Below are 72,089 nucleotides of genomic sequence, written 5' to 3' on the forward strand. Positions count from 1 at the left end.
ATTATAAAGTAGAGACCGTTTTCAACGGGTACAAATGACATAGCCCGAAGGGTACAGATGACATAGCCCGATGATACATACTAGTTGTGCTATCACATTTTTACCGCAATATTTTTTTTACGGTTTTTTATATTATTACTCGTACAAATGCACGGGATACCTACTAGTTGTAAATTAGAATTACATTAATTTTAATCTATAAATATTTGAACTAAGAAAAATAAAAATATATAACATCTATAAGATCCTAATCCTAGTGTGACAAGTTCAATTTCAATTGAAAACACTTTAAATGAAAACGAAAGACAAAATATTGTTAATTCTCTTTAATTAAAAAAAATATATAAAACAATAATTTTAAGAAAAATTTACAATATAGATAACCAAATTATTTCTCTTTCTTAATAAATAAAAAAAAATACTTATTTTTGAAGAGAAGATTTGATTTTTTTATTACTTAATAAATATATCATTAATTGCTTCACTATCAAATCATTAATAAAAATAATTAAATTATTTATATATTAAAAGTTAAAAAATATTTAACTAATTTAGTCTATATAATCTCAAATAATTCATTTTTATAATAAATAATAAGAATAATAATAATAATAATACAACAGGAATGAAGTCTGGATGGTTCGTAAGAGATGCATAGACAGTAAGACAAAGATGCGTACAGGTCGCAAGCTGTAATAGGAGACGCCGGAGAAGGAGACTGAGTGTTGATTGTTGATTGATATCTCTTCTTCAATCTATCAGGTTCAAATTACACCCATACTTTGCTTCAATATCACAGATTTCCCGGCAGAATCATTCTTCTTACACCACCGTTTTCTAACTTTTGTAGATTCTATACTTGTATATTACACAAAGGACGGACTTTTTCCACACTTTCTGCGCGATTCGACCTACCAGGAAGAAATTACACCTCGTCACTTCTTAATCTTTCTCACAACTGTAGTTGAGTTGGTCACAGATTGTTGCTGGGAAGTGGGAAGTAAGACCCTTAGTTTTTTTTCTTCAATTTGAAGTTGGGTTTCTCGATTCAAGTTATTTTGCGTCTGATTGATTGCTTTTACTGATGGAAGTAGTAACAATTTTATAGACTGAATATTGTTTGTTTGGTCTTTTGATGCATAAACTGCAGGGTCATCTGAAGACCCAATTGTGTTTGATGAACAATTGCATAAGTAAGTCAGATAATTGCCTCCTTGATAGTGGGAGTAGCCATGCCCAAGTAAGTATACTCTTTACATTGAGACATCAATATGATTTATTTTGTATATATTGAATGTGATACACCTTCTTGATAAATTGGGTTATTTTCTTACTAGAACTTGTTCATGCTGTTTCTTATTGTTCTATAACTGTATTCAAATATTATGATATGTACAGTGCGGAGGATAGTTGAACATTGATCCTCTATTTTTCCTTCCCATCTATCTTGTGGCAGTTATATCTTTAATCTTTTGGCTACGAATGAAGACGTTATTCTTACATTGAATTTGCTTGAAGAGAATCTATGCATGAATAGACCAAAAAAACTGTGTGGAACTTTTTCTTTTGTAGGATATTTTTTTCATAGAAATAAAAAAGGATATTTTTTCTTTCTAAATGTGAGTGAGTGGTACGGATGCAGATTTATATTAAATAGGTCATGCGATACTTTTGAAATGGTAGTTATTTTAATTTGGAACTAGATTTTTTCATTAGAAACTGAAACATGATCTTTCACTTGCATGATAAAGAAGGTATTCTCTTATTTTCTTGTGTGTTTGGACATTTTTGCTTTTTTTCCTCACTTTTCCTCTTCATCATTTAAATTCTTGTTTCCCTGGTTATCTTAGGACTAGCATGGATCTCAACTCTGGACATTGTGGTCCATCTATTCTACAGTTGCTTAAGTGGCAGCCGAATGATTGCTTTCTTGATCTATCTGAGTTTCGTGAAGCTTTTATTTCTCCATCAAGGGAGCTATTGCTGTTACTTTCCCATCATTCTGAAGCATTGCTTTTTCCTCTGGTTAAAGGTGACTACGGTCTTTCTCTATAGATACACTCCTTAAAAATTTCCAAAAATCCATTTATAATCCACTTTCTGTTTGCAGGGTTGTCTATATGCCAAAATGATAGCGGAAGTCATCCCTCTGAGAGGTTTTCAGAACCAATAGGCTCTAGTTCACTAGAGTTAACAGTACATAGTCAGTCAGTTTCAAAGGAGAATATATACAACAATTTAGAATCAATAAACATAGACAGTGAAAACAGTTTTAATGCTGAGATTAATTGTTCTAAATCTAACAATTACCCTTATCTTTATGATGTAAAGTCACTGGCTTGGGGTGTATGTGGGGAGTCCTATGAACAGCCTGGAGATGATTCTTTCAGGGAACTGATTTTCATCTCTGGTAGCAATTGTGTGACAGTCCATGCCTTTTGTCAACCTAGAAAAGACAGTAAAGGGTCTGAACTGACTTTGGGTAGTGAGAATGCAGAGGGAAGTTGGGTGGAATGGGGACCTCCAACTTGCTTAACTTCTGACATGGTGGTGGATGATGGTATCACTATGAGCTGTCAATCCCCAGAGGCTGATGGTCCAAATGAAGCCAGGGGAAGTCCAAAAAGATGGTTGCAGACGTTCTTTGTGGAAACTGAAACTAGCAACTTGGATGGTAACATTTGGACTAAGTTCCCCGAGATGTTTTCTATTCCTCCTGATGCGACGGTGGTTTCATTTAGCATTTTTGACAGTGTATCACCATTGCTGGATGTTTTATTGCATGCTCATTCTGGATTAGATACAGAGGTTACTGGGGAAGTTAAGCCATCTGATATTGATTCTAGTTCTTTGGGTGTTCAGTCAAGAAGTTCATATACGTGTTCAAGAGTGTTCCCTTCCAATTCACATCAATTAATTGGGTTCCTTTTGACATCCTTAGATTCACCAGCAGGTGTGCGTAATAAAGACTGCTTAAAAAACTTTATTGCTGTTGCGAAGTTAAGGAGCCGTGGGATACAGTGGGTTTGCACCCTTAATCTTGATAAAATTGTAGACAGTGATCGAAGTGTTGAGTGGGCTGACTTTGGTTTCTCGAATGATTTTCTTGTATGTCTTAGTGCTTCTGGGAAAGTATTCTTCCACCATGTTTTAACAGGCGAATATATTGGAAATCTGGATGCCCTAGAAATTTGCGGATTTCATAATCAGTTAATTCCTCAGGACAAAGAAGATGGTTTTGTGGAAGGTTTTCAGGCTCTTAGAAGTTTGGATAGCCAATATACTCATGAAAATGGATTTGACAGTGATTGTTTCAACCATACCAACAAAATTGTTGGCAAAAGAATATTTAAAAGGCTGCTTTTTGCTTCAAATACTCATTTGTTAGCAGCAGTAGATGAATACAGTGTCATCTATGTTATATGTACTCGAGAACATATACCAACAAAGTATTTTCCAATTGAGAATCGGATCTCACATCTTTGGCAGTTTGAACATGGAATATTAGGTAGTTGGGAAGTCGGGGGTGCTGACATAAGCCAGCAGAAACAATTCTTCACAGGCCACAAAAAAGACAATGGAGTTGGTGGAATTCAAGACAAGCTCATGATGAGAAAAGAAGTTGAAGCTCATGCTGCTTTATGTGCTGCAAGTGATAAAACTGATAATAAGCATCGAATGAGAAGAATCATTCTCCCCATTGATAAATTTAACAAGAATGGTGTAGTTTGTTTCTCTCCTTTTGGAGTCACACAGATGATTGAAAAACATACAAAGGGAATACGTGAGATTCAGATTGCTCACTCATACTTGTATCTTGAGTCAGCAGTTGATGAAGAAAAATTCTGTAATCTTCAAGGTTCAGATACCTTCACAGGAAAAGCCATTGGTTTCACCTTCCAGGGGTATCTATATTTGTTCATGAAAGATGGCCTTTCCATTGTACTACCCTCAATTTCAGTTTCTCCTAATTTCCTTCCTGTTGAAGCCATTGGGTATCAGCAACCGAATACTAGTGCAGCAGGTGAGTATTCATTTGCGCAGACTTTAGAATTCCAAGGACCAAGACAAACATTGTCATCATGGAAAGTGGAAGTTTTAGATCGAGCACTTTTGTATGAAAGCCCTGAAGCAGGAGATCTCTTATGCTTGCAAAATGGTAAATATCCTATGAGAAAAGAATGTTTTTATTGTTCGAGCCTTCATGACCATTTTCAAAAAAGAATGTTTTTATTATTTTAAGGGAAACTTTTTAGTATTGGAAGTAGTTGAACTCTGTTATTCTCTATGCTGCACAAATCGTTCATCTTATATTCGCTGCAATATCCTATTTGTTCTTACTAAATTTGTAGGTTTCATTGGAGAACTAATGGAGAATGTAAATGTTGTGATACAGATTGTGATGTCTAACGTTTGCCAATGTCAAATTGAGCTGCATATCTCCAACATTAACTTGATTGTGATCTCTGCATATATTTGGTACTTTGTGTCCAAGTCTTGATGGCAATTCCTCGTTATATCAGCAAAAGTCATCTGGAAAACAAAACTGAAATTTATATCCTCAAAATTGCCAGTCACTTTTCAGAATTATTTATGATGAAGGTCCTGGTAATAGTTACACTGAGATAGTGCTGTCTCGGCTGGTCTTCTTTTTAACTGGGGATAGAGTCATACTTCTTTCTTACCATTTTATGCTAATCTAATAGATTAATGCCAGATTTTTTTTTATCTTGTTTATCTTTTTAGTATAATAAAAGAAAATACAAAAAGTTATCTCTGAATCCTGACATTTTAAGCAATTTTGATATATGCCCCTAATGTATATCCAGTTAAAATATTTTACCCTTCAACTTGATAAATTGAAGTAAAGCCCTGTTAGCATACTATTAAAGTATATTTTTATTACTTTGACTACCATATCAGTATAATGGCTTACAAAAAAATGGATGTTAGGGTAGCTATGTGCAGAGATTTGATGGCAACTTGTAGAGGCTATTGTTTTTTTTTTACAAATTGGAGGGTATATATTAAAATGGATGGATGTAGCCATGTAGGGATTATCAAGTGATGTCTTTTCCCCTTATAATTAATGCCAAAAGATGTAGATTCATGTATGTATGTCTATGTCTAACAAGTTTCTTTGAACAGTCCCTCTTATGGAGAGTACTATACCAATTACTCAACCAAAAAACTTTCCCAAATTTTGGATCACCAATGATAGAGAAGACTACTAGTCCTGCTCACCTTGGCTTCTTGTTATGCTGATCTCTCTTTAACTTCTTCAAATAATCTCTACTCTCAGATATACTTTTGTTCTTCATATAAACTAGTTACCTACTTTCAGATATAGTTGATTGGTCATTACAGTAAGAAGCCTACTGTGGCAACAATATGGGTTTCTTCTCATTTGTCCTTGAACTTTCCAATAATCTGTGCATTACCTCTATCTTAGTTTAAGCCTTTTCCTTATTTTCTGTTTGATCATTTATAATTTCTTGCATTAATGTTTGGTCAGGCATCTGAGAAACAATGGGTCACTTGTTTGCGTGTCTCAAGATGACCTTTTTATTATATCTGATGTTTCACCTATAATCATGTGAAAAAGATCAATACCATTCTTTTCCATAGATTCTTCTTTAGCATATCTAGTTTGATGCTTTTAACTAACCTTCTTACATTGTCAATGTTCTCTGAATGAAATATTACAGGGTGGGATTTAAAGTTTTCTCGGATACGTCGTTTGCAGCTGGTACTCATCTACTTGAAGTTTGAGGAGATTGAGAAGTAAGGTTCTGAATTTCTTTTCTTGTGCTTGTCCTTTTTTGGGTGAATAAGTGATATAATATGGTTTTTGTGGTTAATATTATGGGAGTATGTGGTGAATGTCCTTTGGTTGATTAGTGGTTAAATTGATGTGTGGGGGATGCATGTGGATGATGTTAGTGGAATAGTGTGAGAAGTATTTCAATTATAGGCGTCCATAATTGTATGAATTAATATATTGACATATAAGCAAGCAAGAAAGTATTTTGGCTGACCGGATACTGGAAATTGAGTCTAAGGTTTTGATGTGATCATTTATTCCTTTTGCAACCATTAATTAATTTAAAATCAGGAGCATTGATCTATCTCCTAGGACTGCAGTGGTTGATTGTGGGCATTGTTTCCCTAAGATCATCTGGAAACTAGTGAACACTTGTAGCCAACATGTTCTTGACTTGTGATGAGAAGGCTCATGACTTAAATGAAAAAAATATCAAGAAATCAGGTATATTAATGACATCAGTAGTCTGCGATTTCAACTCTTGTTTGGAAATTTGTGAACAGTTCACACCCCCATTTAGTTGTGAACCAAACATAATTTCAATTGCTTGACGGGTCCTGAGACATCTCCCTTCATCAGTTCCAATATGCCATCCCTAATTACCTTATAAAGGCGACGTTGAAGAACATAACTGAGGAAATCACTCTTATGCAAAGAAATCTCTTCTACAATTCTTAATTTACCATATTGACTATGTAGAAGTCTATTCTAAGTATTTTTCAATTATCCATGTTAATATTTTGTTCTAAAATAATTATTTGCTACTAATGATCTTAAGGGAGACTTATTAATAGTATCAAAGAAAAATAATACACTGATAAACATTATAGTATTAGCTTTAGGTGGTGTAATGATTATCTATATTAGTTAAGACATTGATTAAAACTTACATATCAGCACACATTTTAAATTAAATTGCATGAAAATATTTTTATATTTAAAAATAAAACACAGATTGTATGCTTATCTAACTATTAATACAATATTTTAGCAAACAAATTTCCCTAATGAGTAAAGCTAACCATTCTTTTTGTCCTGGTTGGGAATTCTTTGATCTTATTGACATCTAACCATTCTTTTTGTTTTCTGTTTTTTTCTCCCTCCCCTTCACCCCCTTTATGTAATTTTCAAACGTTTCTTGCGTTTCATTATTCAATAAAAAGTTGACCTTTCAAAAAAAAAAAACTAATTAGTAAAGCTAAAATCTTAAGCCTACCTTTTGTCTTTAAAGAAGTTTATCCATTAAGAGTAACTATTTTACTGATCATCTAAAATATCCTTCATTAAATATTTATTAGATCTAGCCCTTTCAATACCCTGTTTGAAAACACCTGGAGCTGGAGTGGAGCTGGGTTTGAGTGAAAAAATGTTATTAAATTTGTTCATATAAATATATAATTAAGGTATATTCCAGAATATTATCTCATCTAAATCAAAATTCTAATGAGATACTTGAAAAAAATGTTTTAAAATAAATTTATATATTTCTTTTGTTCAAACCCAGATTCCAACTCCGGATCTGGGTGTTTCCCATTTTCTATGTTTCCCTGTTCCTGGATGTTATAAACTGTGCATCTGTTGCATTCACAATAGTTTTTTGGGGAAATTTGACATCTCAGTTTTTGCTTGTTATATAGTTGCATTTTTTTTTTCTTTATAAAGGTGTAGGATGCAGCTTAAAACTGTTTTGCATTTCTGGTTGATCCAGTGCCTTAGACATGCTTGTGGATGTAAATCTGGCTGAAGAAGGTGTTCAGAGATTGATCTTCGCTGCTATGTTCCTTATGTTAGGCAAAGTTGGTATTGACGGTGATGTTTCTGCAGCATCAAGGTAACCCAGAATTGTCAATTTAGTGTTCACCATATGTTGAATTCTGTTAGATTTTCTTTGAAACTAGTATTACATCTTCAACCCGGAGGGATGTGCAACAGGTTTTGTGATTTTGTTGATATCGAAGACCTACTGATGGTCTTTTATTTGTTTCCACTTTGGGTTACAAAGAGATGTAGATTATTATTTTTTATTTTGAAAATGGTCTTGAAATCAATGTATCTTTTAAGCACAATCCACAAAGCCAAAACAGGAGAAAAGAACTATAGATTCTCTGCACAGGATTTATTGATTTTTTTGGTCATGTTTGTACTATCTTTGCTTTAGTTAATCTTGGGTGTTGTGTTTGTTACAAGGAGACCGATGCAGGTAATATGATGCTTATCTTCTGTTGAGGAAGTTAATTTCTGGTTTCTTTTGCAATAAAGAAGTATTGAATAATTTAGTTTTGTGGTGGAAAATAGTTGACGTGATATTAAATGGAGAAAATATTTTCATAGAAGTTTGTGGTGGAAAATTTATGATGTGAAAAATAGGAAACAATGAAACAAATTGGTCCTAAACAGCCCCTTTAGCTTTTTTGAACTTATCTTTTGCTAGAGGTTAGACATTAACATCATTTCTATATTTCTCATGTCTATTTCTTTTTATACAGAATTCTAGCATTGGCTACCCGCTTCGCCACCAAAATGTTACGCAAGTATGGCTTACTGAAGAGTATGATACAAGAAGCCTTATTGTCATCTCAAAGCCATATGCGGACAGGAGTTTCTTCTCCTTCGACAGTATTACCAGATGTAGAACTTCAGCTTAAGAAGATGTCTCATTTATTAGAAATCATCCGCAATTTGCAGTGTCGGCTTATTGCCAAGTTCAAAAGGCGTAATGAAGGATGGGTATGAAAGAAAGAACTACCTTTGTATTGCTTATTTAGTCTTCTATATGACTGTCTTGTGATCTCACTCTCTGCAGGAGGATGGCATAGATGTTTTAAGTTTGGTAGATGCTCATCATGCTCATGATAACTCGGAGCTATTTGTTTCTGGTGATGCAGTATCAACGGAGACATCACACCAGAACGAACTTTATATTCCTACTCATCTACTGGAACTTAAAAATGGTGAAAATCTGACTCTTGCCCACATGGATTCTCCGAGCTCAGATCCTGCTAACTATGCTGGAATACCCGCCTTACTGCGAGAAGGGAGTGCCTCAGGAATAAATATTCCCTTGGAAAACCCCAAAGATATGATTACACGCTGGGAGACAAATAATTTGGACATAAAAACTGTGGTGAAAGATGCATTGCTGTGTGGTCGTCTTCCTTTAGCAGTTCTCCAACTGCATCTTCATCGCCGAAAGAGTTTGATGGAAGATGAAGATCCAACTAATACTTTCTCTGAAGTTAGGGATGTTGGAAGGGCCATTGCCTATGATCTATTCTTAGAGGTAAGTTTCTAAGGTATTTCATTACTTAAAATAAGGTTGCTTTCATCTTTTGGCTAATTACTTATTCCCCAATAGGGAGAAATTGAACTTGCAGTAGCAACTTTGCTTAAGCTTGGAGACGATGTTGAAACAAGCCTGAAACAGTTATGCTTCGGCACTGTTCGAAAGTCTCTTAGGAAAAAAATTGTTGAGGAGATGATTAAATATGATTACCTTAAACAAGATGACTGGGAATCTTTGGAGAGAATATCACTTATTGAGGTATGTGCCCTTGGATAAATAAACTATGATTTCTCTGACTCAAAATAGTAGAATATCAACTGTCCACTAATGCTGTAATGAAGCTTACCCTCTTTTTTTTTTTCCTGTGTAAAAGAGGAGTTATGGCTGCAGTAGTTTCTGGGAAACATATCATGGACGACAAAAAGAGTCGATGAGAAATCCAGCAGTAAATTTTGAAAGAAAAATCAAATTGTGCCTTTCACACACACCTTCTCTGGACAATCTTACCATCCAGTGTGGTGAGATTGATGGAGTGGTGCTTGGCTCATGGGTTAATATCAGTCAGCATTCCCATGCTCCTGAAGCTGATGAGGACAAGAGTCATGTTGCTTACTGGGTGGCTGCTGCAATCTGGTCTGAAATTTGGGATCAAACTACTGTTGATCGTGTGAGTTATATCACTATGAAGTGAATATTCCATTTTCCCTTATTAACACTCTAATATGACGCATGACTGATTAAATTGACAGATTTTGTATGGCTGCAAACAACTCTCTAATTATAGATTGAGTCTATAACTCCGTGATTGTTTTCTGATTTTTCTGTCTAACACTTTAGAATCTTAAGATTTTCCAAGTTTGGAACCATGTGACTTCATATCCCTTTTGATTTTTTTTCAGGGGGTGCTTCTGCTTTCTGTTGGTCTTATATTGCTCTATTTTATTTATGCCTATGTTGCATGTGACTTATGTTAACTCAGAATGGTGAAGAAGATTGATATTTGAACTAAAGGGAGCTTGTAAAGAAATCTTTTCCAACTGCTTTAAATTTTGTTACCTGTTCCTTTTATGAATATCACTTAAGTGTCAGGTTTGAAGCTTAGTATCAATCTGATTTATAAACATACAATGTATATGGGAAAGATGCATATGTAATTCATAATAAGGTATTGTTTTCAAGAAAGATGTACATCAAGAACTTGTAGGTTTGTTTGTTACATGGTAATATTATTATTTTTGTTTGCGAAAAACATGATAATTTGTACATTACCCATAAAGTGTGAAGTTATTCGGATAGATTTACTCACATCATGTTGAGTCTTGAAGTGTTGTGAGCATGCCTCATCATCTTTCATATTATCTTGGTTGTGTCCTTGTCTTGTGCACATATATTTGTTTATTTGTTGCATTTAACTAACTGATTTATTGTAATCTATACGTTTTCTGTACAGATAGTAATGGACCGCTCTCAAATGACAGATATTGGTGTTTCATGGGAGTCAGAGCTTGAGTATCATATATGCCACAATCACTTGGTTGAAGTCATGAAACTCCTAGATGTAATACCATCATCTATGTTGTCAGATGGACATCTCCAAGTCAATTTGGATAATTTAAATTCTTCGTCATCTTATGATGGGGAATTCCCAGATTATGTCAACTATTCTCATTCTCTCTCAGTGGTGGATACTGTTTCCTTGGATATTCCTGGTGTTAGAATTCTAACACATTCAGCATCTGATATGTGCTCCATGTGGCTAAGAACTATTATGGAGCAGCACCTTGCCCATAAGTCTATTTTTCTGAAGGCTTTTTGGGAGGGGCCATCTGATCTGGTAGCTCACCTTGCTCGTGCAGGATTCATAGGTCAGCCATATCAGATGCCACATATTGATCAGAAAGAGGATTATGTGGTCCCAGATTTATCAACAGTTGGTACATCCATTAACCTTGAAATGCTCCAGGGTGTTAATAAGCTCATTGTTCTTTACATTGTGCAAAATAACTTGCCAAATCTTTTGGACCTTTATCTTGATCACCACAAATTGGCTCTAGATAAAGAATCCTTCCTAATACTACGCGAATCTTCTGTAAGTTGATTCCTGTTTTTTGTCTTTGTATTCGTCCTTCCCTTTATTTTTCAAATGCAGTTGGTTATTCATTTTTTAGATTGCATGTTCATTAGTCTCTTATTGAGTTTTAGTCTACAACTGTTACATGTGGTAAACATTGCTATAAAGCATTGACAACAACTGTTCACTTTCCTCATTCTTTCTTGCATGCTCTATTTCTTTATCTTCTATTATTTGTAGTTCACAGATAATCATGATAAATCTCTCAGAAGTTCCCTTTGATAAATGCGTATGTGTTATTTTCTTGAATTCCATTATGTCAATAAAATAAAAAATATAAAAATTCCCTTCCCGTACAAAATCCCCTTTCTCGGATAGAAGCGAACACATGAAGCATGAAGCTTTTAATTCTCTCAGCTCCATTATGTTGATAATATGCAATGAGATGATGTAATTCTCTGATATGTAATATAGGGTTAGGGTATGAAGAAGGCTGAGTTGGCGGTAGCGGTTGAAGTGTTATGGTTAGGAGGAAGGTGGTTGTGAAGAGGGAAGTTAGTAGTAGAACAATATAAATAGGTTGTTGCAGTTAGGAGGAAGGTGGTTATGAAGAGAATAGTTAGTGGTAGAACAATATAAATAGGTCATTAGTTGTTTAGTTTAGGTATGCTGAAAATTATATGATATTCTGTAATTCCTTTCTAAGGACTCTTTCATCTCAGTCTAGAATTCTCACCATAGGAGTTAGGGTTTTCTCCCCTCACTTTATTTCTATGTAATCCGTTTGTTTCTCTCTAATTGCAATATCACCTTGCATCATTCTCTTAGTGTTCTGGACATGGTGATCAAATTGTTCTAATTGAACTAAGTAATAGAACCTAATGCATGAAATACCAAGGTTGATTTTTTCTTGTCTGCCCCTGTTTTTTTGCATGTTCTCTCTATCTACAGAGAGGAAGTCAATGGGCAGAGTGGTTGTTCTTGTCAAGAATGAAGGGATATGAATATGATGCATCATTTTCAAATGCTCGTTTCATCGCTTCAAATGGATTGGTACATGGTAACAATCTCAGTATACTTGAGATTGATGATATGATTGGCACTGTTGATGACATTGCTGAAGGAGGAGGAGAATTAGCTGCTTTAGCAACTTTAATGTATGCCCGAGCTCCAATTCAAGATTGCCTAAGTAGTGGTAGCGTAAACAGACAGTCAAGCTCCTCTGGACAATGCACACTGGAGAATCTTAGGCCGACCCTTCAGCACTATCCTATTCTATGGCGTACTCTTGTAGCAGCTTGCTTTGGGCAGGACATATGTTGCCAAGTTATTGGCCCTAAAACAAGACCAAGTAAGTTCTTTTCATGCCATTTATTGATAATGTCTTCTCTATTCCATCACGGAGAATTTGTTGTTATTTTCTTTTCTTATTTATTTGTGTTTGTTTTTCAATTTCCAGTGCTAGGTAATTCAGATTTATTTGGCTATCTGGATTGGCGCAAGAACATATTTTTCTCTGCTGGACGTGATACTTCACTTCTGCAAATGCTTCCCCGCTGGTTCCCTAAAGCTGTCAAGAGACTGATTCAACTTTATGTGCAGGTTATCTTTCTCATTTTCTCAATTGCTAACCAGTATCCTGAAAAAGAAAGATATACATTTCTTTACTACTCTAATATGAAGAGGGTCATGTGACACTACTTCTAATGGAAGATTATTTAATCTATTATATATCTTACACTGGTACAATAGATACTCCGTTTGATGAAGTTCATCTAATTACTTTCCATGAGTTATAGTTGAACTTCAGTTGGTGTTGAAATTAATTTTCTAGTTTATTTCCTCAATGCAGGGGCCACTTGGTTGGCATTCACTAACTGGTCTATCCACTGGAGAAGTCTTACTTGGAGATATTGACTATTTAGTGTCTGCTAATATGCACGATGTTAGTCCCATATCATGGGAATCTGCTATACATAAGTGTGTTAAAGAACAGCTGTATGCTTCTTCGCTGGAGGTACGACTTTTCACGGTTACTTTGTGGAATTTCATCTTGGATTGTAAACAAGGCCATGCTATAATTTCTCTTCCTAATCTTTTCAGCAGCTGAAATAGAATGGCTCTGATCTCATTAATAAACTTTATTTTTCCCATATGCGATGCTAGGCTGATGCTGTTAACATTAATTCATTATTGATTCTGGTGCAAATAATAAATCAACAAAAACAAAATGCTTATTATATTACATAGAACAGTTCATGGAGAGAGAGGAGGGGTGGTGGTAACAGTGTCTTCTTCACAGGCCAATACATTTTTTCTTTTTCCTTCTTTGAAGGAATTTTCAGCAAGATAGATTCAAGCTGTCTTTGCTTGATTAGAATATTATTGTTGCTAATTTAGATGTGAAGCGAGTATAATTGATTTATTTTTTTGTTTCTTATTGCCTTTTGTCTCATTTCTGTCCTCTCATTTGTCTTGCCTTCAGAAAAATAGGATTGGGCTGGAGCACCATTTGCATCGCGGACGTGCTTTGGCAGCTTTTAATCATCTTCTTGCTGTCAGAGTTCAAAAGTTGAAATTGGAACAGGCGCAGATCAATGACAAATCAGATATGCAACTGCTTTTGGCACCTATAACAGAAAGCGAAGAACCTCTCCTTTCATCTGTAGGGCCAATTTTGCCAGTGCACCCAAATTATTTTTCTAGATCTTATCTTTATCAAATTTCTGATCTCAGAATTCTACGGCTAGACTTATTGCTCACTCAGTATATGTCCCATCAAGAGTTTCAAATTTTATTTCCTTTCTGTTATCTATATGGTTCACCAACTCTGACTGTTAGTCCTATATTGACTTTTCTTTTAATTTCCTAAGTCTAAGTTTTGTTCTATGTTTATCACGGAAACACAGGGAGGGTGTGATGCATGAATGTGATGCATGAATTTACATGTCCACAACTTTTGTCGCTATAATGTTAATAAGGAAGTTTAAAAGTGCCAACTTAAAGTGCATATGAAATGCTTTACTTACTTTCCCTTCTTTTGTCTTATCCTGGACACAATACTCTCTTCTTTATGTATGAGAAAAATATCTTAGATTATGAATATCATCAGCTTCAGAAGCATGATTTCCTTACATAATTTATTTAGACTAAATAGATATGAAGTTCCATTTCCTTGTGCATTAAAGTTCTGTTTCTGGCTTGTCCTAGCACATCAGGGGCTCTTCAGATATTATTATAGGGGAAAAGAGAAATGGTATTATTAATGAAAATGATCATAATATGTCAACTTTTCTCATATCTTGTTCTTATAACCTCTAGGTTTTGCCACTTGCTATCAAACATTTCGAAGATTCTCAAATGGTGGCTTCATGTGCCTTTCTCCTGGAGCTGTTTGGTTTATCTGCCAGAATGCTTCAGATAGATGTTGCAGCTTTAAGACGGATATCTTCTTTCTATCAGTCCTCTGAGTATGCTAATAGTTACAAGGAATTCTCACCTAAGAGCTCTGCATTTCATTCAATATTGGAAGGAAATAATATTACTGATTCTCTTGCTCAAGCATTGGCAGATGAGTATATGCGCCATAACCCTCTTGGGATCTTAAAGAAGCCAGAAACTCCTTCTGTGTCTATTAAACGATCCTCTCGAGCTCTATCACTTGTTTTACAGCATCTGGAGAAGGCAAGCCTTCCAATGTTATCTGATGGAAAGACTTGTGGTTCTTGGCTATTGAATGGAAATGGTGATGGTGCTGCACTAAGGTCTCAGCAAAAACTTGCAAGTCAGCACTGGAATCTAGTTACAAATTTTTGTCAAATGCATCATATTCCTTTGAGCACTAAATACCTCACTATGTTATCAAGAGACAATGACTGGGTATGTCTTTATTGATTTCATATTTTTAAATTACAACTGATGACATTCAAAATCTACATGTTATGTGTTTATTAGGTTGGGTTTTTGTCAGAAGCTCAGATTGGTGAATATTCGTTAGAATCTGTCATTCAAATTGTAAGTTTCAAGCTATAGTGATAATTCCACTGTTTTTTCTTGCTATCCCCGACTCCCTGCAGAAAAAGAGGGTTGAGAAAGGAGGCACGGAATTAGGTGTTAACTTTTGTAGCTCTCTGTATTACAGGCATCAAAAGATTTCTCTGATACTCGTTTAAGAAACCACATACTGACTGTTCTGAAGGGATTGCTAGCAAAGAAGAAAATAGGTTCTTCACCAACTTTGGATACTTCTGAAAATAAGGGAGGAACTGCTATTTCTGAAGAAAACACGTTTATCCCTACTGAACTTTTTGGGATTCTGGCTGATTGTGAGAAGCAGAAAAGTCCTGGAAAGGTCCTCCTGCTGAAAGCAAAAGAATTGTGTTGGTCTGTATTGGCAATGATTGCATCATGCTTCTCAGATGTGACTCCTTTGTCCTGCTTGACAGTTTGGCTGGAAATAACTGCAGCAAGGTTGTTGCTCCATTTTTTTTCCTTTTTGGAGGACAACAATTTTCATTCTTACAAAGGATTCCCGTTTAAGAAATATTTTACTTCCACTTGAAGCTATAGCATTATGAAGGCAATAGGAAATTGTTATGTTTTCCATTTCTCTTTCTATAGCTTGCGGTCATGAAAATTTCTGCAGCCTTTTGAAATTATCTCATTCATTTCTCTTTTGTAGGGAGACTTCCTCTATTAAGGTGAATGACATTGCCTCACAGATTGCCTGTAGTGTTGCAGCAGCTGTTGAAGCTACTAATTCACTTCCACCAAGTAGTAGGGATCTCACATTTCATTACAACCACAAAAGTCCAAAACGGAGAAGGCTGATTGAACCTCAAAAGATGAATCACTCAGCTTCCTTATCAGGTAGCACTACTACAGCTACCTCATCAGTTTTTTCTTCCCAAGGCCTTAATGCTGGTGAAGAAAATAGAGAACGAAGTGGTGTAAGCATCCTGAGTGATTCTGAAGAGGCTCCGGTTTCATTATCAAGGATGGTTTCAGTGCTTTGTGAACAACATCTGTTTCTACCTCTGCTAAAAGCTTTTGAGATGTTCCTTCCATCGTGCACTCTTTTACCTTTTATCCGAGCCCTTGAGGTATGTCAATATGAATTCAAGAACTAGCCTTTTAATTCTATTTGAGCTGTCTATTTGTTTATAAATTTACATATTTAATAACTTCTTTGGTTCATTTTATTTCACTTTTCCTCTATTGCATGTGGAGATTCAGCTCCTAATTGTGTACACTAATATTTATTAGAACCAATGATCTTGAGATTGCATTCATCTGACAAGTTGTGGGAGACTAGATGCACCTTGAGGTGCTTCTAGGCGTGCATGCATTTATATTAGACCTTTGATCTTTTGTTTGCTTATTGTATTTCTTGATCTTTATGGGAATGCTTGATGGAGTTGTGCTATATCTTTTTGTCATCAATAAGGTGGGATGTCCCTTAGTCCATGGGCATTGCTCTTGTGTTTAGTAAAACTTGTGAATGTATTGGTATTTGTCCATCTGTTGGTAATCATATTATATAATTTTTCTGACATTCCTTATTCCCCTAGAATGATCTCTTGTTACAAAGGTTTCGGTATGCCAAATAGAACATATTTATTTTATATATTTTGTTTATCTCCTAATTGAAGTTTATTCAATATGAACAGGACCCATTTGTGTTATGCTCATTTTGAACTAATGTATTGCAAAGTAACTTCAACTATTGATAGGAATTCTATTCTTTCCCTGATAAAGTTCAGTTACTAGTTTCTCTTTGTGTAACTGAATCCAGGCATTTTCACAAATGCGGCTATCCGAAGCCTCTGCCCATCTAGGATCTTTTTCTGTCAGACTTAAGGAAGAACTTACACAGCCAAAGGGACAAATTGGAAACTCGTGGATTAGCTTAACTGCTGTAAAAGCTGCTGATGCAATTCTCTCAACTTGTCCATCACCTTATGAAAAGAGATGTTTACTGCAACTTCTTTCAGCAACAGACTTCGGAGATGGAGGATCTGCTGCATCTAATTACAGGCGACAGTATTGGAAAATTAATTTAGCTGAACCTTGTTTACGTAATGATAATGGTCTACGACTTGGAAATGAGACTTTAGATGATGCTTCTCTTCTAGCAGCACTGGAGAGAAATGGGCGTTGGGATCAAGCACGGAATTGGGCTAGGCAGTTAGAGGACAGTAGCGGTTCTTGGAAATCTGCTGTCCATCACATTACTGAAACCCAGGTGTGCAATTATCTGTCTGCTGCATTTATAAACATGAACATGAATCTTAGTTTGACATAGTTCTCTGAAGTTGAGTTTTTTCATGTACTTGTAACTTAATATGGTATCGGAACTGTGATTTCAGAAAGCCCTAGATTGAACCTTGTCAGAAAAGATTCGTTCAATTTGTGAATTGACACTGCCCACTTATCTATGCGCATGCAATACTGTTTGAATATGAGGGGCCCCAATGAGTATTAGTAATAGTGGGAGTATTTGAATCTAACGACTAGAGTTGCAATTACGTTTGGATGTTTGACATTTTCTTAGAGATTTATATTAAATCAAAACTAGACACGTTAGCATTTCTAGATGTTGATTTCAGATAGAGATAGACAATATTACTTAGAATATATAAGTCTTGTAACTTTTAGATTGTTAAACATACCAATTGTTTAAACTGTATACATGAGAGTAAAATTTTCAATTCCTAGCCTGTTGGCCCCGTCTTCTACATTTATAATTCTCTCTTGTCATAGTCACTCCAAATTAAACGAGCCCCTATGATGTTGTCCTGCTAAAGAAAATCTGCTTCTAAATGGTAGAATCTTCTGTGGAGTGTAAGGGGTGACAGATAGTGGTTATGCTATAATCAAGGAATCCTCTTCTAAAATCTACACATGCATAAAATTGATTTTTTTTCCAAACATAATATTTTAGATGAGTTGGATTCTATTTTATTTTAAAACTTAAAAAAATCAGCCTGATAGCTTCGCTTTTTAGATAGTTCTTTTACACAATTTCATTCCAGCCATCATAAATAACGGTTCCATCTCCTTTTTATTCTTGTCTGCTCCCCCAGATCACTTCATTTTACCATCTATCCATATGACATCTATTTATCCATGTATTTATTTGTTTATCCATGCACACACTTGCAGGCAGAGTCCATGGTAGCAGAATGGAAAGAGTTCCTTTGGGATGTACCTGAGGAAAGAGTTGCTTTATGGGGTCATTGTCAAACATTATTTGTTAGATATTCTTTCCCCCCACTACAGGTATTCTTCATTAAACAAGCTAAATTATGCAATGGTAGCTCACTTATCACATATTTCAACGAAACATTTTCATCTCCGAAATCTGGACTGCTGTTTTTTTAACATAGCTGTGAATTAATGTAGGAAGAACTAACAACCAGTATTTGAGGCTCTTTGACCTTTGTCTTCGATTATTCTTCATCGCATTAACGCATCATATGTTTCTCTTTAGTTATGTCTTCAAGCTCTTTGCAAACAAAATCACGTGCAAAATCAAATAATTCTCTCTTATCTTATTAACTAGCGAACTCTCCGCCTTACTTTTTTTTTTGGGAAACTCTCCGCCTTACTTAAGTATGATGTATTGGGTCTATTAGCGGTTGTTAATTCTTCCTCCGTTTGTTGAGAACTAGGGTTGAAAAATCAACAGTCGAGCTTGATTTCTTTGTTGACGTGGCATTATTTCCCCTCTATAATATGCCTAACATATTGTTGCACTCATCTTTCAGTGTAATCATATGCCAACTTCTATCTGTTTTTGGGTTGCAGGCAGGAACATTTTTCTTGAAACATGCAGAAGCAGTGGAGAAAGATCTTCCAGCCAAAGAACTTCATGAATTGTTGCTTCTCTCTCTGCAGTGGCTAAGTGGGTTGATAACTCAATCTAATCCGTAAGTAATTTCTTTCTGAGCTTGTTTATTCCTTTGATTTTATTCTATCAATATATACAGGTTTCAGTCATTTTCCTTGAGAACCATATTTGGATTTCCCTCCATAAGTGTTCCTAATGTTCATAACTTTTATTTATTTATACAAGAATATAGGGAGTCTGATTACTCTCTAATATTATAAGAGATGATAGTCATTCCAGTATGGCACCACTGATTCTATTGCTTAACCTTGATTTGTCTTTCTGACAAAACGAGATGCAAAGTGGATACTATCTCTTGAAGGAAGAACTAGTGTTTTTTCATCTACCTCTGATTCTTATGCAAAAATCAATTTGAACACCTGGATTCCTTTTCTTTTAGTTGTGGCAGTGCAACTTCTACTATTCTGTTTTATAAATATGAAATTCAATATATATAGGTTTTTTTCTTATAAATTTCAGTTCTGTGTTCTAGAGTTTTTTCCTAATACTTATTTTTTTAACATGATTGCTTCAGAGTGTACCCTTTGCACCTTCTGCGAGAGATTGAGACAAGAGTGTGGCTCCTGGCAGTGGAATCTGAAGCTCAGGTGAAAAGTGATGGAGACTTCTCATCCAGTTCTGGCAGGGAAAATGTGACTGGAAAGTTCTCTAGTATGATAGACAAGACTGCCAGTATTATCACAAAAATGGACAATCATATAGGTGCTATGATGAGAAAATCTGAGAAAAATGATTCATGGGGAAATAACCAGATACATAATAGGATATCACAATTTGTTGATAGTGGCTTTACACATAATGTTGGTGTTGGCACAAAGACAAAACGCAAAGTTAAAGGCTCTGCACCATCAAGAAAACCTTTGTTATCAGATGTTGTGGAGAAAACCAGTGACGCTGAGGATAGTTCTATTCTCAATTTGAGAAATGATTCACACTTGGTAGATGAGAGCTCTAAGATAGAAGCATCCTTTTCAAGATGGGAGGAAAGGGTTGGGCCCCAAGAACTGGAAAGAGCTGTTCTTTCTTTATTAGAATTTGGGCAAATAATTGCTGCAAAACAGCTCCAGAATAAGTTGTCCCCAGCACAATTGCCTCCCGAATTCACACTTGTTGATGCTGCTTTAAAACTGGCAGCGGTTTCTGCTCCTGCCAACAAAGTATCCATATCAATGTTGGATGAGGAAGTACGCTCAGTCATTCACTCATACAGTATGAAAGCAAACTCCTCTGTTGTTGACCCGCTTCAGGTTACAATATACAGCCCTTTTAATTGGACTTAAGAATTCTCTCATGGCTTGCAAATTATTCTGTTCTGTGATGAGATGTTATTGAAGATTAAACACTACTATATAATGTAAATGATACCACATGACAATCTTGCTAAATAGCAAATTACTCCTGCCATGTTGGTTATGCTATTAGTTCCTAGGTAGACTGAACTACCAGCTACGTTTTTACCTAGTACTAATTTTATGCATGTATTTTTTATGCATAATTCTATCTTCAATTGATCCAATATATATTTTAGTTTTGACTGATTTATGAACTAACAAGTTCTCTGTTCAATTATAGGTCCTGGAGAGCATGACAAACCTGTTTGTAGAAGGAAATGGGCGGGGACTATGCAAGAGAATTATAGCAGTGGTAAAAGCTGCAAATATTTTGGGTCTTCCGTTCTCAGAGGCTTTCGAGAAGCAGCCAATAGAACTGTTGCGGTTACTATCTCTAAAGGCACAAGATTCCTATGATGAAGCTAACCTCCTCGTGCAAACTCATTCCATGCCAGCTGCTAATATTGCCCAAGTACTTGCCGAGTCCTTCTTGAAGGTGTCTCTCTCACCTACATCTACTAGCATATCTGTTACACTATTAATAATTTAGATGATGCAAGTGAGCAAAGTATCAAATCAAGAATCTGGAAATTTTTTGTTGCAAAACTTGATGTCATCCTTGCATTCTTTTGGCTTATCACTAACAGTCTTTTTAGTGTTCCAAACTCAACTACTGACATTGGTTTTTTTTTACTAGGATACATCATCTATTAATACTATTTACATTCAATAATTTAAGGAAATAGTGTGCAGTAAAATATGTTAATAAATCAATCTTCCTAATTTGATATCATATTTTCCTAATTTGATTTGTAACAATCTTTGACCAATTCTACACTCATCCTCAAGTTGGGACGTACAAATTGTGTATTCCAACTTGTTACATACTTGGTGAAATTGGTTCTTGGGAGAGCCTTTGCGAGGTTATCTACTTATTTGACTCCGTGAAGGATGTTTGTGTGTTCCATGACTACATTTTCAAAATTATCTTAGATGAATTGTCTATGTCAATATGTGTTGTTCTATCATGGTGTTTCAGATTCATTGCAATACTCATAGCTTCCATATTTGTTTTTTTAAAAGGTCAACTTTTCATTAGAACAAAATTAAGAAGCATTCAAAGGGTTACATATTGAGGGGAGAAGAGAGAGAAAAACAAAAAGAGAAAAAAAAAGCACAAAGAAGGCTAAATGCCAATAAGATAAAAAATTGCTCATCCCGTACAAACCCCCCTTTTTCGGATAGAAACAAACACATGGAGCATAAAGTCCTTGATTCTTCCAGCTCCAAACCTTTTCTCTGGAATATTCTTCAATTCATTTCTTTCCAAATTGACCACCACATGAAGAGGAGGATAGTATTTCAATCGTCAGTGATGTTATTGCTTCCTCCTTACCTTATCCATTTTTAAGCGACACGTCCTAGAAGTCATAGCTTCATATTATAGGCATTGAAGTTTGATAGTCTTTTCGGTTGACACTGTGTTCACTTTGTATTTTTCAATCCATTATTCCTTGGCTCCAAGTAGAACAACTTGAATTTCAGCTTCAATGTTGCTCCTTGAGACCACAGACTGCTTCTTTCTTTTCCACGTGACTAGATTTCCCAAGTATATGTACTTTGATTAGAAATGTCTCAAACTCAATATACTTTGTTACCTCAATTCTCATTCTTCTAGAACAATAGTCCTTTGCCTAAAGTCAAGATTATGCAGACAACTCTCATATTCTCATGCGTAGAACTATTCATCACCGACTTAGTACATTATCTAAAACAGATTTGGGGTCGTGTGCGTGAGAAAGAGAAATAAGTCATCCCACCAGCCGTGATATGTCATTCCAAGAGTCAATGATATCTCCCGGTGTTTCGTGCCCTATCACTCTTAAGCAATCTTTTGTAAGGGTCAATTGGAGTGTAAACCTAGCATATGCCTATTTCCTTCAACATGCCCACTTTATACTTGCATTGTGACACATATTCTAAGAAAGAACTTAATGATTACCAAGGTCTTTGATAAGAATAATTTCATCTACATATATGACAAGGACTACAATCTTATTTCCAAGAGAAGTTTTCACGAAAGGAAGTTTGTTCAACATAGCACCTAGTGTACCCATGCTTTATGAATGATAATTCAACATAGCACCTAGTGTACCCATGCTTTATGAATGATTTCACAAATTTATCGAACCATGATCTTGGAGATTTGTTTCAGAACTGATAATGATTTATGGAGTTTGCAAACTCTGGTGGGAAAAGAAGTTTCAATTCTTGAGGTACCTTCATGTGTTTTTTCTCCTAAGTTGCTATTTAGGAAAAAATCAGGTTGATGTAGTGACTGGTCATTGTTTTTTTGTGACCCGGGTTTATTCCCGGGGTGTCTAGCATAACCCCCCATAGCCATGGCCCTTTTAAATCAGAGCAAACAAATACTTTAGTAAGTAAACTTGAGGGGGTTACCTTAGTGTACTGGACTTATATTTTGAAGGGCTTGAAGGGATTGATAATGCATTTTGTTGATAGTATAGGCAGTTGTGTATGCAACATCACCTAAAAGGCACATTAGTGACAAACATGAGATGATGGGTTACCTCGTTAAGATGAAGTTTTTTTTTGTGTTCAACAATCCTCTGTTTTGTTGAAGTGTGTCAACACAAGAGTTGAGGTGTACACCAATGGCAGAGAGATAAGACCCTAGAACAAGAACAAATTATTTTTGTGTTGTGTGGTTAGTTTGATTGGCTGGATGATGGTTTGAAATTCATTGAGTTAAATTGCTTAAAAATGTGACCAACCTCATATTCTCTTAACGAAGAATAACCAAGTTGGTCAAGTGTGATCATCAAAAAGCAAAGGTGACAAACCACCACTTCTTTGTAATGGTTGTGACACGAGATGAGCCCCAAACATCATGTGAATAAGTATGAAGGGACAAGATGGGGTATAACCTATACCTGTGTTTGGCAAGCTGACATAATTCACACTGAAAGGAGTGACCATCTTTGTGTTAACAAATAAATTTATGGAGTAGTTTTGCAAGAAATATGGAATTGACCTAGGCACAAATATCATAACATGATTTCAATGTCTTTCTTTATACTAGAATTAAACGCTAAATGAGTATGTCTTTTTTGCAAAAAAATAAAAGAAAAGCTGAATGATTAACTTAATTTCCGCCGTGGGATTGTGGTGGTGAAGGGTTGTGGATGATGTATACACCCCAAAACACAATTTAGCTTTGACAATCTACTGAATTCATGCCCCGATTCACACAAATTGTTGGAATATTTAGCATAACATCATAGATCAACAATCAATATTACTAAAGATAATAGATTGCGATCCAAGGTGAGGACATGAAAAACATATTGTAGGTGTATATTTGGTGTAATGCGCGTTGCACCAAGCTCGAAAAAAGAAACTACAATGTAGCAGGGCGGCGACACTGATAGCAACAGGTGGGAGCCACTTTGTGGAGGTTCGGAATTCAAAGTACCGGTCTTGTACCATGAAAGTTAGTGCATAACTAAAAGAGAAAGTAGATTTTGAATGATTAAAACTAGAGTACAAGCATCTAATAATACAATTTATATTCATTAGTTTAAAGAAACAATATCTAGTAAAATATGTTAATAAATCAAATCTTCTTAATTTGGTATCATATTTTCAAATTTGCTTTAGGGTATAAGGACATATATATCCACTCTTTTCCAAAACTGAAAAATCTAAACTCCAAAATGGCAAATCACAAACTATTTTAATTGGTGGAACATTATTACATGTAGTAGGGTTAGGGTTACTAAAAGATGCATAATAGTAAATTAGCCACAAAAATGTTATTATATTTCTGTGTAGTTAGTTAGAGCAGATGTCTCTCTCTTACAAATAAGACAAGCCTTTATACTGTACAAAGTGGCTGAGGGAATGGGATAATCAATGAAGAATAGTCTTGGCATGTTTCTCATTCTCCCTTGGATTTCACCTCAAGTTCTCTTCTCATTTCCTGAATATTCCAAACCTCTTACTAATTTCCATCATTAAAAATAAATGACCCGCCCTCCCTGTTAACACCCTACGACTCTCCACGTTTAACCCCAGTGCAATAACTAAAAGAAAAAGGATGAATAATGTACTAGTTAAAGGAGTTCATGTATACATTTCTCCCCTTTGAAATGTTCTTTTATCCTTTGAACAATGTTTGATCAGTTCTACAAATTAATGCCAAAATCTACTGGTCACAAAATGATATATAGCAGTAGACTTTGCTGAATATCTGGACGATATAGCTTTCTTTATACAATTTGATGCCAGAACAAATGGGATATTTTTCATAGTCCTATAAAATTTCTCGCATGTTCTTTTCATCACATGATAACTTTAGGTATGCTTTAGAGACATGATTCTTGTTGCTTATTTTTCAATGTAATTTTACATATTAAGAGACTTATGTGAGTGATGTATGCTAGGGCTTGTTAGCTGCACATAGGGGTGGATATATGGAGTCACAGAAGGAGGAAGGACCATCTCCTCTGTTGTGGAGATTCTCAGACTTTTTGAAATGGGCTGAGTTGTGTTCATCAGAACCTGAAATTGGTCATGCTTTGATGCGTCTCGTCATTACTAGCCAAGAAATTCCACATGCTTGTGAGGTATGATTTCAATTTTGCTACCTTTTCTTTTGCTTAATAATATCATAAGTGACATTTATGTGTACTCTTTCTGAACACCATGACACACAATGAACATTTTATATCGATAATATCTGCACTCTTGGATGGTTAAGACAATGTTCCTAGCCTGTAGTGGAAATCCAAAGGCAGAACTACATCGCAAACAAGATTATTAAATTTTGTGTTTCACTTCACCTTAGCCGCTCACATCTAATTGATTGCAATAAAATAATCACCTGTACAATTGGAGTACACTTTATTCTATATATCTCATTCTAACCATATTTTCTTTCTAAAATATTATCTGCTCCATCTTTTGTCTTGATTCTCGTGTACTTTTTTAATGATTTATTAGTACATTTTATCACCAATTGTCCATTCCTTGCACCTTAGGTTGATTTATAATGTGGTCAAACTTTTATCTTGAATTAGGAAAATGGATGTAAAATTTTAAGATTCTTTGAAGAGAAAGTAGAGAGACAAAGTTCTCTCTTAAGAAGAATCTGTTAAGAAGAAGCAATAACATATCTTTTAATTGATATCTTAAAAAATGTAGAAAATACAATAGATACATAACATATAAATATATATTCGTTTAAACCCAGGGTTTATTTCCTGAAGGAAACTATCACGATCCCTCACAGCCCCCACTACAATAAAGGAAATGAAGTATAAGAGGACCAAGTCCCAACAAGAAATAACTCTAACATTAGAAGCCCAAAAGCCTTCCCAAGGACAAGAAGAAGATGATAAAGAGGAGAGAGACAAAGTTCCACAAAGGATAAAAAATCCTCTAAAATTTTGCAAAAGGGACAAATGAAATATGATGATTTGCTTGCAAGAAGAAAATATTCGAGACATTACTGCAATTTTCTTTCCATGCATGACACACTTGTATTCAAGCAAATCAAATACTGTATATAAATTTAAACAAACCAATGATAAAGCGTAGTATATATCTATTCCAGAAGTAAATACATGGAAGACGTATGTAGTGCTCCTCACTCATCCTTGATGACATTTGTGTACTAATGCTGTTTCAGGTTGAGCTTCTTATTCTGTCTCATCATTTCTACAAATCATCAGCTTGCCTTGATGGAGTTGATGTTCTTGTAGCCCTAGCAACAACCAGGGTAGAAGCCTATGTTGCAGAAGGTGATTTTCCATGTTTAGCCCGTCTCATAACAGGTGTTGGGAACTTCCATGCACTGAATTTCATTCTTGGAATTCTAATCGAGAATGGGCAGCTGGAGCTACTCCTTCAAAAGTATTCAGCTGCTGCTGACACAAATGTCCAGGGGTTTAGAATGACTGTCCTTACCGCATTAAAACAGTTTAACCCGGATGACCTTGATGCATTTGCTATGGTATGTTATCTCTTATGTTACTGTTTTTATTATAATGTTTGTATGATCTCTTGCTTTATCGCATTTTTTGTTATCTTTTAAGAGAATGATTTGAAGTTTGACTGAAAATATTACCCCTGATGCTAGTTACTATCCAGTATTTTCATGGATGTGTATGTTTTATGGTGGATTCTCGGGCAAGAGTATCAGTCAACTGCATGTCAAGATCTTGAAGTATATCCCGATTAGTTAGAATAATGGGATTATCCTAATATTAGTTAGATAGATATGTATGTATTAAAGATGATTATCTTACCTATTAAAAGATATCTATCCTAGATGTAATTATCCCATTATTCTAGGAAAGTCCTCTTATCTTAGAATTTGTTGTGTATTATGTATGTAAAAGGGTAGGACACTATGACCCATAAATAAAGAACAAGACAATTCAATTTTTTCTTATTTCCGCATGAGTTGCCTGCCTCAATTGTGAGAAACACCTAAAAGTTATTGGAAATTCTCCTCACATCTTTAAAACCCCCAGATTCTTTCTACATTAAAAAACTATGGCAAATATATGGGATTTCATTTCAAACTTCATCCTCTGAAGTTTGCTCATTGTTCTCCTTGTCGCGAGGTGTTGGCGAGCCGTCCTGTACTCCAATCATAAGTTACAAACTGATTGGATCCAACTATCTGCAATGGTCCTCTTCTGTTCTTATGTTTGTGTCTGGAATGGTAATAATAAGTATCTACATAAGAAACCATCCCTTCAAAAAGTGATACCCAACTTACAAGGAACGAAAAATATAGCCATATATTCTGTCAAGGGATCCCTTCATTAAATGGCAACCTTGTAGGTATAAATTTAGCCATCTATTATGTTGGTAATCAATAAAATTCTAGATATTGCGTTGAGGGCTAGATAATTATTCATTTTTGTCCTTTCCTTTTTATCACATAATCTTTCGATATTTTCTTATGTAAATCTTGCTCTAAACAAAGGAATGTGTCCTGGTATACTCAGGCCCCTTTGAGGTTTGTAGGTACTTTGGGAGTTTTTTTTTTATCTGTTAGGACTAGTTTTTGTCCATCTTATCAATAAAATTATCCTGACTGGGTTTTTTCTAAACGAAGTTAAATCAATAAATATCTGCTTTTGTTTTTTTAATTTTAACAAGTTTTTCTTTTTGCGAATAATATGATGCAACTTAGCTTCATATAACTTTACTTTAACTTATGACATGACTTGTACTTTATTATTTTTGTTGGGCTGATTACGCCACAGCTATACGACATAAGGAAATTGTCATACAAAGTTACTGACATTTTTATTTCTTCTGTTTGCAGGTATACACTCATTTCGACATGAAGCACGAAACAGCCTCTCTTTTAGAATCTCGAGCCAAACAATCATCTCACCAATGGTTCCTTCGTTACGACAAGGACCAAAACGAGGACCTTCTAGAATCAATGCGGTATTACATCGAGGCTTCCGAAGTCCACTCTTCCATAGACGCCGGAAACAAAACCCACACAGCCTGTTCTCGTGCATCCCTAGTCTCCCTCCAAATCCGCATGCCAGATTTTCGTTGGCTCGACCTATCAGAAACAAACGCCAGACGAGCCCTAGTCGAACAGACCCGTTTCCAGGACGCCTTAATTGTTGCAGACGCCTACAGTCTTAACCAGCCGAGTGAATGGGCCTTAGTGCTTTGGAACCATATGCTTAAGCCAGAGCTTCTAGAACAATTTGTGGCTGAATTTGTGGCGGTTCTTCCACTTCAGCCTTCGACACTAGCGGATTTGGCTAGGTTTTATAAGTCGGAATTGGCTGCGAGAGGTGATCAGTCACAGTTCACTGTTTGGTTGACGGGTGGAGGTGGAGGGGTTCCTTCTGAGTGGGCTAAATATTTGTGGAGGTCTTTTAAGTGTTTGATGAAGAGGACTAGGGATTTGAGGTTGAGATTGCAGTTGGTGACTAATATGGCTTCTACTGATTTTGGGGAAGTGATTGATGCTTGTAATAGAGCACTTGATCGGGTGCCCGATAATGCTGGACCACTTGTTTTAAGAAAAGGCCATGGGGGTGCTTACCTTCCTTTGATGTGACTGTATAGTTTAGTTAGTTAGGTATACCCTAAAAAGCATCACTCATTCTATTCTATATGAGCGGTTTTTTAGTACATTTATTCATTTTTTTCCTCCATCGAGACAACGTCGTATTTGATTGGTTATTGTTTTTTTTCTTTAATTTCTGAAGATTGCGGCTTTGTTATTATTTTTTGTAATAAAATGTACTATATGTTCATTGTCCAAATGGGACATTATGGTTTCTTAGGCAAATGGAAGCTTTTATTATTGTATTTCTGAATGTTTGTTTATCGGATTATGCCTACCCATTACGTTTCTTATTGTGGTTTGTTGTTCATCTATTGCTCAACCAACTAATAAGTTATGTATTTTTCTAGGTGATATAAACCTATTTCTAGGAATGAAGGCTTTTATGACTTTAGTATATGAACCATAATTGTTAGGAATTAATTTTTTTTTACTTGTTTATTCTCAGTTGGTTACCCAAGTTATTGAAAATTGAATTAGAAACTTTTTGATCATGTACTGTTAAAAATCCATGCACTAAAATATAGTTAATTTCATCCCCATCTTTTATAGGTCTCACTTCTGTTTATCTAATATCTCATCATTTACTTGAAGTTGTAAATTAAACCCTTTTGATGAGACCTGCAAATTCTTGTAGTCTATTTGAAGCACTTTCCAAAAACTCATTGTAATACTTGAAATATTAAATCTTTTCACCCTTTAGCACCATGGTCAATCCTAATTCATTTATTTATCTTTCTTATTGCAAAACTTGTATCAATAGTTTTCTGAGTTTTTTTTATAAGAAGTTTTGATGTAAATGATTATTGAGAAATGATTGGGAGAGGGAATATGAGGGAGGGAATATGAGGGAGGGAATAAGGGGAGGGAATGACGTGACGTAATTTGATTAGTCAAAAAAATAACATAATTTCTCTCTCTTCTCTCTCCTCACCTTTTATCCTTTTTCCAACCAGTGATGTAGTGACGTATCATTCCTTTCCCCATTCTCTCTTTCAAATTTCCTTCTTCTATCACTCCTCATGATTATTAGTGAATTTTTTTTGATGCAAATAGAATTTTAGATGTAGTAGAATATAGATTGATACTAGTTCTTGGCACTTTTGAGAATGTCAACATTTCTTTATAAAAACTTAGATTTGTAGGAGAAAATATTAACAAATATTTGAGTTATGTTGTATATATAATTGGTTTATTTTGTTTTTTTTTTGTGCTAAAGATTATTCCTTCTTATATTATGGATTTATATCTCAATGATTTTTTTTGCATACAATATTTTAATATTTGAAAGAAATTGTAATTGGGGGAGGATGATTAATTGATCATATGAAGTTGGTGTGGTGGTGAAATTAGGATGAAATGATAATGACTTTTTATGTATCCATGCGGCAATGTCAACCCTTGATTATGTGAATATTAATAATTAAGGGTTTGATGGGAAAATGATGCTTGATAACACTTGTAATGGCAAACACAAGTAATAATGGTTGTGACTTTTATGGCCAAATTATATAAATTTGGCTCACTTTCAGGCCAGGGCTGATTTGGTCCCGGTCCCACATCTAGCTAGGATTTAGCAAGTGGGTTTCATTTTCTTGCTATTCTCAATCATGTCTATTTCTTCAAATATTAAGTTTCATCAACCCATTAACTAACACAAGGGAAAATAGATTGAGAACATAGTTTAGTTTGAGATTTAAGTTATTTATTTTACAATTAATGCTCTTACGAAATGATCATTGCAGCATGTTTTAGACAATTTATGGTTTATAAGAAATTCAAAACTTAAGAAAGTAATTAAACATGGTAAATTCTCCCTAATATTGGAAATCTCGTGGAGGAATATTTCCTATGTGTGGCTTCATAAGTCACATGTCCGGTAAGAATGACTTTCAAAAATTCATTCTCAAACTCAAAATGCAGTGAATGTGAGTGTCATATCAAACCGTAATTCATTTCTAACTCAAAATCTAATTTTCAAACTTAAAAGAATATTTTTAAAATATTCCTTTTACACAAACTTTTTCAATCCTATCTCTCTATATATATCAACTTTACAAATCAAATCGTAATATTTTTCAAACTCACACTCATTAGATAAAATTAATTATAAATAAAAAATTTATACACATAAAAAAAATAAATTAAACAAACACAAATTATACTACACGATCAATAAAATTATATCAAAGCAAACATTATTAAAAAAATAAATTAAACTTTTTAAAATAAACTCAATTACACTACACAAATAAAAAAAAGTTATATCAAAACAAATATTATTAAAATTATTTTGTTATTTTTTAATTTTTTCTATCAATGTTGTTCATTATTAAAAATTTAAAAATTTATAATATTTTAAAAAATATTAATAAAAGAAAACATAGAAAACATATAATAATTATATAAAATATTAAATATATAAAAACATTTTGAGTATTTGAACAATACATACCCAAATTTGCGTATTTGAGTTTTTTTGTTTGAGAAAAAATGAGTTTTGTTTTAGGTGTGAATTAAGAGTCATTTTGTAGGTGGGTTGGAGATTTTGTAGGTGGGTTGGAGATGTTCTTACACATTAGTTGATAGACCATGCCTGATTTGAAAAAAAATTCAAAGTTCGACAACTTTTATTGGGTTTTGTTTTTGGTTGTTTTCTCTTTCACAAACATAATTTTTAACTTATAAATGTAAGTTCAAATCCTTTTAACTCATTTTAATTAAGCTTTTCGGATTTTAAACTTAGAGAACATATAGATTTAGCAAATTTTAGAGAGTAGTTTTAAAAGACAAATGTCTATTGTTCAATTCCTAATAGAAAATTCATAAATTGAAATTTGGAGATCAGTGTTACATGAAGTGACATCTAAAATTTCATGAATTTGTAAACCAGACATTTTTTATAGCCTTAAACAGCCTTGAGATTACTGTTGAAAATTTTAAAATTGAGATTGTTTTTTAATTTAATTTATCAACTGAATATTCTTATTTTATTTTTATAAAAATTAAATTTGAGATACAAAATAACTTTATTTAATAAATTAAAATTCAAACAACATACTTTTCTTATACAATAATTATTTTTAGTATAAAAAATCAACAAAATTCTCAAATAATTCAACATAAAAAAAAGAACAAATGTTTAAATAATTTTTTCTCTTTATCTAGTTGTTCTTGAGTCAAACCCTGGCTGGATTTTGTTCCATTTCTTTTGTCAAAAAAATCAAACCATAATCCCTCTATCAATTATAACAAATCATATCACTCAATATTTTAATCAAAATATTAAAAATATATATATTAATACCTTTTAAGTTCATGTATATTTTTTAGTTGTTGAAAAATTTGGATTGATGTGTATAATATGTCAAAACTATATAGTTGAGTTATCATCTCCATTATTTTTTTTTTGTTAAAATATAGTTGGAGAGAAATTGTCGAACTTTCACTTATCATATACGTCTGATATATAATGTTATTATTATGATGTTTTTTGATATTCATTTCTGAAAGTCGGTAGAGTCCGTCGTCGAGGAGTTAATCGTTCTTCTCGATAACTTACGAGCTCGATAATCTAACCAGTAACGCGTTTTTCATATTTTTTGTTTTTTATTTTTTGTTTTTAATTTTCTATTTTTAATTTTTATTTGTTTTCTATTTATGTCATTTTTTTTATTCAAACGATTTTTTTTTTATATTTATGATTTTTTTAAAAAGGAAACTTATATATTAATACCTTCTAAATTATTTTATAAAAAATAATTATTTTCTTAAAATCACCTCCTTTTGTTTATGATCAAGTATAAAAAACACATGAATTGAATAATAAAACTAACAAAAACACATGAGTTTAAAAAAGTCATCATAAGTAAGAGAGAAGCAATGTTCAGAAATTGCAGTCACGCATGAAGAAATTGCAGGTGTGAATGAGATAGCTCTGGACGCTCAATCCAATGGGGAAGATGATGATGATAATGATGAATGATCATAATTCAGAATTCATATGGCGCGCCAATTTCTAGGAGACCAAACATTGTGGAAGATCTTTCATTTCCATATGGATAGATAGATAAAGACCCATAGTTTCATGTTGGATTATTTGAAATATTTTCTTACCTCATGCATGGTTGATCAAATATCATTTAAATTATTTATATTTTTTCTTCTTTATAACTTTGGGTTTATTAATATATTTTTTTAAAACGATTTAATGTCATTTTATTAATTTTTTTTAAAAGAGATACATAAGTTTTAAGAAATAAATGTAGGTGGACTCTAATTTTATTAAATATACGAATAGTTTCAAATAACTGAATTATAAAATAAATATATTTTTATTAATATTTTAATATGTTATTTAATCATTTGATTGATTGATTATGTTGGTTCATTTAGTTAACATATGATTTTTCTTATGATGATCATATTATTATGATTTTTCTTGTTATAATTCAGATTAATTATTTGATTATAACTTTTAACAATCATAATAAATATATGTTTTTCAATCATGATCACTATAAAAAAAAAATTAAATGATCACAAATCCCTGCATAGATAATATTTTAAGAGAGAGTTCTCTCTAGAAACATCTTACTAAATTAACAACAATTGAACTAGAAATGTTTTACTACATACTGTATATACTAGTCGGGAAATTTGATGAAATGACCTTAATTCCAAAAAAGGCCGCGCTTGCTAATGTTTGCAAAATGGGCCTTTTTGTCATGCAAAAAGTCCAAAATACTCCTCGCGCACACGATTTACCACTCATTGACGAGAAATTCCATTAACACATTTCATCTAAACTGCGTGAGTTGATTAACGCATTTTAGATGAATGTGTGAATGAAATTTCTCGTTTTTCAATTTACGGGAAAGGCTATTCACGCATTTTCATCTAAAACGCGTTAATCAACTCACGCAGTTTAGATGAAATGCGTGAATGATACTTCTCGTCAAATTTTCCATAAGTTGACATTAATGTCAAGAACATTATACTTGGTTTGAAGCAATAAATCATATCTAAATTTTTCAACATCGGTAATAGAATAAATTAGGTCAACTAATTGGGCATAAGTAGAATTTTGGGGAACAATCATACCGCTTTTTGACTTTGCAGAAAAATGAGTAACATCATCCGTAATTTTCCACTTTCCATCAAAGTAAATAAGTACTTGAGCTGCAATTGAAAACAGTTCAACAATATTACAAGAATAACTTCGGTTATTGTTTTTTGAAGATGGTATGAACCATAACCGAGGAGGAGTTTGCTGGTAGAGTTTCAGGAAATCCAATGCATCAACTTTTCCATAAGTTTGCTTCAATGAATCTAATGGGATAGGAGACCCCTATCCAATAGGTCAATTGAAGCAAACTTGTGGACAATTCTTGGCACATTGTATCTCCATGAAACAAACCAGCAAACTCCTCCTCAGTAAGTATTTCACGTGAGTGGGAAAACAATACGCGTGAGTGAAATACGCGTAAGTGAGCTATACTAAAACATGAGCGTAACATCTAGTATAACATAATATTGATTCACATTCATTGAGGAGTTATAAAATACAACCTAGCTATACTATAATATAACCAACCTAGTGTTCATAATCACTAAAAAACATAAAATAAACATACCCATTTTGAGAACGGAGAGTAGTGGGTCACGAATTCAAACGGAGAGGTCTCGTGGTCGTCAGCTGCTGCTTGTGGTAGTGGTCTTCAGGGAGTAGGGTTTGAGAGTCGGGGTTAGAGAGAAATGGATATTCGTGAATCGGGGTTTTGTTTTAAATTAGGGCAAAAAAGTTATATATACGATGAAAGACGAGAAGTATCATTCACGCATTAAATTTAAACTACGTGAGTTGATTAACGCGTTTTAGATGAAAATGCATGAATAACCTTTCCCGTAAATTGAAAAACGAGAAATTCCATTCACACATTTTATCTAAAACGCATTAATCAATTCACGTAGTTTAGATGAAATGCGTGAATAGAATTTCTCGTTAATGAGTGGTAAATCGGGCGCGCGAGGGCTATTTCGGACTTTTCGCAGGACAAAAATGCCCATTTTGCAAACATTAGTAAGCGCGGGCCTTTTTTGGAATTAAGGCCATTAGTAAGGCCATTTCATCAAATTTCCCAACTAATCCTCTAGTACATGAGAATACCCAACTCTTTTTAGAATTGATCAAACACAAAAAATCTACAATTTAACTAAATATATAAATAAGTGAATGAAATTTACAATATTGGATTGTTGATTTAGATATGTTTTGAGAAGATGAGATTGTTTCATGTGTTTTTTCTTTTACTAGGGTTCGCATAGGAGTAATGAGAATTTATATTATTGAACCCCGACAATCTAGTGTATATTACGTCCCTTTATGTATTGACAAGCATGCAACAATACTTAGAATGAACATATAATGATTGGTTCAAGAGTTGAACAAGTTATTGATATGTCGCAAATGCGAGATATGACATGATTCAATTTATTCTAAAAATCATGTTACATCTCTTTAAGATTATATTTGTTCTTGGACATGAGGTAATTAGGCAGCTCATTTGCTAATACTTCAAATAAAGAAGAAGAAAATACCACTAATTCTACTATATTGTGCCAAAACATTACTCATCAAATTATGGACAAAATATGTTCTCAAAGAAATATTGCTTTGGTTAGATTTACCCAACTCGGGTATTATTATTCGCGAATATGATAGACTACAAATACTTTCGAACAAATTATTGGGTCATTACAATCCAAATTCAAAAGTATCCACAATTATATATTATAGTTTATTAGCCTTACTCTTATAAGGAGTCTATATAGTTTATTAGCCTTACTCTTATAAGGAGTCTATATTTGATGTGATTACCTGATATGATACATCACAATCTCTCCAATTTAGTCATGCGGCGTCCTCGTTGTTGGGCCTTGTGGGTACTGATCAAATAGGCATTTAAAACAAGTAAACCCTAAAAATGTCATTCTCTCCATCTCTATTAGAAAGGTATAGAGCATTCAACAAGGTGGCATGTTGTGTTATTTGTTTGGGCTCCCAACTATGTAATAAAAAGTCTAGCCTGTTTAAAATGCTCAGAATCCCAGAAGCCTATTTATGTTAAATAGGGGCATGCTTGTCTTATTGAAAAAGACTTTATATCTGTCTTCGTCCTGCTATAAAAACTGGAAGAAGCGGTCTTATCAAAAAACATCTGAGAGACATCTATTATACACTTGTAGAGAGATAGTGAAATCTCTTCTTTGTTTAGATCTTATCTTCATTTGTTTTTTGTTTAACATTTCATTATAGTGAAGTTTCATTTGGATAAAAGTCCCGTGGTTTTTATTCATTGATTTGAGAAGGTTTTCCATGCTAAATTCTTGGTTTTCTTGTATCATTTATATTTCCTTTTATGTTTGTTGTTTCTCGCTCCTAAAGATTCAATCAAGTGGAGAATAATTTATTATCACAAATGTGATTATTCTGCTTTATTCCCAACATAGTGGTATTAGAGTTTGTTTCTAATCATTTTAATTTTGTTGTGTTTATGGAGATTAAAACAAACAAAATAATTTTTTTGAATAGTTCAAACTATCATATATTGAAGGGTAAAATGAAAGATATTCTATTTGTGAAGTCTTTGCATTTACCTATTTTTGGTAGTGAGAAACTAATCTCCAAATCTTATGATGAATGTGGTTTTGAGCATGAACAAGTATGTGGTTTCATTTGTCAATATGTTGAAGAGAATGTTTATGATCACATACAACATGAGACAAATGCACTTACTTTTTAGAGTAAGCTTGAGAATTTGTACGTTTCAAAGACAGGAAGTAACAAATTATTTTTACTCCAAAAGATTATTCATTTTGAGATATAGTGATAGTGCTTCTATGGCTTATCACTTGAATGAGTTTCAGGGCGTTCTTGATTAGATATCAGGAATGAGAATGAATTTCAAAGACGATATTCAAGGGCTTTGGTTATTGACTACTCTGCCTGATTCATGTGAGACTCTTAAAGTTTCTCTTTGTAACTATGTTTCTAATGGTGCGATAACATTGAATATGGCCAAAAGTGGTGTCTTGAATGAAGAATTGAGACGAAAATCTCAAGGTTTTTCATCACAATAAAATGTGTTATTGCTGAAAACTGGGGAAGACATAATAATAGAGGTGAGAAAGATTAGTCGAGACATAAGAGTCGGAACAAGACTAAGTCAAAATACAAGCCAATTGAATGTTACCATTGTGGTAAAAGTGGACACATAAAGAAGAACTTTTACAAGTTCAAAAATGAAGCGAACGGATCTAAGCAAAAGAAAAATGATTATGAAGATCTCATCTCAATAACTACGCACGATCTCTTCACTGTTCACGGCAAGACTATAATTAATCTTGTATATATGTGATGAGTCAACTTGGGTGTTTGACACATAAACTTCCATACATGTTATGCCAAAGAAATATGACTTTAAATCTTACACTTTTGATAATTTTAGTATTAAAGATGTGTAATAATATCGTAAGTAAGGTTATTGGTATTGGTGATGCTTTCCTAGAATCTAGCAATGGATTAAAGTTGCTGCTTAAAGATGTTTGACATGCTCTAGACATGAGGTTGAATTTGATTTCAACTAGAAAGCTTGAAGATGATGGTTTCTTATGCTCTTTTGGCTATGGAAAATGAAAATTTAGAAAGGTAACCTAATTGTATCTCGAGGAGATAAGTTTTGAAATTTATATTTAACAAAATCTTTGATAAATAAAGATAATATGAATGTTGTACGAAGTAAAGAAGCTTCCAAGTTATGCCTCGGAGACTTGGCCACATTAGTGAAAAGGGGTTGAATTTGCTAGTTAAGAAAAATGCTAGTTTAGGTTTGAGTGAGACGGATTTGGAAAATTGTTCTCATTTTCTTGTAGGGAAGCAAACTCGAGTATTGTTCAATCATAATCCTCCTTAATGAAAGTCAAAATCTCTTCGAGCTGATGCATTTAGACGTTTGTGGACCTTTAAATGTACGAACTATTGATGATGCTCTTTTCTTTATAATGTTAATTGATAATATTTCTAGGAAGCTTTGGATATATGTTTTGAAAACTAAAGATGAAGTTTTAAACAAGTCAAAGGAATTTCATGTTCTTGTTGAAAGAGAGACCGAAAATCAGATCAAGTGCATTCGCAATGATAATGGTGGTGCGTATTGTGGTTCATTTAATTCATACTACAAATAATATGGGATCAGACACCAGAAGACACCTACATAAGCTCATGAGTTGAATGGCCTTACAGAAAGGATGAACATGATAATTGTTGAGAGGATTAGATGATTGCTTTCATAAACAAAGTTGCCCCCAATGTTTTGTGGTGAAGCATTACACATGGTGGTACATGTTATTAATTTGAGTCTTACAATTGCTTTGAACGGTGAAGTTCCAAATAAGGTATGGGCAAATAAATATGTTTCTTATGATCATCTATGAGTATTTGGATGTAGGTGCTTTGTTCACATTCCAAAGGATGAAAGATTAAAGTTCGATGTGAATATCCGTGAGTGCATCTTCTTGGGTTATGACTGAGATAAGTTCGGCTACAAAATGTATGATCTAGTAGCAAAGAAGTTTGTCAAAAGTCGTGACGTTATCTTCTTTGAAGATGAGACTAATGAGGAAACTAATAAATCTAAAGACGATGAGATAAAGGGAAAATGTTAGTTGATAAATTTAGATAAAGTTCATTTATCGGATTAACCTATTTCAACAAAAATCATGTGCAAAAGGTTGCTGTTGTGGGTGAACATGATGTTCACATGGAGAATGATAGTAAAGAGCAAGATGAATTAACTACTATTCCACTTAGACGATCTACGAGAGATTGATAGCCTTTAACTAGATTTCATAATGAATATACGTTTGTGACAGATGGGGAGCCAGAGTCATATGAAGAGGCTATTGATAGAAAAGAATGGGTTGATTCTATGAAAGATGAGATGTGATCTGATAGGATCAGTGCTAACAATAGAGACTATGGTCTAACTATTGATAACAACTTATGATAAACGATTCGATAATAATCCCGTGAGAGATTAATATCTATTTCTATTCTTCACAAATCCTTCAAACTCTTGAAACGAATTCAAGTGCGGAAGTGTTCATCGGATTTGAAGCTTTGATCCGATGGAAGGTGAATGATAGAAAGTAAAGAATATAGGGAGTTTTATGGATGTTCGGAGTAAACCCTCCTACATCACCTCTTCTTCCACAACCAGAAGGATATCCACTAAATATTTTGAATCAAATACAACTTAGTGAGCTAGCTAACTCTCTATTGAACAAAACAACCTCTGTTCAACTTACAATATTCTCAACAATATTCTCACAGCTAGACAGTAATTGATTTTCTATCTTGAGCTTGAATGATGATAGAGATCAGTAAAAGCAAGAGTGAATGAGTAATAAAGTAACTTCGTGTGTTCAATTGACCTAGTAAGATCGGTAATTCGTCCGTTGTCCTTGAGCATCTATTTGTAGTAGAAGAACACCAACGGTCGAATCTTCTTTGTCGACACGTGACAAGTGTCCGTTGGAAGGACGCCCATAATACCAGAATGCAACAAACTCTGAGCAAATGGATTGTGATCGTACCGAACTTGTAGTGCGCCGAATATCCTCTGAAGTTGTCTTACTATACAGGCATTTGGAAGGATATTTGCGTACGTGGCGTTCTTTCATTTGATACAAATAGCTGGCTTGACAGACTACACAGAAGTGAGTGGAGCAAGAGTAGTAGACAACTAGTTGATCGTGGCTAGACGTATGCTTTCTTCAGACGGCTGCTAAAGCAAGGCATTAGATGTGCTCCGTTAGACCAATTCTAAAGGAGTTAAATGTCCTCGTATAACTTCGCGTACCTTTAGACCAAGTCTAAAGGAGTTAGACCTCCTCGTCTAACTACGCATCCCTTTAGACCAAGTCTAAATGAGTTAGACGTCTTCGTCTAACTACGCATCCCTTTAGATAGAATCTAAAAGAGTTAGACGTTCTCGTCTAACTACGCATCCCTTTAGACCAAGTCTAAAGGAGTTAGACATCCTTGTTTAACTACGCACCCCTTTAGACCAAGTCTAAAGGAGTTAGACTACCACGTCTAACTACGTTTCCCTTTAGACTAAGTCTAAAGGAGTTAGACTACCACGTCTAACTACGTTTCCCTTTAGACCAAGTCTAAAGGAGTTAGACTATCACTACCACATCTAACTACGTTTCCCTTTAGACCAAGTTTAAAGGAATTAGACTATTACATCTAACTACATTTCCCTTTAGACCAAGCTAAAGGAGTTAGACTACCAAGTCTAACTACAGTAGTCTAACTACATTTCCCTTTAGACCAAGTATAAAGGAGTTAGACTACCACGTCTAACTACGTTTCCCTTTAGACCAAGTCTAAAAGAGTTAGACTACCACGTCTAACTACGTCTAATTAGCCTGTTTAGACCATGTATAAATTAGAATTGTCTTATGCACATGCACAAAACAAATAGACAACTTAGTTTTATCCACAACTAAGTTTTAATCACAGATCATCAAAATAAGGTCGGCATAGAATAATTTTATTCTTTAGATTATTTTAGTTAAAATAATTTGACCCAACAATTTCCCCCTTTTTGATGATGTTAAAACTTAGATAAAAGATTAAGACAAATAGACCAAATTGATAAACAGCAAAACAACAATCAAGAACAAGATACCAAAAGATCATTTATTAATATTTTCAAAGGATCTCGGGAGGTTAAACAACTTAAACAAAAATTTCTTAAAAAAACTACAAAAAGATTGGGTCTTTTCCTATCTCTTTCTACCCTTAATTTCCCTAGGTCTAAGGCCACTTCTTTTCCCCCTTTTTAACATCATCGGGAGAGATAGATTCCTAATAAGCTCTTTTAGCCAAATAGGTCGCCCAATTTCTTCTCTTCAACCTAAGCCTTCCTACCCTAAGAATGTAGTCAAGAACTCTTTGGTTGTTCAGGGCTCGGGAGGGATTGAAGTGGATGCCATGTCCAACTTATGAGAGAAGACAACATAGGAACATGATGATAGGGACAACATACCCATAACGTTTCTTTGGAGAAGAGATCATCTTCTCCAAATTGTTGCAAAGAATCTTCGACCACTTGATTGCTACACCCCTGGTAATAGCCATCATCATTTCAAAGACTTTGTTACAGTAGGTGTAGGAGGAATCCTGGGCATGAAGGGACTTGGAGATGATGTCGTTGAGCAGGGAGAACTCAACTTACAGATAGGAACTTTTCCCGTGAGATTCAACAGGGAAGAGATGCCCTTCGAAAGATTGATCTGAAAAGACGAGTTTCATCTCAGACAGAATTTCATCGGAGGAGGAATGGAACTCAGATATCCCTTCCGATGGAAGCCTGAAGAAAAGAGCGAATGTTTCCTCACTGAAACAAACACTTTTACCGTGAATGGTCGCACGAATGTACTTGTTGTGGAAGAATTCGATACTTTCAGAGAATTCACGAACCACATGTTCGTGAAAGATGAAATGAACACCCAGAAACTTCTTCAGCCCAGAAGTTTCAAGAGATTTAAACATAGTGATCATTTCTGGAATCACTAGAGAAGAGACTGATGCAAAATCTATTTGGAGAGATTTTTCAGCGAGAGAACCCATTTCGATGACATGTTTGAGAACTGGGGATTTAGATTAATAAGAGATACAAGAAGATTTTTTAGAGAGAGAATACGAAGATGCACAGGAAAGATATTAAATCTCTTTGAATATCACCGTTACTTTTATAGATAGAGACTAACTTATGACCAATAAAGTCATAGAGAAAATAAACCGTCAAAAATATAGAAACCTGTTTCCAAAAGACTCATCATTTAAAGATGCAACATTTAAGGTTAATCATGAAAGTTTATCATTAATGTAAGGCGTGAAGTAGAGGTACATCATAAATTTTAGTCATATTTTTAAAATTGAGAGACACATGTCTTCAAGTTATTGGATAAATTGACTGTTCGATTTTTGGCGGGAAGAGTACATAGACAAATAATGTAACAATGGACAATTGTCCCACTCGCTTGAAGATGAGAAGTCTAAGAACATACGTAGTTAGACGTCTAGCTTACTGTCCACATTCTTTTCCTCTTAGTTGGATAAGAGTCTATTAGGCGCAGACGTCTAATAACACTTGTCTTAGAGACGTCTAGATGTCTATTAGACGTAGACGTCTAATTACACTTGAACACCATGTGTTAGATGTGTGTTTGGTTAGACGTGAGCATCTAACTACGCCTAACCTTTAGACGTCTAACCTGTGTAGGTTTAAAACCAAAACATTTATCCAACTTAGAAGCACAAACTGCTTAAGCAAAAACACGTCTAAGTACTCGTATTCTTTTGACGACTGATCTATTAAACTGATTGAGATCTCTGTCTACACACGTCTGTCTAGTCACTTTTAAACAATAGATTCCCCCTCAATTTGTGCATGATTAAATGAAATAAATTAGTCAAGATCAACAAGTCCTAAAATATTTTTAAAGTGAGAAAACTTAGTCTCAGTTAATAGCTTCGTGAAGACGTCTACTACTTGTTGATCTGTTGAGACATATTCAAGACGAATATGCTTCTGACTGACATCCTCTCGGATGAAGTGATGTCTGATTTCGATATGCTTTATCCGAGAGTGCAGAACTGGATTGTAGGTGATTGCAATTTCACTTGTGTTGTCGTAGAAAATTGGAGATTATTCCGCTTCAATTCCATAATCCCTCAGTTATTGTTGAACCCACAAGAGTTGAGAATAGTAACTTCCTACTGCAAGATATTCTTCTTCAGCTGTAGCCGTAGCAACTGACGTATGCTTCTTCCTGAACCAGGAGATCAGTCGATCACCAATGAACTAGCAAGTTCCATTGGTGGTTTTTCGATCAATTTTGCACCCTGCATAATCTGCATCTGAGAAACTCGTTAGATTGAAACTGGAATCCTTCGGATACCACAATCCCACATTTTGAGTTCTTTTTAAATATTTCAAAATTCGCTTAGTAACAACATAGTGAAATTGTTTAGGATTAGCCTGAACTCTTCCATAGACGCCGACAACAAACTGGATGTTTGGCCGGCTGACAGTAAGATAGATCAAAGAGCCGATGAGTCATCTATAAGCAGTGATGTCAACAATTTGTCCATCTTCATCTTTGTCTAGCTTGTTGGAGGAACTCATTGGAGTGGCTGCAGCCGAGCAACTCTCCATTCCAAACTTCTTTAATAGCTCCTTGGTGTATTTAGATTGGTAGATGAAAGTTCCTTTTTCAAGTTGACGAACTTGAAGGCCGAGGAAGAAGGTTAATTCTCCTATCATACTCATCTTGAATTTGTCCTGCATCAGCTTGACAAAGTTTTGCATAATTTAGGGTTAGTTGACCCAAATGTGATATCATCAGCATAAACTTGAACAAACACAATATGAATGTCTTTAACAAATCTAAATAGTGTTTTATCAACTGAGTCAATAGAAAGTCATGATCAAACTGAAATTTAGTCAAAGTATTATACCAAGCTCTTAGAGCTTGTTTCAAACCATATAAAGCTTTATCAAGTTTAAAAACATGATTTGGTAAAGAATGGTCTAGAAAACCAGGGGTTGTTCAACATATACATCTTCATTTTGGGTACCATTTAAAATAGCACTTTTTACATCCATTTGAAAAACTTTGAAATTCTTAAAAGATGCATAAACTAAGAAGATTTTGATCGCCTCAAGTCTAACTACAAGTGCAAATGATTCCTCAAAGTCAATTCCTTCCTCCTATGTATATCTTTGAGAAATCAACCAGGCTTTGTTTCTCACAACTAAGCCATCTTCACTGAGCTTGTTTCGAAAAACCCATCTTGTTCCAATAATCGATTGATCAGTCGACCTTAGAGTTAGATGCCACACTTTATTTCTCACAAATTGGTTTAACTCCTCTTTCACGGCATTGATCCAATCTTGATCAAGCACTACATCACCAATTTTCTTAGGCTCAATTTGAGAAATAAAGGCGGATTTAGACATTTCATCCAATAATTGATGTCTTGTCCTATAAGGAGAGTTAGGATTACCAATTATCAATTCTGGTGGATGATTTTTGTTCCATCTGAAGTTTGATCCTAAATGATTAGACATCTGATCATATGGCCCCGCGACGTCCGAACTGTCAACAACCTATTGAACAAAAGTTTTGACGTCTGGTTGATTCTTAACCGGTTCAGTCCCTTGATCGAACGAATAATTCCTTTTGACAGGAGCTTCATCTTCACTATAAGATTCAAGACTTGTCGTTTCTTATCTGTTAGCAAGGTCAATGGGATCAATAGAATTGTTTTTAACAGATTTATCACAAACAACATGAAAGGATTCCTCAATAGTTTGTGTTCGATTATTGTACACTCTGAAAGCTTTATTGACTGAGGAGTAACTTAACATGATTCCAGAATCTACTTTAGCATCAAAAGCGGTCAAATAATCTTTCCCATTGTTATGAATGAAACACTTACACCCAAATACTCGAAAGTAAGAAACTGTAGGAATTCTTCCATAAAACAGTTCATAAGGTGTTTTGTTAAAGCGTTTATTAATTATTGATCGATTTTGTGTATAGTATGTTGTGTTTATGGCTTCTGCTCAGAACTTTTGAGGAACACCTAAGTCGGCAAGCATAGATCTCGTTGCTTCCTTCAATGTCCTGACTCTTCTCTCAGCAATACCATTTCGCTGTGGAGTTTTGGCATTAACCAACTCGTGTGTAATACCAGACTCCTCGAGATAGGAAGTTAGGTGTCTGTTGGTGAACTCGGTTTCCCGATCACTTCTAATCTTAATAATGTTTAAATTTTTTTGGTTTTGAAGTCTTCTAAGGATATTAATCAAATTCTTAGCTGTCTGATCATTAGATTGCAAAAACATAACCCATGTGAATCGTAAAAAATCATCAATAATGACTAGGGTGAATCTCATTCCTCCCAAGCTCTTTACATAAATTGGACCGAAAAAATCCATATGTAAAAGTTCCAAGCACCGATTGGACTAAGATTTTCATTTACTTTTGAACGATAATTTGCTCTACTTGCCTAACTGGCAAGCAAGACAAACCTTGTCCTTTAAAAACTTCAAATTAGGTAAGCCGAAAACCAAATTATGCGAACAAATGTTGTTAATGGTTTTAAAATTAAGATGATTTAATCTCTTATGCCATAGCCAGTTCTGATCATTTTTGGCAATCATGCATATGGGATAAGATATCTTATTTTTTCATTTCATTTTGTAAGAGTTTCCTACCCTGCTTCTGGTCAAAAGAGTGTTACCCTGTTGATCCTTAACCAGCCATGCATGAGTTTGAAAATCAATAGAAAATCCATTATCACATAATTGACTAATACTGATCAGGTTTTAACACAAGTTTTCAACAAGTAGCACGTTATTGATGGTTAGATTACCATGGATAATCTTACCCTTACCCATGGTCTTACCCTTGCTGTTATCACCAAACGTGATCTTAGCACCTGAGCAGTCTGTTATTTCAGTTAGAAGTAGTCAATCTCCAGTTATGTGTCTGGAACATCCACTGTCCAAATATCAAACTGAATCCTCTAGGTAGTTGATCTGATTTACCTACACAAAAATATATTTACAATCTCTTGGTACCCACATTCACTTGGGTCCACAGTCAATCAGTCCCTTAAGAATCCATATTTGAGTTATTCTGATGAACTTCCCTTTTTGTGTTGTGATAAGTGCGTATGATTTAGACTTAGCAGACGTCTTCCTACTAGCAGCTGAACTTTTAACCTTAGAGGATGGTTTTTGTTTAGAACTCCTTGACTTCTTGTCAGGTTTTAGTTTGCAAGACTTGCTGACTGTTTTCTTTAGGTTTCAACTAGTCTACAGTTGGCGGAACATAAATAATCTCATCTTTTAAGGTTAGATCCTTACAGCTTACATCAGTTCCATTATCAGTTAAACTCCCTCTAACAAATTTTATTGGCTTAAACTTGTCTATTACTAAGTTTAACTCTTTACAGGACTTTTCTGAGTTAGCACTATAAAATCCTAAACCAGATTTGCATCCGGCAGGCCTCAACATATAATTTTTTTGTCTGACAGCATCTCCAGACTTTGTCCATGAACTGACTATATATGTTAAAGTTTGGTTTTCAGATGAAAGAGTTTGAATCTTTTCCTTGAGCGTCTCATTCTCAGATGAGAGATCATCCACTTTGTGTTTAGAAACATTTGGTTCAAAAACTTGAGATGAAACAGAGTTATTGGTTTCATATTTTTATTTCATTTCATGAAATGAGTTTGATAACTTCTTGTACTCAATGACCATGTCATTGAGTGCAACAGTTAAATCATCTCTAGTAAAGTCTTTCGAGGAGAAGTCGAATACCTTAGATTGGTCGTCTGCCATCAAGAATGTGACAGCTTCATTCTTGCGATTGCTAGGTGAGTCATCTGAGTCGTTATCGACCCACTTTGACTTGCATTCAACGCTCATAAGAACCTTCTGCTCTCTGTGGTTTTCCTTTATTTGATTGTTACAACCATATATTTGAATCAACTTCTCCCAAATTTCTTTAGTAGAGGTGCATGACTTGATCTTACTGAATATGTTCATGTCGATCGACTTGTACAAGATATCCTTGGCGACATTGTCCATGTTCATCATCTTATCTTCATTCGTCCAATTAAATCTTGGCTTATCAATCTTTATAGGACCATTAGTGATGACATCCCACATGTCGCAATCAAGGGCTGCCAAATGCGTTTGCATTCTCATCATCCAATAATCGTAGTTTTCTTTTGAGACCAAAGGAATGTGGTTGACGACAGACATGATTCAGGTTCTTTAGAATCTTGAGAATAGAAAACCTAACTTTAATACAATTGATAGGATCGGTGCTAACAATAGAGACTAAGGTCTGACTATTGATAACAACTTATAATAAACGTTTCGATAATAATTCTGTGAGAGATTAATATATATTTCTATTCTTCATAAATCCTTCGAACTCTTGAAACGAATTCACGTGCGGAAGTGTTCGTCGAATTTGAAGCTTTGAACTGATGGAAGGTGAATGACAGAAAGTAAAGAACACAAGGAGTTTTATGAATGTTCGGAGTAAACCCTCCTACGTCAAACCTTTCTCCACAACCGGAAGGATATCCACTAAATACTTTGAATCAAATACAATTTACTGAGCTATCTAACTCTCTATTGAACAAAACAACTTATGTTCAACTTACAATATTCTCAACAATATTCTCAACAATATTCTCATAGATAGACAATAATTGATTTTCTTTCTTGAGATTGAATTATGATAGAGATCAGTAAGAGCAAGAGTGAATGGATAAGCAAGTAACTTTGGATGTTCAATTGATCCAGTAAGATCGGTGATTCGTCCGTTTTCCATGAGCATCTATTTGTAGTATAAGAACACCAATGGTCGAATCTTCTCTGTGGACACGTGGCAAGTGTCCTTTGGAAGGCCGCCCATAGTACCAGAATGCAACAGACTCTGAGAAAATGGATCGTGGATGGACCGAACTTGTAGTGCGTCGAATATCCTCTGAAGTTGTCTTATACAAGATAGGCAGTTGGAAGGATATTTGCATATGTGGCGTTCGTTCATTTGATAGAATTAGTTGGCTTGACAGACTGCAAAAAAGTGAGTAGAGCAGAAGTAGCAGACAACTAGTTGATCGTGGTTAGACGTATGCTTTCTTCAGACGGTTGCTAAAGCAATGCAGTATATGTGCTCCGTTAGACCAATTCTAAAGGAGTTAAACGTCCTCGTCTATCTACGCTTCCCTTTAGACCAAGTCTAAAGGAGTTAGACGTCTTCGTCTAACTACGCATCCCTTTAGACCAAGTCTAAAGGAGTTAGACGTCCTCGTCTAACTATGCATCCCTTTAGACCAAGTCTAAAGGAGTTAGACGTCCTCGTCTAACTACGCATCCCTTTAGACCAAGTCTAAAAGAGTTAGACTACCACGTCTAACTACCCATCCATTTAGACAAAGTCTAAAGGAGTTCGACTACCACGTCTAACTACGCATCCCTTTAGATTAATTCTAAAGGAGTTAGACTACCACATCTAACTACGTTTCCCTTTAAACCAAGTCTAAAAGAGTTAAAATACCACGTCTAACTACGTTTCCCTTTAGACCAAGTCTAAAGGATTTAGAATACCATGTCTAACTACGTTTCCCTTTAAACCAAGTCTAATTGAGTTAGAATACCACGTCTAACTATGTTTCCCTTTAGACCAAGTCTAAAGGAGTAAGACTACCACGTCCAACTACGTTTCCCTTTATACCAAGTCTAAAGGAGTTAGACTACCACGTCTAACTACGTTTCTCTACGTCTAACTATGTTTCCCTTTAGACCAAGTCTAAAGGAGTTAGATTACCATGTTTAACTACATTTCCCTTTAGACCAAGTTTAAAGGAGTTAGATACCACATCTAACTACCTTTCCCTTTAGACCAAGTCTAAAGGAGTTAGACTACCACGTCTAACTACGTTTCCCTTAAGACCAAGTCTAAAGGAGTTAGACTACCATGTCTAGCTACGTTTCCCTTTAGACAAAGTCTAAAGGAGTTAGACTAGCACATCTAACTACGTTTCCCTTTAGACCAAGTCTAAAGGAGTTAGACTACCACGTCTAACTACGTTTAATTAGCCTACTTAGAAAATTTCTAAATTAGCATAGTCTTATGCACATCCACAAAACAAATAGACAACTTAACTTTATCCATAACTCAATTTTATTCACAGATCATCAAAATAAGGTCGACATAGAATAATCTCATTCTTTAGTTTATTTTAGTTAAAATAATTTGAACCAACACGATCTTTACCTTAAAATCATATATTTGAGTTGGTAGAATTACAAAAAAGAAAGAAAGCTTCGAAAAATAGGTGGGTGTATAGACTGAAGCAAGATGAGCATACTTCAGATCCATGTCACAAAGCTCGTTTAGTTGTCAAAGGGTTTAGTCAAAGAAAGGGTATTGATTTTGATGAAATATTTTCTCATGTTGTTAAAAGGACTTCAATTAGAATTGTCTTGAGTTTGGCAAATAGTCTTGATTTGGAAGTTGAACAAATGGACATGAAAATGAATTTTCTTCACGGTGATTTAGAAGAAAAATCTACATGGATCAACCTAATGAGTTTTTTTTTGGGAAAACAACTTAGCGTCATTTCATTAAAAAATCCCAAAAATGGGAAAAAAACTACGAATTTAAGAGATCATTCTAGACAGGCCTAAAATGATTTTGATGTCGTAATATTTTGAATAAAAGCTAAAAAGCTAAAAATGTAATTGAATTATCTGATTACAATGCTTTCAATTCTAGTGAATTTAAAAAACGGTAAATTCCAGTTCCTATAGATATTTCAGTTCTACTCCATGCTTGGAATTCTTGTCCAAGTTCCCGCGAGGGCGCTGCAATCCGATACAATATCTTTCCATAACTCTTCAACGCTCCTGTGGGTTCTACCATATACCATTGCATTCCGTTCTTGCCAAATGTTATACACCACTACTCCGAAGCCGCACTTGAACACGCTTGTTGCAAATCTATTTCCCTTGACTTTGAGTAGTGTTGCATCTTTGATTTCATTCCATTCGTTCGGGAAACTGATCAGCTCCAGGCTTTTATAGAATCTTTCCCAAAGCTCTGAAGTAATACAGCAGCTCCCGAATAGGTGATCTATGGTTTCTTCATTTCCTCTACATAGAAGACAACTCGTGCCCGGGATCATATACTTGCTGATACGATCACGAGTGTTGAGTCTTTCCCAGAAGGAGAGCCATAGAATGAAATGGTGTCTAGGGATAATCTTCGTTGACCATACAAGAGGAGTCCATTCTACTTTCTGTGCTTTTTCCCGGGTTACCTTCCATATTTTCTTCGATAGCAGTTTCATATTGTCCTCAACTTTTCATTCATGAATATTCAGTCTGTCGTGTAGTTGTATGTTAATTATATGATCAAGTATCCTCTGTCCTTCTGGATTTTTCTTAGGAGTGAGTCAATATTCTCGTCTTTAATGTCTCTGATTTTCGTTTCTGTGCAGTCCCTTCTGATGCAAGTATTTTGAAACTCCTCCTTGTGGATGATAGGCTGGTTTTCGAATCAGGGGTGGTGCCAGAATAGAGTGCCTTTCCCGTCCCCTAGCCAAATGTCATAAAGATCTGCAATATCGCTTCAACCTAATGAGTTTAAGGTCAAGGGTAAAGAGAATTATGTTTTTAGATTGAAAAAAAACTTGTATGGCTTGAAACAAGCTCCACGACAATGTACAAGAAGTTTGAGTTGTTCATGAAGGAACACAGCTATAAGAAGATTACTTCCAACTATTATGTGTTTATGAAAAAAATTCTCTCTTAATGACTTTATTATTCTTTACTTTATATTGATGACATGCTTATTGTTGGTCAAAGTGTTGTGAGATTAATAGGTTGAAACATGACTTTAGGAAGTACTTTGTGATGAAGGATCTTGGACCAACAAATTAGATTCTTGGAATTAAAATCAGTCGTGATAGAAAGATAAAGCAATTATGGTTGCCTCAAGAACGATATATTGAAAAAAGTGTTGTAGAGATTCAATATGAAGAAGGCCAATAATGTTGTCACACCTCTTGCGACATATTTTAAATTGAGCTCTAAACTTTGTCCTTCAAACGATGATGAGAAAGAAGATATGAAGAATATTTCTTATGGTTTTTCTGTTGGAAGTCTTATGTATGTCATGTTTAGCATAAGACCAGATATTGCTCATGCCTTTGGTATTGTGAGTAGGTTCCTTTCCAATCTAGAAAAAGAACATTTGGAAGCTATCAAGTGGATATTGAGATATCTATGTGGTCATCAAGTTTAATACTTTGTCTTGTAAATGAGAGTCCATATTTAGTTGGTTATACCGACTTTAATATGGCGGGTGATTTTGATTCGAGAAAATGTACTTCTGGTTATTTGATTACTTTTGTAGGGGGAGTTGTTGCTTGGAAATCTAGGCTTAAAAAATGCATTGTGTTCTCAACCTCTAAAGCTGAACTTATAACAGCAACTAAAGCTTGTAAAGATTAATTTGGGTTAAGAAATTATTATCTAAACTTGTTTTTGTGTAGGATAAATACATGTCTTTTTTTGATAGTCAAAGTGCAATTTATGTTGCGAAAAAACTCAACATTTCATTTTAGATCGAAGCACATGATGTGAGATATCATTGGTTACGAGATGGTCTAAATGAAAAGTTACTCGTTTTAGACAATGTGCATACATATGATAATGATGCTGATATATTGACCAAAGTACTACCAAAAGGCAAGTTCAAGTTTTGTTGTTCAACTACAGGTTTGACAACAACACTTCCATAGTTGTGATGGGGGAATTTGTTGGATTATTTGTTTGGGCTCCTAACTATATACTTGTTTAAGAAGCTTAGAAGCCTAGAAGCCCATTTGTGTTAAATAGGGGTATGATTGTCTTATTGGAAAAAGACTTTTGAGTTGTCCTCGTTCTACTATAAAAGCTAGAGGAAACGTCCTTATCAAAACACATCTGAGAGACATTTATTATACACTTGTAGAGAGATAGTGATATTTCTTTTGTTTAGCTATTATATTCCTTTGTTTCATGTTTAACATTTGATTATAGTGAAGATTACTTTGGATAAAAGTCCCATGGTTTTGACTCTTTGATTTGAGGAATTTTTCTACATTAAATTCTTGGTGTTATTGTGTCATTTATATTTCCTTTTATATTTGTTGTTTCTCGCTCCAAAAGATCCAATCAATATGGGAATAGTTTATTATCGCAAGTGTGGTTATTCCGCTTTATTCCCAATATAGCCAACATGAGAGAAGAAAATATATAGAGAAGAAGAAACAGAGAGAGAAGAAGAAAAGGAAAAAAGAGCAATTTCCTTGCCTTTATCATCCTCAAGTTCTAATTTCTTGTTGTCTCATATCTAGACTTGTTTGAGTTTGAATAAAATTAGTTTTCTTTATATGTACATTTGTATCTATTTCTTGTTGATATAGTTATATTTGCCGATTGACCTCGTGGTTTTTACCCATCAAGTTGAGAGGCTTTCCATATAAACTTGTAGTTATTTATTATTGTATTTGATCTCCTATTTTTGATTTGTATAACTTGTGTATTTACCTATCTCACATCAATTGATTACAATAGAAAGTATTATTCATTTCAAAATTCCCAACAAGTGCTATCAGACCTGTTAGGTTTATTTTTTATTAAATAATATTTTTGTAGGTTGAGATGGAAGATAGTAGCACAATGTTCAAGTTGAAAAATAATAACTAACATATTTGAAATCCAAAATGGAGGATTTCCTTTATTATAAGGACTTATATGAGTCGGTTGAAGGAGATAGCGCGAATTCAAAAGATATGATTGACGTTGATTGGATAAAATTGAACAAAAAATCAGTTAGTACAATCAAATAGTGGCTTGATGATAATGTGCACCACCATGTAACAAGTGAGAAGAGTGCACATGATTTGTGGAAGAAGATGGAGTCATTGTATGAGCAAAAAACAATAGGTAATAAAGTGTTTCTGATTCGAAAGTTAGTAAATTTGAAATTCAGAGAAGGTACATATGTTGCGGAATATTTAAACGATTTCTAGAGCTTGATTAATTAATTTTCTATGATGTAGATTATCTTAAAAGATGAACTACAAGCCTTATTGCTCTTGGGATTATTGACCGACAATTGGGAGACCTTGATTATAACAGTTAGTAATACAATTCTGAATGGTGTTCTTACAATGAGTATAGTTACTAGAAACTTGTTCAATGAGGATACAAGAAGAAAGTCAACTAATACAAATAGTGTACATGCCCTAGTCATAGAGAATAGGGGAAGAGTTGACTACTGACAACAATCAAGAGGCCATAACAAATCTAGAGGCATATCAAATCTAAGGGAAGACAATGTTATCATTGTGGTAAAGGTCACATAAAAAAAATTGTAAAGACTGAAAAAGACTACAAAATGAAGGCAAAATCAAAAGAAAGATGATGAGAACATAAATAGCATAACCACAATAACAGTAGATGATGTTGTGATTCTCTCTTGTAAAAATAAACAATATCTACATGTAAAAGGTCACCAAGGAGTTAGGTGGATAGTTGATATAGGTGCTTGCTATCATGCTACACCGAATAGAGAGTTCTTCATGACTTACAAGTTTGGAGATCTTGGTATAGTGAAGATGAGTAATACTAGTCACTCGAGAATTGTGAGTATTAGTGATATTTGTTTGCATATAGAATTGAACATCGGTTAAAACTAAAAGATGTGTGGCATATTCGTGATTTGCGTCTAAACTTGATATCATGTGATTTATTGGACAATGACAGATTCAAGAATTACCTTAGTGGTGGAGAATGAAATTTCATCATGGGATCAATGATTGTAGAAAAAGAGAAGTTGTGGCACTCCATATACCGAACCCATGTGAAGGTACTCAAGAATGAGTTGAATGCATTAAAAGTTGAAATCTCTCTAAATCTGTTGTATCAACGCCTCAGCCACATGAGTGAGAAAGGGCTGTGAATTCTGGTGAGGAAGCTTCACATCCCCTCAATCAAAGACGATGTTATGGATTTATGCGACTACTGCCTATTTGGTAAGCAATATCGAGTTTTTTTTAGTTAAACACCATAAAGGAAACATAATGTGTTGGACTTGGTTTATTCTAATGTGTATGATTCTTGTGAGGAGGAGTCATTAGGTGTTAATTAATATTTTCTAAAATTTATTGATGATGCATCTAGAAAAAGTGTGGGTTTACTTTATGAGAAAGAAAAATCATGTATTTAATTATTTTCAATAGTTCCATGTCATGCTAGAAAGAGAGACATATAATCAGTATATATGTCTTCTCTCTAATAACGGGGGAGAGTATACCTCCAAGGAGTTTAAAACATATTGTGCAAAATATGGAATTCGACACGAGAAGATGGTGCCTAGAGCTCTACAACACAATGGTGTGGTTAAGAGAATGAATTGCAAAATTATAGAAAAAGTAAGATACATGATGAAGATGGGTCGTAGAAAAGGTGAGATACATGATGAAGATGGAAAAGTTGCCAAAATAATTTTGGGAGAAGTAGTCCGTACAGTTTGATATCTCATAAACATGTCACCATATGTTCCTTTGAAATTTGATACACCAAAAAGAGTATGTTCTAAGAAGAACATTTAATACTCGCATCTAATGGTGTTTGGATGTAAAACATATGTGCACATTTTCTAAAGGAACAAAGATCTAAGTTGAATAATAAATCAACTCCATGTACTTTCCTTGGATATGTAAATGAGGAATTTGGGTACAGATTATGGGACCTAGAAAAGAAGAGAATTGTCAGGTGCAGAGATATTGTGTTATTCGAGGGTCAAACATGGATAAATCTAGAAATCAATGAGAAGTCAGAGAGAGTTATCGAGTCTATAGAACTCATACCAATTCCTTCACATGTATAGTCAATAGTAGCAAATGAAGATTATATAATGAAGAAGCCACTGAGAAAATCTCTGAAATGAAAGATACTAATGATGATGAAATTGTTTATGATGCTCTTGAGTAGGGAGAGAAACATTATCAAGAGGAGCCAACAGAGATCAAAGTAAGAAAGTCTGAAAGAGAGCACCAACCTTCTAAAATATATCCTTATTTAGAGTATATCCTATTTAGAGCCAAAAATTTTTAGGAGGCACAAATTCATAAAGACAAAACTAAGTGGCATAATGCAATAAAAGACGAGATAGAGTCATTGTAATAAAGGGACACATATGAGCTGATGGAGCTTCCTAAGGGGCGAAAGGTTTTGAGAAACAAATGAGTGTTCATGTTAAATAGAGATGAAAATGGAGAAATTATAAAATAAAAAGCATGATGGATTGTAAAGGATTTTGGATAGAAACAAAACATAGACTTTAAAGAGATTTATCACTAGTGGTAAAGATGATTTACATTCGTGCAATGTTAGGTCTAGTAGCTAGCTTAAATCTTGAGATTGAGCAACTTAATGTATTAACTTCATTCTTTCATGGTAACTTGGATGAAGAGATCTACATGGTGTAACTAGAGGGATTTAAAGTGAAAGAAAAAATAACATGGTTTGCAAATTAAAGAAGATTTTTGTACGGTTTGAATCAACCTCCGAGATAGTGGTACACAAATTTGACTCTTTTATGATGATTCATGGGTACCAAAGAACCAAGGCAGATCCGTGTGTTTACTTCAAAAAAAATAACGTAAATTTTAATATCATTTTACTTTATGCTAATGATATGTTGATTGGAATACATGATGCTTAAATAATAGCTAAGTTGAAGAAAGAGATTTCCAAGACATGAAGGACATGAGTCAAACACGTCAGATATTGGGCGTTTAAATGTGACAGAAAAGTCGAGAAACATTGGTTGTTACAAGAGAAATACATTGAAAGAGTACTTGAGAGATTCAACATGTAAAGAGTAAAAAAATAAGTTGTCCACTTTCTAGACATTTAAAATTGAGCAAAAAGTTGTTTCCATCAATAGAGAAAGAAAGGGATGAAATATCACGTGTGTCATAATCTTCAGTTATAGGGAGTTTGATATATGTAATGGTTTGCACTAGGCCAGATATAGCATATGCAATCGGTTTGGTAAGTAGATTCTTCTATAATATAGGAAAATAACATTGGAAAGTTGTGAAGTGGCTTTTTTGATATCTAAGAGACATTTCCAATTTGTGTTTGAGTTTTGGAAATGGTGAAACTATGTTAGAAGGTTACACAAATGCTGATATGGCTAGAGATCTAGATCACAAAAGATCTTTGGGTTATGTGTTTACTTTTGTAGAAGGAGTCGTGTCATGGCGGTCCAAATTGCAAAAATGTGTGGCTTTTTCAACAACAGAAACATATTACATTGCAACATTTGAAGTTAGTAAGGAGTTATTGTGGGTGGTTATATTCTCTTAGAGCTTGGTATACGACAAGAAGATGCAATTTTTTTTATGATAGACACAATGCTTTAGATTTTTGAAAAAATGTGTTACGGTCTGCTCATAAAAAACCTCGGTCCTAATATATTTTATGCACCCGTCTCTCGGCCAAGTGTGCATATGGGCCAGTTTATGTTTTTTGTGGAATAATTCTGTTTTGTTTCCTTTCTCTCTTATTTCTCTTGAACTGAATTCTGTTATCTTGGAAGTTTGTTGTAACCGAAAACTTTTGGGTAAACCAACCTCTTTAAATGGTGATGCCCACCCCACTTTTTGGGACTATGAATTGAATATTTTGGAACTTGGTGCTCTAAGTTATCTCTCGGCCCTCCTCCCCCTTCTTGGACTACTAGGTGTAATCTAGTGGTATTTCTCTTCTCACCTTCGGCTCTTCTCTCCCTAACCTCGAATTCTCCTCTCATTCTATGTCCACTACGCTTGAGTGTTGAATTCCACCATCGGCCCCGATCATTAAGAACCCGTTTCTTGAATTAAAGAACTTGAAAGGCCCGATTATAGTTTAAAGCCTAACAATTGGTATCAGAGCTGGCCGATTCTCAACATGGTAGAAACTCGCCAGCAATCAGAAATGGATGTGCTCAAGGCCCTCATTGAAAACCTGTCCCAACAAACAGGTGCGATGCAAGCTGCCATAGACCGAAGATTTGATGCGACTGAAGAAAGAATGGCCGTCTTTGAGAGCGGGGCATCTGGAAATGTGCAAGATCCCCGCCACAGACCCTATGATGATAATTCTTGCCACGGTCCTTCACCATTTAGGCCCCCGCACCCTGGCCAGAATCGCGACCAACACTATGCTCCTCCTACTCGGCTAACCAAGGTCGACTTTCCTCGGTTTGATGGGTCGGATGTCGAGGGCTGGCTAATATCTACCGAGCAATTTTTCAGGGTGGAAAAAACTAAGGATGCCACTAAATTAGAAATCGCCCCCATTCATTTTTCTGGCGAAGCAAGAATGTGGTACGGGTCATATCTTCAAAATTGAAATCATATTGAAACCTTATCTTGGGACGTGTTCAAAAGAGACCTTATGACTCAATTCGGGCCATCTATACATGACACACCAATGAGACAGCTGATGAATTTTTGGGTCGGTTCAAGAATATAATCTTCGATACATGTCGATCTCTTAAAAATCTACAGCATGCCAAGAGAATATGTCATAGATTGATACTTGTCCGGTCTAAGGGGGGAAATTGCAAACTGCATCAGGTTGCGATTCTCGGATTCTTTAAACAAAGCCATGGCCATGGCTAAAGTCCAAGAAGCAACATATCGGTCCTTAATAAGCAGTGGTAACTTGTACAGTGCTGAAGCATCGTTGCTTCCCACGCCATCCAACATCAACACAGCCGGGCCGAGCACCAATACTGACTTCAAGAATTCATCATATGGGTCCTCTTCAAATGCAAACCAGGGCCATGTTAAGAAATTAGACTCAGCCTCAATGGATGAAAAGCGAAAGAAGGGCCTATGCTACTCTTGCAATGAAAAATGGCAACCAAACCATAGGTGTAAATCAAGGTTATTCATGGTCTCGGCCAATCAAGAAGATCAAGAACCTGACCAAGAACTTGTTTTGGATGATCTACCTTCATTGCTCGGCCCAAGGAATGAACCAGCCATATCCTTACATGCCTTGACCGGGTCTAAAGCTTTCCAAACGCTCCAGATTCTTGGCAAAGTTGGGAACCTGCCGGTGGTGATCCTGATTGATACAGGCAGCACCCACAATTTTATCAACAGCAGGATTTTGGAGAAAATAGACCACAAAAGCATAGCAACCAGGGTGCAATCAGTTAGAGTGGTCGATGGGTCTAATGTGTTATGCTCTAGTGTTTGCAAGGACTTGAAGTGGTCGATGGAAGGCAATGAATACCAAACAAAAATGAAGGTAATTTCCATGGACGGATATGAAATTGTGTTGGGAATTGAATGGTTGATTACTCTAGGCCCGTCTTCTTGGGACTTTGAAAAGCTGACCCTATCCTATGAGAAGCAAGACAGAACCACGGTCTTAAAGGGGATTCCTCGGTCGCAGGCCAGTTTGATGCATGGAAACCAGCTGGAAAAGACCTTAGATGAATATAGTGTTGTTGCCAAAATGCAAGTAAAGAGTAAGCCCGAAGGCCAAACTGTTTCACTCGCGGCATTGACCTTGGAAGATATTCCTAACGATCTAATTAGAAGCTATGGCTCTTTCGATGCTGCTGTTATGCTGGTTCGGGAAAAAGACTTGGCCTGGATTTTTGAGCCAAGTATGGAGTTTAATCGAAGTTGGAAGAAATTATTTTTGCACCAGGCGCTGGGGACATTGCAGAAACCAAGGCCAGCTCTAAACAGTGAAAAACTCGACCTTAGGTGCACAGAAATTCCTCACATGGGCGGAGTGGCAAGCAACCCGGCAGCGCAAAGGACCGCAAGGACCCGACCAGTTCCACTACTGAAGCGATTCTGCTGAAAGTTTTTTGAGAAAATACGGTCTTATGCTGCGACCCTTGCTGAATGTGCCGAAGCCCGACCGAAGCAATAGTTTTGAAGTTGAAGATGCGTATTAGAGGCTGATCAGTCCACGTTCTTTTCGTCAAGGGCGACGAACCTCGAAGGGGGAGATTATGTTACGGTCTGCTCATCAAAAACCTCGGTCCTAATATATTTTATGCACCCATCTCTCAGCCCAAGTGTGCATATGGGCCAGTTTATGTTTTTTGTGGAATAATTCTGTTTTGTTTCCTTTCTCTCTTATTTCTCTTAAACTGAATTCTGTTATCTTGGAAGTTTGTTGTAAACGAATAATTTTGGGTAAACTAGCCTCTTTAAATGGTGATGCCCATCCCCCTTTTTGGGGCTATGAATTGAATATTTTGGAACTTGGTGCTCTAAGTTATCTCTCGGCCCTCCTCCCCCTTCTTGGACTACTAGGTGTAATCTAGTGGTATTTCTCTTCTCACCTTCGGCTCTTCTCTCCCTAACCTCGAATTCTCCTCTCATTCTATGTCCACTGTACTTGAGTGTTGAATTCCACCATCGGCCCCGATCATCAAAAACCCGTTTCTTGAATTAAAGAACTTGAAAGGCCCGGTAATAGTTTAAAGCCTAACAAAATGCTACATATCATTTTAGATTAAGCATATTGATGTGAAATTTCATTTGTTAAGAGATGTAATAGAAAACCATCATATGAAGTTGAAGAAAATCCACACAGATAAGAACTTGTCAGATATTTTTATGAAGATAGTTCTAAAAGAAAAGCTTGAGCTTTGTTGTCGGCTTATCGACATAAATATCAAGTGATGACTTGAAGATCAATGTGCCTCTCTCTGTGGGTTGAAGGGAGAGATTGTTGGGCCTTGTGAGTCCATCCCAATTAAACACATAAACAAGCAAACCCTAAGAATATTATTCCTTTCATCACTGCTAAAAATGGAGAGAGTATTCTACTAGGTGGCCAGTAGTAGAGAAAAAGACATAGAGAGAAGAAGAAACAAAGGAAGAAGAAGAGAATGAGAAAGAGCAATTTTCTTGCCTTTATCACCCTTAAGTTATATTTTTTATTTTATAATATCTAGAATTGTTTGAGTTTGAGTGCAATTATTTTTCTTAACACTACGCAAGCTGTCACAGACTCTTGAACCGGGTTCAAGGGCGGAAATTTCTATTTTAGCTTGAAGCAACGCACAAAGTTTGGATGATGTTTATGAGGAATCGGTTAGAGATGATAGATAGACCGGTTTGATTAAGGAATGAGATTATGTTTCGGTTTGATTTGAGGGTAATGATTGTTCGGTTAGAATGAGTAAGCCGGAAATAAAGAAAATAACACAAGACAAGATTTTTTATGAATGTTCGGAGCAAACTCTCCTACGTCACCCCTTCTTCTTAGATGATGAGAAGGATTTCCACTAACTTTAATGATACAACACTCACACAATGTCGAACGAGCCTTAATCGCTACTCGCCGGTTACACCACTTCACTTTGATGTAATACAAAAACTTAATAAGAGTTTTCTCTCTCTCTCTAACTTCGTAAATTTGATAGCACGTCTTGAAGTGTCTCACTCACTTGCTTTCATCTTTCCAGCTTCCTTCTTTTATAATGGAAATATGACAACGGTCATATTTCTCTCTCATCTATTGATTGGTCAGCCGGGCCGACTAGAGTAGGTAGTTATGCGGTAGCTTTGCTTTTTGTACACTTGGCAGCCATGCATAAGGCGGTTGCTTGCATTTTGGACACATGTCAGATATGCATGCACCCGACTTGCATTTCAGACACTTGGCAGACATGCATGCACCGACTGCCTGTTTCAGAGATTTGCTAGAGATCTTGGATAAGCCTGCCTTTTAGAGATTGCTTCTGGATTTGGACAAGCATGCCTGACAGCTACCTACAGGTTGCTTCTGGACTACAAGCATGCCTGACAGCTATCTACTGCCTGTAATTCATTTAATAACCGGAGCTTGACATCATTTAATAACCGGAGCATTTAATCATTCGGAGCTCATTTAATAACCAGAGCATTTAATCATTCGGAGCTCATTTAATAAGCGGAGCATTTAATCAACCGGGACTCATTTAATAACCAGAGCATTTAATCATCCAGATCTCATTTAATAACCAGAGCATTTAATCAACCGGAGCTCATTTATGATCCTCCATGCTTCATTAAGTGTCGGTTGACCGATCCAGTTTTACCGGAGCCTTCTTTCATTAAATGCTTCTTTGACTGATCTCCTGACTGAGCCGGTTGACCGATCTCCGGTTGACCGAGCTTTTCACTTCAAATCGAAGTTAAACAACCAAACCATGTGGGTAATGCATTGACAATATATGAATAGTTTCCATGTGGGTATTGCTACAAGTTGTTCTCTAAGATGATTATATATAAATTTTATTGGGAAAAACTTTGGGAGTCAATGATACCATCCAAGATCTCGTTCTTTGGATAGAGCGTTATTCATAGGGGAATTCTAACAAATGATATGTGCATAAAAAAAGATTGTAATATGGCTAGTCGTATGTGTAAAGAAGAGGTTGAATCGGCAACTTATGTACTTTCGCATTGTCAAGGGATGACTAGTATTTGGAGCCTTTGGAGTATTATCGGGATTCATTGGGTGATTCCCGAGTCTTTACGTAGTTGCTGGAATGTTTGGATAGATGCGACTAATATGGCTGACCTACATATTTGGGTTACCATCCCAATTATTCTTTAGTGGACTATCTAGTTAGAGATAAATTGTCAAATTTTCAATGATTGTAGTCGTCCGATGAGTATCATTCATTATTACTATTATTATTTTTACTAATACGTTTTGTGTTATTTAGGACCGCACTTTGAGGAACCTGATTGGAGTGGGGGTGCTATCTAGAGGGGTCTATGTTTTTTTATCCGATTGTGGCTCCAACAATTCAAGCTCATGCGATTTCTAATAAAGGATTTGATGTGTTATGGCACCAGCGCTTAGGTCATCCCTCTATGAAAGTTATTCCATTTTACCTTTTGTTTCACTAACTTTGAATAAAGGTTGTTCTACAAACTTCCATATTTGTTCTATGAGCAAACAAACACGTGCTCTTTTTTTGTTAGTTTTACCTGTGTTACTGCTGTTTTTTTATTTAGTCCATTGTGATATTTGGGGACCAAACAAGGTTTTATTGAGTTGTGGAGCTCGTTATTTTCTTATTCTTGTTGATGATTTTTCACGCACTACAAGAATATTTTGATGTTTTGCAAAAGTGAAGTTGGTGCTTTGATTAAGCATTTTTATAAGATGGTAAAATTACAATTTGATAAACGTATTTGTTTGTTACGTTCAGATAATGGTCGTGAATTTACCTCATTGGAATCATTTTTTTTCAAAAAAGACATTCTTTTACAAACTTCTTGTGTTGATATGGCTTAACAAAATGGTAGAGTTGAACGGAAGAACCATCATATTCTTAACGTGGCCCGTGCATTACATTGTCAAGTTAAACTTCCGCGATATTTTTGGGGAGAATGCGTACTTACTGTTGTGCACTTAATCAATTTCACGCCAACATCTTTGTTGAATCTTAAGACTCCGTATGAATGTCTTTTTGGTAAACCACCACCTCATTCTTCCATTAAGGTTTTGGTTGTTTATGCTATGCCTCCAATTCCCCGTATATTAAAGATAAATTTGACACACGCTCACGTCGTTGTATATTTGTGGGATATCTGTTTGGTAAAAAGGGTTGGCAGTTATATGATCTTAAATCCTAATTTTTTTATATAAGTCGTGATGTTCAATTTTTTGAAGATCAGTTCCCTTACTTGGATTCTCTTTCGGATACGAATAAAACTAAATGGAAAAATATTTTAATCAACCATCATTATGGGTTAATTCGAATGATGACATATGTATTGACTCTAAGGGTGTTTGGTCGACCCCTCTCAGTCCACAAATACTGCCTCGACCCCAGATGAATTGAGTCATAGCTTGCGTACCAAAACTATTTCAAATCGTCTTCGCGATCATGTGACTATTATAGTGGTTCAACAAAATATAGACCACCCTACTACTGCACCACCATCACCTTCAGGGACCTCAAGTAAGCCTGTTTACATTGTGTGTTTTATCAATTATAATATTTTTCTGCCACTCATCAGTGTTATCTAGCTGCTCTTTTAGATAATAAAGAGCATTCCTCTTTTATGGAGGCTATTAAATCATCGCGATGGCAAACAACAATGATTGAGGAAATATCTGCTTTAGAACGCAACGATACTTGGAATTTAACATGGTTTCTTACTAGTAATCAAGCAATTAGTATCGGTTGGGTTTATAAAATTAAACGTACCTATTCTAGCACGGTGGAATGTTATAAAGCACGTCTAGTGGTTCATGGTAACCGACAACGTGCTTTCTCTAGTTGCAAAAATGGGTACGGTACGCATTTTTCTTGTTGTTGCTGCTATTTTTAATTGGGAACTTCATCAGATGAATGTGCATAATGCTTTTTTATATGGTGATTTGTCTGAGGAAGTGTATATATGTCCTCCCCTAGGCTATTCTACTCCTTCCAGTATGGTTTGTCGCTTACACAAATCTTTATATGTGTTATGTCAGGCTCATCACTAGTGGTTCGCTAAGTTGTTTGCTGCATTGCGATCATATTGGTTTACTCAATCTTATACTGATTATTCCCTATTTAGCCTTATTCGAGATCCCTATTTTATCCATGTGTTGATTTATGTGGATGATTTAATTATTGTTGGTAGTTATCCCGCGCTTATTTTTCATTTTAAGGATTACTTGTATTCGTGTTTTCATATGAAGGACTTGGGGGCGTTTGAAGTATTTTCTTGGTATTGAGGTGGCTCGAGGTCCGGATGGGATTTTTTATCCCAACGCAAGTATGTGCTAGATTTATTAACTGAAGTTTGTATGCTTGGGTGTCTCCCTATTGACACACCTATGGAGCAAAATCACCGTCTTACTTTGTCTACTATCGATATCTTCGGTCAACCTGACCAATATCGGTGTTTGGTTGTCACTTGCTCTAACTTTCGGTTACTCGCCCCGATTTGAGTTATGTTGTTCACACTCTAACATAGTTTCTAAGCAATCCAATACAACATTATTGGGATGCTGCTTTGCGAGTTCTTCGGTATTTTAAGGGTCATCTGGGCCAAGGTATTTGTTTGCGACCTACATCATCTTTGACTCTGCGAGCGTACTCGGACAGTGACTGAGCTGTCTATCCTCTCACTTGTCGCTCTCTTACTGTCTATATAGTTTTTCTTGGACATTCTCCTATTTCTTGGCGTACCAAAAAGCAACCTATTGTTGCCCGTTCCTTTGTTGAAGTTGAATATTGTGCTATGGCGGTTACTACTTGCAAACTAAAATGGCTCAAGTCTTTATTGAAGACTCTTGGCATTTTTCATATGTTCCCTATGTACCTCTTCTATAACAATTAGTCGTCTCTCCATATCGCTAGTAACCTTGTTTTTCATGATCGTACGAAGCATATTGAGATTTTTGATCACTTTATTCGAGATGAACTAATTTCTGGAAACATTCTTATCCAATATGTGCCTACGGGTCATCAGTTAGCTGAAATTTTGATTAAGGCCTTAGGACGTTCGTCTTTTACTTTTCTTCTTCGCAAGTTGGGCATTTATGATCTCTCTACTCCCACTTGAGGGACAGTATTAGCTGTATTATTTGGTCCAATATTTTAGACGTAATTATAGGCATAATATTAGCTGTATTATTTGGTCAAATATTCTTGACGTAATTATAGGTATAATTTAGGGATATAGTTATGGCATCCTTTGTATATACATGTGAGTTGTTTCACAATGCATAGATCAAGAAAATATACACTCTTTTTCAATCTTATTACGGGCCTCATCTGAGTGTGCTCCATCTTTTAAACCAACCACTAAGGCTCTCAAACCTCCTATAATGCAAGATCTGTCCGAGTCTCAGTACAAACCACCACATCGGTCAAATCTGTCTGAACCAAGCAACATGCCTAAGCATAACTTAGGACCTGTTTGCTTCCCAACTTCCAATTTAACTCCATTTATTTATATTTCGATACATAAATGATTTTATTAAATTCTGAATAAATGAAAAATGGTTTAAATATTTTTTAATATTTCCGCATGTTATCTCAATTTAGTACCAATTTAAAATATTTTCTCTATTTTATTATACTTTATGAGCTCATAATTTGAGTTTTACAACTCAGAAAAATATGAGAACTTTTTTTTACACAATCCTTATAATATTCTTGACCATTTAATATACTAACTTCAATTTTTGAAATTGTTTCAAGTTTTGACCATTTTTTACCTTCTCGATACATGTATAATTAATTGTTGTTTGTAAATCTTCTATTTATGCAATGTTAGAATTATGTTTCAACATTAGAATATTTTATAATAGGTTTAAATTATTATTTTAGAGTAAAATTTTCATGTCTCCCACACACAATCAAAATTTTAATAATAGAGATAGTCTTTTAGACAAGCACGTGGTAGACATGACACCAAACTTTATAGAGTCTCTGTCCTTTTCTGATTTCTTAAAAGAATAAATTATGTGGCGACTCTCGAACTTAAAATAGAAAAACCATATTTGGATGGTCAGATTAAACAATCTACTGCGGGCCTATTTTAGGGTGTATACCGATGTTACCAAAGAAATTGAAATTTATTTCGGGCCTTCAACAAATAAGATGTCTTCTACTAGAGAAAGAGAATGGGTAGAACTTCTAAAATAAACATTAATACAACAAGTTGGAGTTGATTTTCCCAAGTTGATTTTCTTATAGATACATAAAAGTGATAAATGTACTTAATGTTGGTTATCTTATCTCGTAATAATTACACGTACATATTATCAATACATCAAAATGATAATAGAAGAAATACAATAGACTGTTATATAAAACAAAGAAAAATCTTCTTGTTTTCTCTGGGGCCTGTGAAAGTCACGGTTCCCTTAAAATAGTCTCCCATTTGTGTTGGAGAGTTTCGTCAGTGGCTGCTTCCCGGGGTACTACGATACCTGCAATGGTTTAGCACAGAAAAACCAATACAACAACAAACTAGAGAAAATATCTAAATCACAATTACCGGGTTTCAAGAGAATTAGTTGAGTCAAGAACTCGAAGAACGCTCACAAAGATAAAGAAATACTTTTAGAATTCTAGAGTGAGAAATAATAAGATGATGTGTGTAGAGGAGTACATGGTAAAGGGATATATAGTTGAAAATTAAAGCCTAAAACCATTAATCAATTTTTTAATTCAACGACCACTAATCCATCATCCATTCATTCAATGGTTATCATTGCTTGTCTTTTCATTATCCTTGCAAGTTACATCCAACAAAAGTATTTGTAGTTAGAATAGCAATTAAAAATATTTGTTAATTGTCTCATTCAAGACATTAATGTTAATTGTAACAATTAATAAATTCATTTTCATTTGGATACACCTTAATTCACATTTGAATTTCGTATAAATTTTATTTGGATTAAATTTTATCATTAATTCACATTTGAATTTGGTGTGAATTTTATTTGGATTAAATTTCACTTTAATTCATATTTAAATTTGGTTTAAATTTCATTTGAATTAAATTTTACCATTAATTCACATTTGAATTTGATTTGAATTTTATTTTCCCAAATATTATTTTTATTTAATTAATGAAATTAGTTTAATTTCAATCCTTATAACGTTTAAGATTTAAGATAAATTGAGGTAAAATGATTCAATTTGTATATCAAGAAGTAACCGTATTTCACATAGGAAGGGAGGCAATAATATATACACTTTTTAAGTATCCCGTGAGACCTTGGTTCATATAATTTTGTTAAATGAGACAAGTAAAAGAGTATACAGAATATAATTTTTGTAAACATTTCCAAATTTTATTATGTTGAATTGTCAAAACAGACCCCAAAATTTTGAGATATTCAAAACGGGAACATATATGCTATTTGATCTCAAGATGGGGTTTAAACATTTAAAAACCATTCTCATGCACATATTTTAAACTTCTTAATTTTTTTATATACCCACGATTAATTAAAGGTTTTAATTCCAAATTAAAGTCGGATGAAGTGATTCCTGAATAAATTGTGTTACCTCTCTTACAAAAAAATATATTGTATATATAATTATAAATATTCAGTGCATAAAAATCCGACTCCTATTCACAAACTTGATGAACATTGTGGTAATTGAAGATGAATAAAAAATGTTAAAATTTAATTTGTTTGAAAAAAAAAAAATCTTTTGTGCTATAATTTTGTTTTTCTTAAGTTTTGGAAAAAAATAAACAAATTACATAAGATTTTTAGAGAGATGTATATTAAAAAAAAAAAAGTCTTATAATGATTTGTAATATATAAATGACAAGATAGGTTAAAGAAAATTAAGAAATGAAAAATAATTTTTAAATATAAGCACATGTGTTGTTTTTCATGGGAAATTTGATGAAATGGCCCTCATAAGTGCCTTAATTCCAAAAAAGGCCCGCGCCTACTAATATTTGCAAAATGGGCCTTTTCTCTGCGAAATGTCCATTTTACCTCTGTAATTGCACTTACTCGAATTACACTTACGCGTAATACACTTACGCGAATTACACTTACGCGTATTACATTTACGCGAATTACACTTACGCGTATTACATTTACGCGAATTACAGAGTTGGTCCGAAATTAGCACTTCGGGAGCTCTCGCGAAGAGAAAAGGACAATTTTATGTTTCCATTTACGCGTAATATGTAATATGCGTACATTGAAAGACGCATATTACATATACGCGCATTATGTAATATGCGTCTTTCATACTATATAAAGCGCCTAATTTTGATCCTCATTTTAAATCTCCCATTTTTAGGGTTCCGACTCTCTCTCAAACCCTATCCCCTTCGATCCCGCTGCTCCTCTAAGGTAAGACATTCTCGTCTCAATGCATTCTTATGTATTTTAGGGTTTTGAATATTATCCAAGTGCGATTATGTTGGATGAGGATTTAGGATTTTAAGTAAATCTTACAAGTTTATCTATATAAATGACAATCAACAACACATGGGTTTGTACTTCATTGATCTATGGAAGCAGAAGTTAAACATTTTGACGGATATGGAAATTGAAGAGGAGAATCCGACGGAGCTTAACACTCTCAACATCGGTAGAGGATTCGCTAGCGTAGGCAGATTGATGGATGGGGTAGGCAGAAAGTCAGATTGGACGATGAACCATGAATTCAATGCTCATTTATATTAAAAAAATATTGCTCTTTCATTTTGTCTTCCATCTTCTATTGATGATGAACCTATTCCTATTTTGATCTTCTAGAAGGGGCATCCATATATTTTCTACCAAATTTTCCTTTTGCTGCAATTAAGTAAATAACTTAACATATGGATTAATTACTATGATACACATTTTCCATTTCCTGGTTTTTTGAAATAAACATAATTTTCAATTTGTTTGAACATTATTTTCCATTATTGCAGGAGATTCTTGATGGAATTGAGTTTGCTAGGGGTGACTCCAAATCAACCTGGGGTTCTATGCGTGCAGCAATGGGACACCCATAACCTTTTGACTTGAAATATGTTGCTATTGGGAATGAAGACTTTGTTACTATTCAATGATATTTTTTTATTGAAAAAGATCCATATTTTATAAATAGTAATAAAATATGTTAGTATTCAATGATCTGCGAATGTGAAACCATTAAATGGCAAAATTCTGAAATGAAATGCATAATCTATTTGAAATTGCCAAAACCTATGTTGTTTCAGGGAATTACCTCTAGTTCTATTCTGCCATAAAACACGCCTATCCAGACATCCAGATAATCACAATCTGTGACGGTTCTTCTCAACCATTGGATCATTCAGTAGATTTTTATGATTTTCATGTAAGATAAGTAATTTGTATAGATTAGAATTTGAACTGAATATTCTTACAATCTTCCTTCCTGTTATTAGATTTTTTTGTTAATAGATTGATTTTCTCAACAAATTTATAACAATGCAGATGATGTCTTCTCTAAGACTTATAAGTTTGATCAAACATCACGAAATGGCCCAAAGGTACGCGCTAAATCTTGTCTTATATTTACTTAATTCCATAAATATATATTAACAAAAAGATAATTGTTGCAAGAAACATTTAGATGATTCTGAGGCCGACTCTATTATTTCAGGCTTTCGTTAGTGAATACGTTGTGACAGGAAAAGATGTTGGTCAATAAAGCCTTATAGTAGCATTAGCTGAAGCAGGATTCCTTATTGGTGTAGAAAAGAACAGTTTTTTTATATAATTCTAAAATAAGATCATTAAAAGCTTGCCTATAGATGATAATACTTGGTTATATGTAAATATAGTTTTTTTCCACTGATATGCAAAAAATGAACAAGGAGGCAATTATATATCTTCTTTGCTTTTTCGGATTTTTAACCTTTCTTTGCTCGCCTTTGATACTTGAATGCAATGATGTTGTGTCAATGGTCAGTTATGCACCTCTGTTTGTTAACTCCAATGATAAAAGGTGCAGGTTCATATGTTTTATTTGACTCTTGTATATTATAATACTATTACACTAATGATGGTGTTTATATCAAAGTGATACTCTATTTTTTTATATGATCCCAATGAAGAGTCAACATATTTTGTGAAGGTGGTACTGTTACGAGAGGATTTTAGTGTTAGGTTTTCTAATCCTTAATAAGTCGACGGATTGTTAACGAAGTCGGCAAGTTCGGTAATTTCGGTAATTTCGTTGTTAATAAGCTGTATTCACACAGCAGGTTTTTAGTTTGAAATAAGCTGTTACACAGCATATGAAAGGTCTTCTAACAGTTGAGTAACTGCATTAGTTATAATGGGCAGTAACAGCTGGCCTTGCCAGCTGACAAAGGCAGTTAGAGAGTCCTGTAAAGGGGTGAATGATTCTGCCTTAAATACTTGCTGAACTGGAATAGAAACCACGACTGACGAATTGACTCTTCAGGTAACCCTGATTAACTCTTCCTATTCCCATTCTACATCTCGTCTAATCTCTTCTTCTAATTCAATCTCTTCTTCCTATCAATTGCAGATCTGCAATTATTCTCATTCTCTACTCCTCTAATCTCTCATTTTATCGGCACATCTTATCGGCAGTTACTAAGGTACTGTCAAACCTAGATTTCATATTGTATACGTATAGTTTTCATAATATCAGGTACATAATGGAACACATAATCTGGAACAGCAGATTTAAGGAGGATTTCACCCATATATAAGTTCGTTGCAATGTGCAGTTGGCTCCAATCCAGAGTGTGTTTGATAACATAGACACGAAAATAGATGTAACGATCTCCCCGCATTCGTTTACATGTTTAGACTTGACAATTGATCAGTTTAACCATCTGCATACAATATCAGTCAACGCCACTACAGTCAGTGCTTTCAACATGAGAAAGACTCAATCTATCTTACTCGAAATACAGTAATAAAATTGTGGGGATGTATAACTATGATCACTACAAAGTAGTTAATTAATTATATATATGTTTGACTTCTTTATTATTGATTGTGCCTCTTGGACTGCACTGCACATATGCATGTTTATTTTATTCTATGGCTGTTATTTATGTTTGAATTTGAGAAAAATATCTCATACTAATTTAAGGGTCAAAATTAATCTGGTTTCTTTTAGTACTTCCACTTAAAAGGCAAAAAATATGTAGAAATGATCTCAAACCAGTCATTCTGGAAAATATAAAGGCAAACAAGAAAATAGAATTAAGCCACAAGCTTAAAGAAAAGATATCACTGTCATAGTAACATTTTTAACAAAAGATCACAAACCAGATGACCATTATCTCACATTATGATTGTCTAATGTAACATTTTTAACAATGTTATTATTACAAATATCATATGACAGAAATTACTTGGTCGGTCGGTGTCTTATGAGTTCACAAGTTCATACAGCTAATAAGTAACTTCATAAAGTCTTAGCCTGGTGGCCAGTTCATTTGACGTTCCCCAAGGAGATGGACATGAAGGTGTTGATTTACATTCTGCTAGTCCATCATTAATCACAACTCTAAACCCATCTTCAAGGCCTTCCTGCTTGGCAACAATTTTGGCAGTGCACATTAGTCGGCCAAGAATCTCACAGTGCCTCTCCTCAGCCTGACAATAATATTAAGCAGCTATCTATTAGTTTTTCGTAGACTTCTGTTATTATGCAGCTTTCCATCTAGAAGGGTTAAGGTTTCGAACAAATTCCTTTTTTCTTATATAAAAATACAATTTTTTAGCTTGTCCAAGTTATATGCCCATTTATTCTTCTGAATTTCTTTGGGAGTGAATGAAGCAACTAGGTTCAAAAGAAAATATAGTCAACCAAACCAATCCTTAGATTTGCACTGAAAAATGAGAATTCCCCATCAAATAATTGGTTTAGTTTAGTTATGTTGTCATAGGACCACAAATGGAAAGTTCTCAAGGTCATGTGGGCTAGCCTAAAAAACCCCAAAAAACTAACAAAATAGTTAGTTCAGTAAATTTATGAATTTTTTAACCAAAATAGTTAGTATCTGAAACAAAAACGACTTCATCACATTAACATCATAGACGTTCTCAGCAATCAGCCCCTCAATAAAAAGCCACGCCAAGGCTTTAGAACCTTTCTTGTCCTGTTGTGTTCCATATCTGCAGGGATTGATTACTATACTAAGAATATTGAGAAATTAAATATATAACAACTTGTGTAATGAAAATTGGAAGTAGAAGTGAGACATTTAGTCCATCACCAAACTGACATTTCCATGTTTAACTTATTAAAGAATGAAAAATGAATATAAATTATCATCTAGCCATTATATCAAGTATATAGGACCATATTGGCATATTCAACATAAACATTTTGTTCATTGCAAATCATTAGGTGTTTGAATCCCGTTGTTAAACCCTAAAGAAAATGGCACAAAATTTAACCTCATTATCCTTTTGTGACCACTAAATACATTTTTTTAATGTGTTTAAGGATCTTGAAAAAAAGAATCTAGTGCTGACATTACATACCAATTAAATAATCCAATCAAAATCTAATAGTGAAGAAAGCTGACCTGCAAAGTGAAGGCTCTGTCTTCAAACTTTAAATTGCTGAACTTCTTTACTAAGGAAATCAGCTCCAATGGTAGCCTTATACTGATTGATAAACTTACGATTCACATACTTACAGAGTCGAAGCAATAAATAAAACACTAGACAAAGAAATACATCAAAAAACTTCAACAAAAGAAATCTTTATCAGAATGTAGGGTACCACATGATTCTTATTGATTCATCAATGACGTCTTCCCGACCTACCAGAAGAAGATGAAAGATATATCCATGTCAGCAAATCAAAACCTCGAACCTAATGATAATGTCAGCATGTTTTGACCAAATTCAGAAAATAATGTTTCAGATCTACGAGCAGCCAACATGATATCTCAAGTAAATGATTCGAATAACAACATATTTCAAGTCAAAAGGTTATGGGTGCCCCATTACTGCACGCATAGAACCCCAGGTTAATTTGGAGTCACCCCTAGCAAACTCACTTCCATCAAGGATCTCCTGCAATAACGGAAAATAATGTTCAAACAAACTAAAAATTATATTTATTTCAAAAAACCAGGAAATGGAAAATGTGTACCATAGTAATTAATCCATATGTTAAGTTATTTACTTAATTGCAGCAAAAGGAAAATTTGGCAGAAAATATATGGATGCACCTTCTAGAAGATCAAAATAGGAATAGGTTCATCATCATCGGAAGATGGAAGACAAAATGAAAGAGCATGTTTTTAATATAAATGAGCATTGAATTCAT

General features: G+C 34.7%; 1 protein-coding gene across 1 annotated transcript; it reads left to right on the top strand.

Annotated features, from left to right (window-relative positions):
- Window positions 1-622: 622 nt before the first annotated feature.
- Window positions 623-28,803, top strand: LOC124938865 (spatacsin). Its single transcript, XM_047479390.1, has 28 exons — window positions 623-762; window positions 851-1,000; window positions 1,151-1,240; window positions 1,851-2,032; window positions 2,111-4,159; window positions 5,709-5,784; window positions 7,533-7,655; window positions 8,311-8,551; window positions 8,628-9,104; window positions 9,180-9,365; window positions 9,481-9,774; window positions 10,558-11,196; window positions 12,130-12,529; window positions 12,638-12,780; window positions 13,031-13,195; window positions 13,664-13,843; window positions 14,500-15,057; window positions 15,133-15,192; window positions 15,320-15,648; window positions 15,860-16,280; window positions 16,973-17,422; window positions 18,343-18,459; window positions 18,988-19,109; window positions 19,605-20,337; window positions 20,663-20,917; window positions 24,888-25,070; window positions 26,135-26,458; window positions 27,788-28,803. The coding sequence occupies exons 3-28, from the start codon at window positions 1,233-1,235 to the stop codon at window positions 28,547-28,549; spliced, it is 9,477 nt and encodes a 3,158-aa protein (XP_047335346.1). The 5' UTR covers window positions 623-762; window positions 851-1,000; window positions 1,151-1,232; the 3' UTR covers window positions 28,550-28,803.
- Window positions 28,804-72,089: the final 43,286 nt, after the last annotated feature.

Source organism: Impatiens glandulifera, chromosome 5 (genome assembly GCF_907164915.1).
Source record: "Impatiens glandulifera chromosome 5, dImpGla2.1, whole genome shotgun sequence".
Classification (NCBI taxonomy): domain Eukaryota; kingdom Viridiplantae; phylum Streptophyta; class Magnoliopsida; order Ericales; family Balsaminaceae; genus Impatiens; species Impatiens glandulifera.

Bases quoted from the DNA above. Each gene is read 5' to 3' on its own strand.
- LOC124938865 (XM_047479390.1), top strand. The intron at 5,785-7,532 runs GTAAGGTTCTGA...TGGTTGATCCAG, and splicing joins AAGTTTGAGGAGATTGAGAA to TGCCTTAGACATGCTTGTGG. The intron at 20,918-24,887 runs GTGTCTCTCTCA...GATGTATGCTAG, and splicing joins TTGCCGAGTCCTTCTTGAAG to GGCTTGTTAGCTGCACATAG.